The 60,948-nt window shown below is 42.5% G+C and overlaps 1 protein-coding gene across 1 annotated transcript; it reads left to right on the top strand.

Moving 5' to 3' along the window:
* Positions 1 to 1,708: 1,708 nt before the first annotated feature.
* LOC106561126 (D(4) dopamine receptor-like) lies at positions 1,709 to 26,820 on the top strand. The gene is made up of 4 exons (XM_014124769.3): positions 1,709 to 2,293; positions 9,480 to 9,592; positions 11,839 to 12,515; positions 26,192 to 26,820. The coding sequence occupies exons 1-4, from the start codon at positions 2,021 to 2,023 to the stop codon at positions 26,401 to 26,403; spliced, it is 1,275 nt and encodes a 424-aa protein (XP_013980244.2). The 5' UTR covers positions 1,709 to 2,020; the 3' UTR covers positions 26,404 to 26,820.
* The last annotated feature ends 34,128 nt before the right edge of the window (positions 26,821 to 60,948 follow it).

Genomic DNA, 60,948 nt, shown 5'->3' with positions numbered 1-60,948 from the left:
GCTTTATGAAGTCTTTATTACCTGAACGTCTTTAAAGTGGGACCCTATAGTATAGGTCGTGCTTTAATAAGCAATTTTGTGGTCATAGTGTATTAAGGGACAAAACGTGGTGTAGATATTGGGGGGGCTGAACAGTAGACGAGGCTCCGGTGGGGTCCTCCCCCGGAAATTCTTTTGACATTTTAAAACGCAATTTCCTACAATTCTACACAGTTTGACATTACTTATTATGCCTCTCTTGAGGAGTATATGGAAGACCTTTTCTGAAAACAGTATATGTGTAAAGATAAGTGGAAAAATGTGTAGTTTTATAATGCTATTCCACACATGTCGTCATGAGTCTGAGAGAACATTGTGCAGTTTTAAAGCAAATTTCCTGCTACACATTTTGCCATTGTAATTAATTCTAGGTCATATTTCATAGAAATCTGGAAACACTGGACAGTTACTTTAAAGGTTGACTCAGTTATAGGGCTTTAGAACTTCTTCGAGATCGGTGTCCCTTCCATGGGACGGTTGAGCTAACATAGGCTAATGCGATTAGCGTGAGGTTGTGAGTAACAAGAATATTTCTCAGGGCATAGACATATCTGATATTGGCAGAAAGCTTAAATTCTTGTTAAACTGTATAAGTGATCAATGCATCATTATACAATGCACCATCATACCAGGTCATTTAACGCTTAAAACAATGGATGAATAACATATTTGGCTACAGAAGTGCCATTTCTGACCGATCTCTACAGGAGATGTCCAAAAACAAATCCTGTGAAATGACGTCAGCACATACTAGAGGAGTTATGTGGCTAGCTTAGCTAACGAACTAGCTACATCAGTCGTGGTACATATGACCAGGATGACACATCGATGAACCACCAAAGGCACACCCCATTTCTGTTTGAAAATTGAGAAAGAGAAGCAGTTGGACCGTTTTTTTTGAGTCCAAGGTCGGCCATTAAAGCGAATTTCCTGCAATTCTAAACATTTTGCCATTGCTTATGACATGTTTATTTTGTTTATTTTAAAGAAATTATTGGGGAGGGGGATGAAAGACATGTTCTGAATATTTGACCTGTTCTAAATATACTGTACATGTCCCATCCCCGTGGCCATTTCGCCAGTGTACTTTATGCTGCATTCTGTATAATCCCATTGAAGTGTGTCAGAGAGAGTTTTAATTGCGCAATTGCATGACATTTCACACTCAGAATGTCTACTGAAACAAGCTTTCCACGGTCCAGGACTCCATGAGCCTAAAGAGCAAATGTATGCAAATGATTGGCTCACACTCATTTAAGACTCAAGGGTTCCTTAATTTTGTCTAATACTTGTTCATTTATAGTATCCAAGAAAAGCCAGTGTTTGTCATCGGTCACACAAAAACTCCCACTCCAATAGTCACTTTCCCTGTGACTGACAAGAAACAAATGCACGCTCAGAAATATTATATTGCTTCTTGGACTAGGATTCAAGGGCAGACCATGAAAACAACCAGTACAGGTAACCGGTTTTAAGCCCCTGGATTCGGAACGGCACACTTGATAAACTTGATAAATCAGTTCAACTGGAAATAACTGGGCTTGGGGAGAAACACACTAGTGTTGTGCCAAAGTGACTGGATTTTAAATAGATACATTAAAGGGAATGAATCCAATGGGTCAGGGTCGACTGGCAGTAATTTTGCTGCCTGTTATTGTCAGCAGGAACCCCGCGTAGAGAGCGCGCGTGAAGAGTAAGCTTGTTGCTGGAAAGCATGACGCTCTGTGGCTCTGTCCAGCGCGCAGTGCTGAAAATATAATAAAGGACAACAACAAGGCGTCTCAACAGAGTTTTCAGTGATGAAGACTTCGAGATGGCAAAAGAAACCCATCCTGTATACCTATTTGAAGCGATGCCTACGTGAAAATCCCTTTCAAGACTGCTGCTTTCTCTCGGACCGGCCGTGATTGAACTTCATCTTCTTCTATTAGGAGAAAGGGAGAGTGGATCTTTTTAGGTGCAAGAGCGGCTGTCTGCAGAAATGCCAGCCAACCTCACCGTCTCAAACAACACCGTGCTAGTTCTGGGTGCCGAAATTAACACCGCACAAACCCGGGACACCGACTATAACTTCCCTGCTCTGATATTCGGAATATTGCTAATTGTGGTCATCATTTGTGGAAATTTGCTTGTGTGCCTTAGCGTGTACAGGGAAAAAGCTTTGAAAACTACAACCAACTACTTCATAGTCAGTCTGGCTGTGGCTGATTTGATGTTGGCAGTTTTGGTTTTGCCACTGTTTATATATGTTGAGGTGAGTAATTATGTCTCAAAATGGTATGGTTCCTCAGTCAAAGCCATGCATTTTATTAAGATTAAAACAATGTGCCTTGATGATGTTGATGATGATTCATATTAATAATATTAGTAGTGATAGTATTAATCATTATAATAATTGATGATATTCATTAGAAAGGGCCAATTAATTGTGATTTGAAGCCATTTCAAATTAGAGCACATAATGTAACATTGTTTATAATGTAATATAACATCTATCAATCCAAATCACAGATTATGACAGAAAAGACCACATGTTATTAACCAATAATATCAATTGTCATTGATATTATGCATATATAATAGTATGCCATATTTACACAATTGGTTATTGTCTAACAACCTATCATCTATTGGGGCCAGGTTTATTTACATGTGTTGCAGCTGATGCAAGGGTGAACACTGCACAGAATGGATGATGTGAATGCTGGATAAACACAGTTAGCTCATTAATCCAATGGTTTGCAAAGGCATGTGTGCCTAGATTGCTGTTGTTGTCAAAGCTTTTCTGTCAAAACTTCTCATATGGCTTGCAAACACCATTGAGTATTAGAGACATGACTTCACCAGATCATACTGAATTTTCAACTTCACAAATATTTATACTATTTATAAGTATTTCAGAAATAATCAGATATGCTTAGATCTACTGTCTATAACTCATTACCATGGATTGGCAGAATTTCCCAAACCTGTAACTCAATCTAACTCCAACAACCACACAGCTGTAACTACACTGTCGGCAAGAACTGTATTTGACCCCTTGGGGGATGCGTGGGTTGCCTCTCCACTGATGGGACCAAAACCCCCTGCAGCGATTCATTGCACGGCTGCATCCCCATCCGTTCTGCCACAGCACATGCCTCAACAATCACAGCACAATACACACATTTGTCCCAGCAGGCAGTCAACACTGGGCCGGGGAAATGAGGCTGACTAGCGCCTCCTCTCAGACCCCCCCCCCCCCCCTCACTCCCTCAGCCAGACAGCCACTAGTAGCCAAGAGACCCAGCATAGGAACAATGGTTTTTCACTGACAGAACATTCCATTCCCAGGGTCACTGTTCCAAGCATCACACTGGACACCACTATGGCCCCTTCAAGAGAGCTTGATATAGCAACCAACTGGCCAGTCGGAAAGAGACCATGGATGAATCGATGGATGAAATTGGGGGGTCCTGTTCTAATTCTTTGAGAATGCATCCATCATGCCTCGCATCCTTCCTTACCTCCTCTCCTTGGGGGGAATGCTGATTTGACATGACTGGTGTAAAATACGATTTATGCTTGATCCAGAAATGTGGTCCGGATGATCCGTACATTGGGTGTGAAGCAATTGCGGAGCCTCCGGAGTCCAAATCAAGCTCCGTACCGCATCGCAGTGCACGACCCAAATTTTGTAACAATGTGTAGGGCTCCATATAGCTCAGCATTGACATGATTGGTTGATGGTAGGTGGGGGCGGTACGTCCTGTATAAACACAAACTCACTTCCTTGACAACTTCCTTCACAACAGCTCTGCTCTGCTCAACGATGAGCAAAACTTTGATTGCCCTGACTTCTGCAGAGGCCACATCGCAGTAAATGCTGTTTGACTAATACAGAAACCAGATTGACCATAAATCGGCTTGATGATGGAATCTTCGCTTTCAGTGATTACTTCAAGGACTTAAAGAAGGAGACTTACAGAAAAACCACATGAATTTTGTGATCACATGTGAAGTTAATGTGAAAACATCTTAAAAAGCAACATGCAATAACATAAAACTACACATGTGAAAACATGATCTCGTGAAATAAGTGTGACAACATGGGGATGCAATCTTTCAACATGTGATACCATGAAACTTTCACATGAGATCATGTCTTCACATGTGCTCAAATGTTGTCGCGTGTAAAGATCTGATAACATGGGGATGCAAAATTATAACATGATAAAATTAAACTACACATGACAACATTTTAACATGTGAAAGCCCAGGTATCAAATTTAATTTAAAATGTTTTACTTAAAAAGGCATAATTGACATTAATTCAATTTAAACAGTCATGGTCCCCTGGAGGTTTTGTCTAGTTCCCGGTTTGTTCCAGGGACGTCCCCAAGGATGTTTTTAGGAGGTCTCTGAACGTTGTGTCATGGTCCCGTGGAGGAGGGGAGGGGACCATGACACAACATCCCAAGAACGTCCTAAAAACATCCCTGGGGTGTTGTTTTTGTTTAGTTCCCGAAACTAAACAAAAACCTCCAGGGGACCATGACACAAGATCCCAATAACGTCCTTGGGGACATCCCTGGAACTAGACAAAACCTCCAGGGAACCATGACACAACGTTTCGAGAAGGTTGTAGAAACGTCTTTGGGAATGTTACTGGAACAAAACGGAAACTTGACAAAAAGCTCCAGGGGACCATGACACATCATCCCAAGAACATAATTGGACAAACATGTTAGGACATTTGTAAGATGTTTACAAGACATTTGTTTTACCAGTCGTCAGGACATCATGTGATGGTCCCAGATGGTCCTAAACCATGATAAGTAATGAAATGGTATGGGGAGGTTTAGAGTAAGTGCACGCTGTTCAGCAGAAATAATGTAAAAATCTTTAATCAATGACAATATGATTACATTTGACATGATCACTTAGTACTGACTTGTCAATATGACCCCGCCTGGGATTTTAACTCACAGCCTCTGCGTTTGGGGTACACTTCCCCACAAAGTCCCTTACACATTCATTAACAACCGTGCCTTCAGAAAGTATTCATACCCCGTGACTTCAAAATGCATGAAAAATATATTTTTTCATCACCCATTTACACACAACAGCCCATAATGACAGAGTGAAAACATGTTTTTAGATTTATTGAAAATTAAAAACAGAAATATCTAATTTACATAAGTATTCACACCCCTGAGTCAATACATGTTAGAATCACTATGGCAGCGAATACAGATTTGAGTCTTTCTGGGTTAGTCTCGAAGAGCTTTGCACAACTGCATTGTACAATATTTGCACATTATTCTTCAAACAATTATTTATGCTCTGTCAAGTTGGTTGTTGATCATTGTTAGAAAGTCATTTTCAAGTCTTAACATAGATTTTCAAGACAATTTAAGTCAAAACTGTAACTAGACCACTCAGAAACATTTAATGTGGTCTTAGTAAGCAACTTCGTAAGCAACACCAGTGTATATTAGGCCTTGTGTTTTACGTTATTGTCCTGCTGAAACGTGAATTTCAGTGTCTCCCAGTGTCTGTTGAAAAGCAGACAACCAGGTTTTCCTCTAGGATTTTGCCTGTGCTTAGCTCTATTCCGTTTCTTTTTATTCTAAAAAAACTCCATAGTGCTTGCCAATGACAAGCATACACATTACATGATGCAGACACTACCATGCTTGAAAATATGAAGAGTGTCACTCAGTGATTTATTTTGTTCGATTTTTCCCAAACATAACACCATGTATTCAGGACATAAAGTACATTTCTTTGCCACATTTGTTGCCGTTTTACTTTAGTGCCTATTTGTGACGTAACTACAATGTTGTTGATCCATCCTGTTTTCTCTTATTACAGCCATTAAATGGTGTAACTTTTTTAAAGTCACAATTGGCCTCATGGTGAAATCTCTGAGTGGTTTCCTTCCTCTCTGGCAACCGAGTTAGGAAGGACACCTTTATCTTTGTAGTAACTGGGTGTATTGATACACCATCCAAAGTGTAATTAAAAGCTTCAGCATGCTCAAAAGAATATTCACTGTCTACTTTTTGTATTTTTACCCATCTACCAATAGGTACCCTTCTTTGTGAGGCATTGAAAAACCTCCCTGGTCTTTGTGGTTGAATCTGTGTTTGAAATTCACTGCTCAACTGACCTTACATATAATTGTATGTGTGGGAGATGAGGCAGTCATTAAAAAAATGTTAAATACTATTATTGCACACAGAGTGAGTCTATGCAACTTATTATGTGACTTGTTAAGAAAAGTGTTACTCCTGGATTTACAGTATTTGTTTGGTTGCCATATCAGAGGGGTTGAACACTTAATGACTCAAGACCTTTTTAGCATTTCATTTTTAATTCATTTGTAGAACATTTGAAAAACATAATTCCACCTTGACATTAATGGGGTATTGTGTGTAGGCCAGTGGCAAAATCTCAATTTAATATATTTTTAATCCAGGCTGTAACACTACAAAATGTGGAAAAAGTCAAGGGGTGTGAATACTTTCTGAAGGCACTGTATAATACATCTCTGCACTTAGCAAAAGAGTTCCATCTGCATTGCTATTTTAGTCATCAGTTAATCTGACTATTCTTTCATCATTGATATCATTTTACTTATTTGTAGCAATTTGAGGGTTTTCTGTATTTTTAACAAAGCTAAGATTTAGTTTTAAGTCCAAAGTGTCAGAATACAGGTGAAATCAGTCATTGTCACAGACATGGTGGCGTAGCAGGAAGATCGGAATGCTGTAAACCAAGAGGTTCAAATCCCAGGTGAGGACATGTTCAATAATAATTGCTTTATAAATTATGGCTGGGCAGTAAACTGTATCTTACTACATAGCAGTAGGCCTATTGATGCAGATAGGACTGTACTGCGCAGCAGAGCACGAGCAAAGAGCTCAGCTTCCAAATGTTAGTGATCCAATTAGAGATAGGCTACCTGAGCCCTGCCCATAACCTAGTTATTGATGAAAAAAGGCCATCTACCTAGAAATCGGCACAATGTCCTGTGTGGCGAAACTAAGGACTGCCATTGAATCTATTGAAAATAAACTGAACATAAATATAAACTCAAAATGCAACAATTTCAAATATTTTACTGAGTTGAAGTTCATATAAGGAAATCAGTCAATTGAAATTGGGAATACAGATATGCATCTGTTGGTCACAGATACCTAAAAAAGGTAGCGGTGTGGATCAGAAAACCAGTCAGTATCTGATGTGACCAGAAGGCAGTGCAACACATCTCCTTCGCATAGAGTTGATCATGCTGCTGATTGTGGACTGTGGAATGTTGTCCCACTCCTCTTCAATTGCTGTGTGAAGTTGCTGGATATTGGCGGGAACTGGAACACACTGTCGTACATGTCGATCCAGAGCATCCCAAACATGCTCAATGGGTGACATGTCTGTTGAGTATGCAGGCCAAGGAAGAACTGGAAAATGTTCAGCTTCCAGGAATTGTGTACAGATCCTTGCAACATGGGGTTGTGCATTATGTTGAAACCTGAGGTGATGTCAGCGGATGAATGGCACAACAATGGGCCTCATGACTTGGTCATGGTATCTCTGTGCATTCAAATTGCCATTGATAAAATGCAATTGTGTTCATTGTCCGTAGCATATGCCTGCACATACCATAACCCCACTGCCACCATGGGGCACTCTGTTCACAATGTTGACATCAGCAAACTGCCCGCCCACAAGACGCTTTGCACGCTGTCTGCCATCTGCCCGGTACAGTTGAAACCGGGGATTCATCCTTGAAGAGCACATTTCTCCAGCGTGCCAGTGGCCCTTGAAGGTGAGTATTTGCCCACAAAGGCGATTATGACGTTGATGAGCACGCAGATGAGCTTCCATGAAACTGTATCTGACAGTTTGTGCAGAAATTCTTCTATTGTGCCAACCCACAGTTTGATCAGCTGTCCAGGTGGCTGGTCTCAGACGATTCCGCAGGTGAAGAAACTTGAGACATCTGTGACATTGTGTTGTGTGACAAAACGGAACGTTTTAGAGTGGCCTTTTATTTTCTCCAGTACAAGGTGTACCCTTGTAATAGTCATGCTGTTTAATCAGCTTTTTGATATGCCAACCCTGTTAGGTGGATTGATTATCTTGATAAAGGAGAAATGCTCACTATCAGGGATGTTAATACAGTTTTGCACAACATTTTTGAGAAATAAGCGTATGGAAGATTTCTGGGATCTTTTATTTCAGCTCATGAAACATGGGACCAACACTTTACGTGTTGTGTTTATATTTTTGTTCAGTATACGTCATGGTCATAGAGTAGAATAATTTTTCTGATAAAGGAAAAGTAACTTTTTCACAAAATGGAGGGATACAAAGACAGTGTAATGAGTGAAGATATAGAAATAGATGAAAATGCAGAGAAAGATTTTTGGTTGAAGTTTGATTGATAAAACAATCCGAAGAGGGAAAGACCCATTAAAACAACTTAGAATGTATTTGTTGCCACCCTATGGTCATGCACTACTCATATAAATAGCTCTTATTATTCAAAAACATAAAATACCATCATACTGTCAAAAATTACAACAATATTGTGATATATTTTGGCCATATCGTCCAGCCCTAGTATAAATAATACACAATGTAATCATGTATGTCAAAGTGAGTCAAATATGCAATTTCAAAACACTCAATATGAAACACTGTTTGTGTGTATTCTAACAACAAATTTTTGTTTGCAGGGCATTAAAATTTGAATCCACATGTGAAAGGTTAGGTTCATCAACATGTGAAAATCCACGTGAAGTTTCATGTGAATTATCACCTGAGAAATATTCAAAAAACGCATGCCTTTTATATGATATCGCATGAGAAATCATGTGATTTTCCACATGTGAAATTCTTGTGGTTTTTCCGGAATGGGAATGATGGAAGGAGAAATGTGTTTTACATGTTATTGGAACAGAGCCACATGTATCACATTACATGACAGTGAACACATGTCCCCAACCTGGCAGCCAAATCAGAGAGAGAGAAGTTATTAAAAACAAGCCAATTAAAATATGTGATTAGAATACCATTAAAATCATCTAAATTGTGTCAAGGCCAAAACTTGTCATAACTGACATGTGCTCCACGCCTGCAATTTCCAATCAGCCAGAGGGGCCTCACTCTGCTCAGCTCTATGATAGAGCTGCAGCAGCGCTAATGAGGAAATTGATTTCACACACAGCCAATCTGGTGGGTGCAGAACGCTAGCCAAGGGCAAGACCTTGTGGAAGTCATCAGAGGGCAGGGAGGGGCAAAGGGTAGTCAGCAGACCTTGGCTTTATCTCAATTAATCTTTCCGTGATTCCTTGCATCATATGTCCTTGCCTCGAGAAAGAGACAAAGTTATTTTTAAGTTCAGTGATGTTGCCTGTCTGACCGTGTGTGTGTTTGCTGCTCTGTTTCAGTTCCAGGGTGGTCTGTGGTCACTGAACATGCATGTCTGCGACGGCCTGATGACCATGGACGTGATGCTGTGTACGGCCTCCATATTCAACCTCTGCGCCATCAGCATCGACAGGTTATCGACCTTTAACTCTCTGTTAACATTCGGTCCGACCTCTCAGGTGGTGGTCAAAGCGTTGACATCAAGTGTGACTTATGACAGAAACAGCACTGCAAAACAAGCATGAGTCGATTCATTGATATCCCCCCCATGATGTTTGAGCTAGGTCGTTCACTAAAATCTATGGATTCCAATTAACTTTCGTACCCTGTGTCCGAATGTTTGAGCCATTGAATACCAATACTAACATGTTCTCTCCAAAAGCCCTTTGCTGGGAGTTGTGCTGGCAGCGTTAGCAGTACAAGGGAGGAGACCCCTGCTGCTTTCACTATCAGCCCAAGTCATAGGTCATGGTGTCTCCTCCACTAGATCGGATTAGGAAAATAACCATATCTCCAGCAATGACCTGTCATCTCTCTCTTCCCCCCTTCTCCCTGAAAGCAATCAGTGTTAATGGAAAGCACAAATGAAGCAGAGAGAAAAAAAACATACAAAACATAAAACCTCAGGATAAAATATGTTTCCATCTTGATAGACTGGTAGCATTTGCATGGGAACATTAGCTGATATGATTATCCTTTTCTTTGCTCACTGTTACACAACCTATCACTGACATTAAGATATATAGGGCCTGTTGAGGTATTTGTTGCCTCTGTGTTGCCTGTAGCCAAGAAAACCTCATTAATATAATTTTTTTAATAAATTAAAGCCTACCAAAGGATACAAACACAGGCACTTTCCATAAAAGACTGACCAGGTGAATTCAGATGAAAGCTATGATCCCTTATTGATGTCCACTTCAATCAATGTAGATGAAGAGGAGGAGACAGGTTAATGAAGGATTTTTAAGCCTTGAGACCAATTACACATTGGTTTTGTATGTGTGCTATTAGGAGGGTGAATGGGCAAGACAAATTATTTAAGTGCCTTTGAACGGGGAATGGTAGTAGGTGCCAGGCACCGGTTTGAGTGTGTCAAGAACTGCAACGCTGCTGGGTTTTTCACGCTCAACAGTTTCCCGTGTGCATCAAGAATGGTCCACCACCCAAAGGACATCCAACCAACTTGACACAAATGTGGGAAGCATTGGGAGTCAACATGGGCCAGTATCCCTGTGGAACACTTTCGACACCTTGTAGAGTCCATGTCCCGAGGAATTGAGGCTGTACTGAAGGTGTTCCTAATGTTTTTTGCACTCAGTGTACATAATATATTTGTGTCAAAGGTAATGTACTAGAACACATGTATCAAATTCATTCCACGGAAGGCCGAGTGTCTGTTTTCGGTCCTCCCTTGTACTTGATTGATGAGTTAAGGTCGCTGATTAGTTAAAAACTCCCCTCACCTGGTTGTATAGGTCTTAATTGGACACACATTGAAAGGAAAAAACAGCAGACACCCTGCCCTCCATGGAATGAGTTTGACACCCCTGTACTATACAAAACAAAAATATAAACGCACCATGTAAAGTGTTGGTCCCATGTTTCATGAACTGAAATAAAAGATCCCAGAAATGTTCCATATGCACAAAAAATATGATTTATCTCAAATTGTGTGCACAAATTTGTTTTCATCCCTGTTAGTGAGCATTTCTCCTTTGCCAAACAGCATGATCATTACACAGGTACACCTTGTGGCCACTCTAAAATGTGCAGTTTTGTCACACAACTCAATGCCACAGATGTTTTGAGGGAGCGTGTAATTGACATGCTGACTGTAGCAATGTCCACCAGAGCTGTTGCCAGAGAATGTAATGTTAATTTATCTATCCGTAAGCCATCTCCGTCATTTTAGAGAATTTTGCAGTATCTCCAACTGGCCTCACAACCACAGACCATGTGTAACCACGCCAGCCCAGGCCCTACACATCCTGCTTCTTCACATGCGGGATCGTCTGAGACCAGCCAACCGGACAGCTCATGAAACTGAGGAGTACTTCTGTCTGTAATAAAGCCCTTTTGTGGGGGAAAAACTAATTCTGATTGGCTGGTCCTCCCAGGCCCCCTCATGGCTGTGCCCCTGCTCAGTTATGTCAAACCATAGATTAGGGCCTAATTAATTCATTTCAGTTGACTGAGTTCCTTCTATGAACTGAAACTCAGTAAAATCTTTGAAATTTTTGCTTGTTGCGTTTATATTTTTGTTTAGAATATAATGATAGATCTAAGGAAATCATTAATGAATGTCTCTCTTCTACAAAGCGAAAACATAGCGAATACAGCTCCTCTCAATCTTTTCTCTGGTTGATATGATTCATTCAGGTTCATCGCTGTCTCCATTCCACTGAACTACAACCTTAAGCATGTTGATCAGAGACAGATCTTCCTGCTCTCCGCCACGTGGATCCTGGCCTTGGCAGTGGCATCACCCGTCATGTTTGGCATCCAAAACGTCCCCCAGCGGGACTCTACAGAGTGTAAACTGGAGGACGACAACTTCGTGGTCTACTCCTCTGTCTGCTCTTTCTTCATCCCCTGTCCCATCATGCTCCTCCTCTACTGCGGCATGTTCCGGGGATTGAGGAGGTGGGAGGAGGCGCGCAAGGCCAAGCTGAGGAGCAGCATCCTGGTCTGTAGGAAGTTCCAGGACGCAACTGCCTCCCTGCCCCCGCTGGACTCCCTGCCTCCTCCTCTACCCCCCATTATCAAGAGGGAGGAGCTCACAGACATGAAGCCAGAGCTAAAGGATATTAATCTGGAAGAGCTGGACCCCTACCCCCTAGAGTCTCCAGACGGCCCCTATAATAACTCCACACCAGACCACCCCTATAACAACTCGTTAACAACTCCAGAGTACAAGGACAGCCCTGTGCCCACCGTGGTGGCCTACTCTAACATTAGGTACAACCTTCATCCCCAAACCGACCCTCACCAGAAGAAGAGGGCCAAGATTAATTGCCGAGAGAGGAAGGCCATGAAGGTGCTTCCTGTTGTTGTGGGTGAGTTGGATCATTTCTGTTCTCTTATCTGTTTGGTTGGCACTATGCACTTTTTCTATTATGGTAACACTGTTGGTTGGGGGCACTGATGCAACTGTTAATGTAACTGTTGTAATAACTAAATGTAGTTTAAAGATACAAAGCCACACAACAACCGCAAAATATTAATTGTAAATATTTTCCTGGTCAATCTTCTGTGCATTGTGCGGACTGAGTCATCACCAAGAGAACTAGCCAGATAATTCCGACCCTACTGTTATGCTTGTTTACACTGAGCTGCACTGGGGTCGGAACGCCATTATGGTTATATTAAGATACCACGGAGCAGGCGCAAGATATGGGTCGGAAAACGTACACTACATGACCAAAAGTATGTGGACACCTTCTTGTCGAACACCAAAATCATGGTCATTAATATGGAGTTGGTCTGCCTTTGCTGATGTAACAGCATCCACTCTTCTGGGAAGGCTTTCCACTAGATGTTTGAACATTGCTGCGGTGACTTGCTTCCATTCAGCCACAAGAGTATTAGTGAAGTCGGGCACTGATGTTGGACGATTAGGTCTGGCTCACAGACAGCATTCCAATTAATCCCAAAGGTGCACAATGGAGTTAAGGTCAGGGCTCTGTGCAGGACGGTCAAGTTCTTCAACACCGATCTCGACAAACCATTTCTGTATGGACCTCGATTTGTGCATTGTCATACTGAAACAGGAAAGGGCCTTCCCCAAACTTTTGCCACAAAGTTGGAAGCACAGAATCATCTAGAATGTCATTGTATACTGTAGCATTAAGATTTCCCTTCATTGGAACTAAGGGGCCTAGCGCAAACCCTAAAAAAACCGGCCCAGACAATTATACCTCCTCCACCAAACTTTACAGTCAGCACTATGCATTTGGGCAGGTAGCGTTCTCCTGGCATCTTCCAAACCCAGATTCGTCCGTTGGACTGCCAGATGGTGAAGCGTGATTCATCACTCCAGAGAACGCATTTCCACTGAGAGTCCAATGGCTTTGAGCTTCACACAACTCCAGCCAATGCTTGGCATTGTGTATGGTGATCTTAGGCTTCTGTGCGGCTGTTCGGCCATGGAAACCCATTTCATGAAGCTACCGGCGAACAGTTCTTGTGCTGATGTTGCTTCCAGAGGCAGTTTGGAACTCGGTAGTGAGTGTTGCTACGGAGGAGTGATGATTTTTACGCGCTACACGCTTCAGCACATGGCGGTCCCAGTGAAAAGGGTATATTTCCAGAATTTTGTTTTGTATTTCTGCCTTGATGTAAGTTTGGAAAAGTTAAAATGTGGGTTACAGTGGCATATCCCATCCCGGCATTGAGGTACAGTTGAAGTCGGAAGTTTACATACACCTTAGCCAAATACATTTAAATTCAGTTTTTCACAATTCCTGACATTTAATCCGTGTAAAAATTCCCTGTCTTAGGTCAGTTAGGATCAGCACTTTATTTTAAGAATGTGAAATGTCAGAATAATAGTAGAGAGAATGATTTATTTCAGCTTTTATTTCTTTCATCACATTCCCAGTGGGTCAGAAGTTTACATACACTCAATTAGTATTTGGAGCAAAGCCTTTAAATTGTTTAACATAGGTCAAATATTTCAGGTAGCCTTCCACAAGCTTCCCACAATAAGTTGGGTGAATTTTGTCCCATTCCTCCTGACAGAGCTGGTGTAACTGAGTCAGGTTTGTAGGCCTCCTTGCTCGCACATGCTTTTTCAGTTCTGCCAACACATTTTCTATAGGATTGAGGTCAGGGCTTTGTGATGGCCACTCCAATACCTTGACTTTGTTGTCCTTAAGCCATTTGCCACAACTTTGGAAGTATGCTTGGGGTCATTGTCCATTTGGAAGACCCATTTGCGACCAAGCTTTAACTTCCTGACTGATGTCTTGAGATGTTGTTTCAATATATCCACATGATGCCATCTATTTTGTGAAGTGCACCAGTCGCTCCTGCAGCAAAGCACCCCCACAACATGATGCTGCCACCCCCGTGCTTCACGGTTGGGATGGTGTTCTTCGGCTTGCAAGCCTCCCCCTTTTTCCTCCAAACATAATGATGGTCATTATGGCCAAACAGTTCTATTTTTGTTTCATCAGACCAGAGGACATTTCTCCAAAAAGTACGATCTTTGTCCCCATGTATATTTGCAAACCGTAGTCTGGCTTTTTTATGGTGGTTTTGGAGCAGTGGCGTCTTCCTTGCTGAGCGGCCTTTCAGGTTATGTCGATATAGGACTCATATTACTGTGGATATAGATACTTTTGTACCCGTTTCCTCCAGCATCTTCACAAGGTCCTTTGCTGTTGTTCTGGGATTGATTTGCACTTTTCACACCATAGTACGTTCATCTCTAGGAGACAGAACACATCTTCTTCCTCAGCAGTATGACGGCTGCATGGTCCCATGGTGTTCATACTTGCGTACTATTGTTTGGACAGATGAACGTGGTACCTTCAGGCGTTTGGAAATTGCTCCCAAGGATGAACCAGACATGTGGAGGTCTTACATTTTTTTCTTCTGAGGTCTTGGCTGATTTCTTTTGATTTTCCCATGATGTCAAGTAAAGAGGCACTGAGTTTGAAGGTAGGCCTTGGAAAACATCCACATGTACACCTCCAATTGACTCAAATTATGTCAATTAGCCTATCAGAAGCTTCTAAAGCCATGACAGTTACATCTTTCTTACGTCTAAATAAACAGGGTCATTATTGGGCCTAATGAGTCATTATAACACCATTTAGCGAACACTGGCTAATTAACTTCAACGTAATCCTTTATCCAATCATCATGTAAGGTTTACCTGAGCCCTTAAGACCTAGAGATGATGTTATCCCTACAGCATCACCGTTTTGTTGGTAGTGTGTTCAGCCTTCTGACTGGAAGTATGGACCTATAAATACACCTGAGCAAAGATACTTGTACAGAATAATGTATTATCAAAATTGAATGACAATTATCCGAAGCAAGGCTGTTTCTAGCATTTCACATATTCTTCATGCAGTTTCCTTGCCTGTGAGAACTTGTGCAACTGCTTTAAGCCAGAGAGCCAATCCTGTAGTCTGTCCCAGTAGACACACACACACACACACACAACAACACACAGCCCCACATGGTACAGGCAGAGGGCATGACAGGAAATTATTCTGGATGATCCTTCCATTCCCCATGCCAAAATCATCCATACTGCAAAGTCGTACACTAAAGGAACAGCACACACACACACACACACACACACACACACACACACACACACACACACACACACACACACACACACACACACACACACACACACACACAAATAAATAAATACTGAGTAAAATGAGTCTACTAGGGCAGATGGAGAACAAGGGGAAAGATAAGGGAGGAGGAGAGGGGAGAAAGAGAGAGAAACACTCAAAGTGACCCTAGATCAGCCTTGTTTCCTTGTGCTATCTTTGAGTCCATCTGTCCAGGGATGGTGTGGATTAATGGAGTTGGTGTATTTATTGTAAAGGCAGAACTGAAGCATGGCCTATATACTATGACATTTGAGGATAAAACCCAATGTTCAATAAAGTCAATTAAATAGATTTGACGTACAGGTTGATCATATCTAAATCATGAGACAAACAGAAGAAGTAGTCTAGACCAAGGTGTTCTCAAAGTGGAATCAGCGGCGGTACTGCATTTAATTTCATATTTTTTATGAATATTACTAACAGATTAAATTACTTTCAACCAAGTGATCCATGAAATAAGTTTCAAGTGTGTCATACATACAGTGTAATATTATTCACCTACAATTTTGATGGGAGACTTACAGAGGTGTGTAAATTTTAGGCGGGATCATGTTGTTGAATTGTATTGTTGTACGTTTTAGTTCTGTAATGTATTGATTGTTGCTGCCTTCTTGAAAAAAAGACTCTGGGTCTCAATGGGCTTTTCCTGGTTAAATAAATGTTAAATAACATTTTTTTAAATTATGTTCTTAATCCTGGGCCTGGTTGTCTCACAGGGATATTAGTATCAACACTAATCAATTATCCGTTTTTCAACTCAAAACTATTTCCCAAAAAATGTGTGTGTATGTGTATATATATGTATATATATATATACACACACACATTTTTTGGGAAATATATATATATAATATATATATATATATATATATATATATATATATATATATATATATATATATATATACACACACAGTACCAGTCGAATGTTTTGGACACACCTACTACTCATTCAAGGATTTTCTTTATTTTTACTATTTTCCACATTGTAGAATAATAGTGAAGACATCAAAACTATGAAATAACACATATGGAATCATATAGTAACCAAACAAAAAAGTGTTAAAAACAAATCAAAATATATTTTATATTTGAGATTCTTCAAAGTAGCCACCCTTTGCCTTGATGACGGCTTTGCACACTTTTGGCATTCTCTCAACCAGCTTCAGCTTCACTCACCTGGAATGTATTTCAATTAACAGGTGTGCCTTGTTAATTTGTGGAATTTCTTTCCTTCTTAATGCATTTAAGCCAATCAGTTTTGATGTGACAAGGTAGAGGTGGTATACAGAAGATAGTCCTATTTGGTAAAAGACCAAGTCCATATTATATGAAACTGGCTCTCATGAGGACCGCCACAGGAAAGGAAGATCCAGAGTTACCTCTGCTGCAGAGGATTAGTTCCTTAGAGTTAACTGCACCTCAGATTGCAGCCCAAATAAATACTTCACAGAGTTCAAGTAACAGACACATCTCAAAATCAACTGTTCAGAGGAGACTGTGGGAATCATAATTTCATGGTCGAATTGCTGCATAGAAACCACTACTAAAGGACACCAATAAGAAGAAGAGACTTGCTTGGGCCAAGACACACGAGCAATAGACATTAGACGGGTAGAAATCTGTCCTTTGGTATGATGAGTCCAAATTTGAGATTTTTGGTTCCAACTGCCACGTCTTTGTGAGACGCAGAGTAGGTGAACGGATGATCTCCACATGTGTGGTTCCCACCGTGAAGCATGGAGGAGGAGGTATGATGGTGTGGAGGTGTTTTGCCTGTGACACTGTCAGTGATTTATTTAGCATTCAAGGCACAGTTAACCAGCATGGCTACCACAGAATTCTGCAGCGATACGCAATCCCATCTGGTTTGCGCTTAGGGTTCTATCATTTGTTTTTTTTTACTTCTATGGGCTAGGTGGGACGTTTGCGTCCCACCCTAGTCAACAGCCACTGGAATCGCGTGGCGCGAAATACAAATACCTCAAAAATAACTATAACTTAAATTTCTCAAACATATGACTATTTTACACCATTTTAAAGACAAGACTCTCGTTAATCTAACCACATTGTCCGATTTCAAAAAGGCTTTACAGCGAAAGCAAAACATTAGATTGTCAGGAGAGTACCCTGCCAAAAATAATCACACAGCCATTTTCAAAGCAAGCATATATGTCACAAAAACCAAAACCACAGCTAAATGCAGCACTAACCTTTGATGATCTTCATCAGTTGACACTCCTAGGACATTATGTTATCCTGTTAGCGCTAGGGGGCAGTATTGACATTATTTACATAAATAATGTACCCGATTTAATCTGGTTATTACTACTGCCCAGAAACTAGAATATGGATATAATTATTGGCTTTGGATAGAAAACACCCTAAAGTTTCTAAAACTGTTTGAATGGTGTCTGTGAGTATAACAGAACTCATATGGCAGGCAAAAACCTGAGAAGATTCTGTACAGGAAATGCCCTCTCTGACCATTCCTTGAGCTTCTTGACTCTTTTTATTGAAAACTTAGGATCTTTGCTGTAACGTGACACTTCCTACGGCTCCCATAGGCTCTCAGAACCCGGGAAAAAGCTGAATGATGTCGAGGCAGCCCCTGGCTGAAAAACATTAGCGCCTTTGGTAAGTGGTCTATCAGAGGACAATGACACTGAGGCGCATGCACGAGGCGACCCCATGTTTTTATTTTCTTTCTCTTTGTACGAAAACACAGACTCCCGGTCGGAATATTATCGCTTTTTTTACGAGAAAAATTGCATAAAAATTGATTTTAAACAGCGGTTGGCATGCTTCGAAGTACGGTAATGGAATATTTAGATTTTTTTCGTCACGAAACGCGTCGGGCGCGTCACCCTTACTTACCCTTTCGGATAGTGTCTTGAACGCACGAACAAAACGCCGCTATTTGGATATAACTATGGATTATTTTGAACCAAACTAACATTTGTTATTGAAGTAGAAGTCCTGGGAGTGCATTCTGACGAAGACAGCAAAGGTAATAACATTTTTCTTATAGTAAATCTGACTTTGGTGAGGGCTAAACTTGGTGGGTGTCTAAATAGCTAAATAGCAAAATGTGCTTTCACCGAAAAGCTATTTTAAAATCGGACATAGCGAGTGCATAGAGGAGTTCTGTATCTATAATTCTTAAATTAATTGTTATGTTTTTTGTGAACGTTTATCGTGAGTAATTTAGTAAATTCACCGGAAGTTTGCGTGGGGTATGCTAGTTCTGAACGTCACATGCTAATGTAAAAAGCTGGTTTTTGATATAAATATGAACTTGATTGAACAAAACATGTATGTATTGTATAACATAATGTCCTAAGATTGTTGTCTGATGAAGATCATCAAAGGTTAGTGCTGCATTTAGCTGTGGTTTGGGTTTATGTGACATTATATGCTAGCTTGAAAAATGGGTGTCTGATTATTTCTGGCTGGGTACTCTGCTGACATAATCTAATGTTTTGCTTTCGTTGTAAAGCCTTTTTGAAATCGGACAGTGTGGTTAGATTAACGAGAGTCTTGTCTCTAAAATGGTGTAAAATAGTCATATGTTTGAGAAATTGAAGTAATAGCATTTCTAAGGTATTTGAATAACGCGCCACGGGATTCCACTGGCTGTTACGTAGGTGGGACGAAATCGTCCCACTGGCCCTAGAGAAGTTGTACAATACATGCATGTTTTGTTCAATCAAGTTCATATTTATATCAAAAAACTGCTTTTTACATTAGCATGTGATGTTCAGAACCAGCATACCCACCGAAAACTTTCGGTGATTTTACTAAATTACTCATGATAAACGATAACAAAATACATAACAATTATTTTAAGAATTATAGATACAGAACTCCTTTATGCAATCGCGGTGTCAGATTTTAAAATAGCTTTTCGGCGAAAGCACATTTTGCAATATTCTGAGTACATAGCTCGGCCATCACAGCTAGCTATTTTGACACCCACCAAGTTTGGGGCTCACTTACCTCAGAATTACTAATAGAAAAATTGGATTACCTTTGCTGTCCTTCGTCAGAATGCACTCCCAGGACTTCTACTTCAACAACAAATGTTGTTTTGGTTCCAAATAATCTATAGTTATATTCAAATAGCTCCGTTTTGTTTGTGCGTTCAGGTCACTATCCGAAGGGTGACGCGCGAGCGCATTTCGTGACAAGAAAATTCAAAATTGTCACAAGTATCTTCGTCTTCTGACGATAATGCGAAATCGTCATCAGAAAAGGTAGACCAATACGCAGCAGGTGTGCAGTTGTTCATTTTGAACATTTAATTAAATCAACACGAATACAAAAACAACAAACAAGAAAACGAACGATAAACTGACAGTCTGCAAAGCATAGGCTCAACACAGAACAATCACCCACAAATCACACACACAAACACACCCTAATATATGGGACTCTCAATCAAAGGCAGATAGACAACACCTGCCTTCAACTGAGAGTCCCAACCCCAATTAACCAAACATAGAAACACACACACCAGACTAACCATAGAATACAAACACATAGCCCATCAACCAAAAACCCGGAAATACTAAATCAAACACCCTTTACACAAACACACCACCCCGAACCACATAAAACAAATACCCTCTGCCACGTCCTGACCAAACTACAAAACAATTAACCTTATACTGGCCAGGACGTGACAAAAATATTCCATTACCGTACTTAGAAGCATGTCAAACGCTGTTTAAAATAAATGTTTATGCAATTTTTCTCATAAAATAGCGATAATATTCCAACCGGGCAATGTTGTATTCATTCAAAGGCTGAAAGAAGGAAATGGAGTAGTCTCGTGACCGCGCATCTCAGTCTCACTGTCCCCAGGCTGACCACTTAAAAATTCTGCTGCTGTTCTTTGCCCAGAGACAGCAGACACCCCATTCCACTTTCTGGCGGCTTTAGAGAGCCAATGGAAGCCTTAGAAAATGTCACGTTACAGCACAGATGCTGTATTTTCGATAGACATTCAACAGAAGGACAACAAATTGTCAGACAGGGCACTTCCTGTATGGAATCTTCTCAGGTTTTGGCCTGCCATATGAGTTCTGTTATACTCACAGACACCATTCAAACAGTTTTAGAAACTTTAGAGTGTTTTCTATCCACATCTACTAATTATATGCATATTCTCATTTCTGGGCAAGAGTAGTAACCAGTTTAAATCAGGTTTGTTTTTTTATCCGGCCGTGCAAATACTGCCCCCTAGCCCCAACAGGTTTTAACAGGACAATGACCCAAAACACACCTCTAGGCTGTGTAAGGGCTATTTGACCAATAAGGAGAGTGATGGAGTTCTGCATCAGATGACCTGGCCTCCACAATCACCCGACCTCAACCTTATTGAGATGGTTTTGGATGCGTTGGACCGCAGAGTGAATGAAAAGCAGCCAACAAGTGCTCAGCATAAGTGGGAACTCCTTCAAGACTGTTGGAAAACATTCCAGGTTTTTTATTTTATTTATTTTTTATTTAACCTTTATTTAACTGGGCATTGACATTGACCCGGACAATTATTTAAAATAACCCGGACGACGCTGGGCCAATTGTGCACCACCCTATGGGACTCCCAATCACGGCCAGTTGTGATACAGCCTGGTTTCGAACCAGGGTGTCTGTAGTGACGCCTCCAGCACTGAGACTGCCATTAACCGCTGCGCCACAGGTGAAGCTGGTTGAGAGAATGCCAAGAGTGTGAAAAACTGTCAACAAGGCAAAGGGTGGCTACTTTCAAGAATCTCAAATTGAAAATATATTTTCAATTGTGTGTGTAGCACTTTATTGGTTACTACATGATTCCATATGTGTTATTTCATAGTTTTGATGTCTTCACTATCATTCTACAATGTAGAAAATATTAAAAGAAAGAAAGATCGAGTAGGTGTGTCCAAACTTTGGACTGCTACTGTATATATACATAAACACATTGTAATTTAAGCTTTAAAATTGCAAAGTTTTCTCTCTGCCTAACAGCAAAATGTGTATAATTGCAGGATATTAGCTTTAAAGCTACAACAACAAAACATCTCTTTGCTCAGTGACAAAATGTGTAGAATTGCAAGATATTAGCTTGAAAACGGCAATATTTTCTCTCCAATGCCAAGAGGCAGGCCTTTTACATGTTCTCTCCCAGGGCCTGAGATTTGGTTCGTCCAGTCTTGCACTGTAGATGTCATAGTAAAACTCCTTGTAGACTATTTGTATCACACTCAAGTTGTTTTCTTATTATGAGGGGGTCCCTGATGAATTTGCAATCACAACAGGTGTCCCTGGACCCAAAAAGTTTGAGAATCCCTGGTGTAGACTGCAAAGAGTTATGTGGGTAAAATACTTATACATGCCTCAAAGTCAGGGGGTGTCTGACAATAAGGGACTCTCCTTTGAGAGAAGACACCATTCCAACCAGCCTCACTCAATCCTCATATCCCTCGCTTTATATACTAGCCTCACTCAATCCTCATACCGGCACAGAGTCAATGTGCGGGGGCACAGGTTAGTCGAGGTATTTGAAGTAATATGTACAGTCGTGGCCAAAAGTTTTGAGAATGACACAAATATTAATTTCCACCAAGTTTGCTCCTTCAGTGTCTTTAGATATTTTTGTCAGATGTTACTATGGAATACTGAAGTATAATTACAAGCATTTCATAAGTGTAAAAAGGCTTTTATTGACAATTACATGAAGTTGATGCAAAGAGTCAATATTTGCAGTGTTGACCCTTCTTTTTCAAGACCTCTGCAATCCGCCCTGGCATGCTGTCAATTAACTTCTGGGCCACATCCTGACTGATGGCAGTCCATTCTTGCATAATCAATGCTTGGAGTTTGTCAGAATTTGTGGGTTTTTGTTTGTCCACCCGCCTCTTGAGGATTGACCACAAGGACCTGGACATGGACCAAAAATATCGATGTTTTGTTCCCCGAGCCACTTAGTTATCACTTTTGCCAAATGGCAAGGTGCTCCATCATGCTGGAAAAGGCATTGTTCATCACCAAACTGTTCCTGGATGGTTGGGAGAAGTTGCTCTTGGAGGATATGTTGGTACCATTCTTTATTCATGGCTGTGTTCTTAGGTAAAATTGTGAGTAAACCCACTCCCTTGGCTGAGAAGCAACCCCACACATGAATGGTCTCAGGATGCTTTACTGTTGGCATGACACAGGACTGATGGTAGCGCTCACCTTGTTTTCTCCGGACAAGTTTTTTTCAGGATGCCCCAAACAATCGTAAAGGGGATTCATCAGAGAAAATTACTTTACCCCAGTCCTCAGCAGTCCAATCCCTGTACCTTTTGCAGAATATCAGTCTGTCCCTGATGTTTTCCTGGAGAGAAGTGGCTTCTTTGCTGCCCTTCTTGACACCAGGCCATCCTCCAAAAGTCTTCATCTCACTGTGCGTGCAGATGCACTCACACCTGCCTGTTGCCATTCCTGAGCAAGATATGTACTGGTTGTGTCCTGATCCCACAGCTGAATCAACTTTAGCAGACGGTCCTGGGGCTTGCTGGACTTTCTTGGGCACCCTGAAGCCTTCTTCACAACAATTGAACCGCTCTCCTTGAAGTTCTTGATGATCCGATAAATGGTTCATTTAGGTGCAATCTTACTGGCAGCAATATCCTTGCCTGTGAAGCCCTTTTTGTGCAAAGCAATGATGACAGCACGTGTTTCCTTGCAGGTAACAATGATTGACAGAGGAAGAACAATGATTCCAAGCACCATCCTCCTTTTGAAGCTTCCAGTCTGTTAATCGAACTCAATCAGCATGACAGAGTGATCTCCAGCCTTGTCCTTGTCAACACTCACACCTGTGTTAATGAGAGAATCACCGACATGATGTCAGCTGGTCCTTTTGTGGCAGGGCTGAAATGCAGTGGAAATGTTTTTTGGGGATTCAGCTCATTTGCAAGGAAAAGAGGGACTTTGCAATTAATTGCAATTCATCTGATCACTTTTCATAACATTCTGGAGTATATGCAAATTGCCATCATACAAACTGAGGCAGCAGACTTTGTGAAAATTAATATTTGTGTCATTCTCAAAACTTTTGGCCACGACTGTATATGTAGGTAGAGTTAAAGTGACAACGCATAGATAATAAACAGAGAGTAGCAACAGCGTAAAAGAGGGGGGGGGGGGGGTCAATGCAAATAGTCTGGGTAGCCATTTGATTAGCTGTTCAAGAGTCTTATGGCTTGGGGGTAGAATTTGTTAAGAAGCCTTTTGGACCTAGACTAGGTGCTCTGGTACACTTTGACGTGCGGTAGTAGAGAGAACAGTCTATGACTAGAGTGGCTGGAGTCTTTTGCAATTTTTAGGGCCTTCCTCTGACAGCGCCTGGTGTAGAGGTCCTGGATGGCAGGAAACTTGGCCCCAGTGATGTACTGGACCATACGCACAACCCTCTGTAGTGCCTTGCGGTCGGAGGCCGAGCAGTTGCCATACCAGGCAGTGATGCAACCAGTCAGGATGCTCTCGATGGCGCAGTAGGAGGTGATGATGGATCTTCAACAACTCCATATAGCAGGAGTGACAGAGCTGTCTGGTAGGAAGGAACTCAGAAACACATTATTACATTAGATAAAACATTCTTAATACTGGTCCTGGGGGACCCACAAGGGGACCAGGTTTTAATAAGACACCCTACATAAGATGACTTGGACACTTTATGCATAGCTTGAGTTCCTTTGAGATAGCTAAACAAAACATTTATAAAATCTAATCCTATTTCTGCCTCACATTATGTTGTTCAGCCAAAGGCCTCCCTCCACAGTAAGTGAATGAGCTGGAGAAAGGAAAGCCCAGCTTCCAAAGGGAGTTGATGCTCAGAGCAGGGATGTGTCAAAAATGGCACCTTATTCCCTATATAGTGCAATACTTTTGACCGCACCCCTATGGGCCATGGTCAAAAGTAGTGCACTATAAGGAATAGGGTGACATCTGGGACCCAACCCAGACCTACCCAGCATGCAACAGCTAGTGTCTGATCTATCACTCATCCTAATGGCCATTCTAGGTATTAATAGAAATCCCATCAGCATTTCTGAATTATTCAGCCAAGCAAGGGGCTAGGCAGGGAAGCTGCCTGGCAGGTGTACTTCTTTACATACAAACATAATTAGAACTGGCGCAGTTCTATCAACCTTAAAAGTATTCCTCGTGCGTTTTCCTCATGTATGAGCAATTGGTTCATGTATGGGCAAGTGTATGATTTTAAATGGCGTTTGTCAATTTACAATACAGATTTGGGCTGGCTTCCCCCTTCTGTATATCCCTAATTAGCATAGTTCTAACAACCCTTGCTACCACTCTGATATGGAAATGACCTGTTGTAAGTATTTCTGTAAATAGCACTGCTTTACCTACAGTATATCATTGGGATATGATCACACTTCATGATGCAGATGTAATTTATGCTCAGTGGTAAAAAAAAACATATATATAATCCTATCAGCAGGGTCTCTTCAGACTACTTCAATCTGAAATACAGCCATCTGAATGGAGCCCTAAGTGGGTATACTGTATTTATAGGGCCCAATCTTTGATTTTGATTGCGTTTGACTTAGCTATTCCTAGCTAGATCTATTCCTACTCGCCACTCAATGATGTTTTCAAGTAAGACTCATGATATATTTAGCAATTCCTGTGTTATTTAATTTGTTTTGCGTCCCAAATGGCACCCCATTTCCTATAAATTGCACTTCTTTTTACCATGGGTCCTGGTCAAAAGTGGTGCACTATAAAGGGAATAGGGTGCCATTTGGGACAGTGTGATCTTATTTTGAGCCAATTTGCTACAGCAGGAAAATAATCTGGCAGCAACAGGAAATGTTAATTGTTATGTGGATTATAATATTAATTGACATTTTTGTAGGGGATAATCAAGTCTGAAATTTCTAAATGGAAATTACACATTTCAGAAGCATTTTTAAACCTCAAATACACTACACGTTTAAAATGTTCTGCATTGCAGGAAAGTTCTCCTGCAACAGGGTGATCAAATTAAGATCCTACATATGTAGTAATAAAGAGTTTCAAGCCTGTGTCAGCCTGACCCATAATCATTTCATAAATGAGAGAAGTCTCAGAGATGTAATTTTACTGCTATTCCTGTGGCTTACGATTTCTTAAGCAGAAATCTAAAGAGCCTCAGTATAAACCTCCCTCTTTGTGGTGTGTTTGTGTGTGCCTGCCTGTGTGTGCATACCATGTACCTATGTTCCTATGTTTGTGAGCACCGCGTACCTGTTTTCCTACTGTGTGTGTGTACCTCGTGTGTCTGCTTGTGTATGTGCCTGACTGCCTGTATGTGTGTGTCTATTCCATCCCAGGTGCCTTCCTGTTCTGCTGGACCCCGTTCTTCGTGGTCCACACCATGCGGGCCCTGTGTGCCACCTGTTACATCCCCCCATGGCTGATGAGCATCGTCACCTGGCTGGGCTACGTCAACAGCGCCCTCAACCCCATCATCTACACAGTTTTCAACACAGAGTTCAGGAACTACTTCAATAAATTCCTCCACAGCTGCTGTATATACCGATAGGCAAGATGAGCACAACTAGCATGGTCCCAGATTTGTCATCATGACAAGCAACTCCTATGGTCATTGTCATTTCTATTATCATTGTAACTCCTATGGTCATTGACAACACAGCAAAAACAGATCTGGGACCAGGCTGAGGCACCACCGCTGATGAACGGACAAAAAAGCACAACGAACAATACCATTGTAAGATGTTACGATATCAAATTTGTGCTTTGCTGTACAGTAAATCTTGCGATTGCATATTTTTCTCCCACTTGGGATTTCATTTTTTTCTGTTGATAAATGCTTGTGATTTATCCTATTGTGACAGCAATGTTGTTTGTCAGCTTGCCATATTTTGTTTCCATGTTTTATGTGGAAAGCTTTGTGGTAAGGAATTGCATTGAATCCCTCCAATTTAAAAAGGTGCTAAGAAATACCAGCAATGCATCAATTTCTTAGATTATTAGAGTTAATTCAATTGTATCTTTAAGATTACTTATTTTTCTCACTTAAATTAAGACTTCTGTCCCTAAACTGTGTGGACATTAAGGACCAGGGTTAGAACACTGCGTCATTGACAAAAATAAAAATTAAACACTTCTCCACACAACCATGATTATACTGCAAATCCTAATCCAACTCCTGACTGAGTCTGATAAAGATCGCCACAACAAAATTAAACCTCTTTCAAAAATATCCCTCTCGCCCATACGGAAATTGAGGCTTTTGACAAACGGACAAAGTGCTAAAAAAAGAAAAGGGCTAAATAACAAATACAGTTTCCTCTCTGTTGCCTAGCAGCACAAATCATGTATCCAAGACAAGAAAAAAAAACAATAACAAGAGTTTCATGGCTCAAATCCAAGGAGAAAGCTTTAAGAGGGAGGATGAAATATGATGGAGCAATTTCAGACACCATCTGCTTGCAATGTGACAAGTATTGACAGAGTAATTTACATCCGCAAACCTCTCCCCCAGGATGATTGGTCCATTAGCCAGAGGTGGGGGACAGAGGTTAGCCTAGCAACAACAACAGGTGGAGAAAGAATGAAAAACATTAGACCTATTTCAAATCAGGGCAGGGAAAACTAGCTCTGCAGCATTTATGAGCTAACATAAATGTCAAATGCAATTCAGGGCATTTAGAGGAGTGACTGGAAATGGTAATCAACCTGTGTATCTATGACTCAGATTACATAATGGGTGTGTGAGTTGGAAGATTTATTGTCAGTCCTTCCATAAACTTTGTTTTTCACAAACCCCCTTATGACAAGTCTCCCTTACACTATGACCCAAATGAGCCAAGATATTCTCCTTCAGTCTCCTCCAAGACAGCAGACGCAAATTATATTCAAAGATATTCAAGTCTATCTCAACTAGGAGAATGGAGATGGTCCTTCTAGAGTTGTTTCAAGGACAGGAGAGACAGCCGAGTGGAAACGTACTTTGGGTCCACTTTAGATAGCACTGCTGTAAAATGTGATTATGGAGGTGAAATTGTGAAGGTGGATGGACAGACAAGAAAGAGGTATGCATGTCTCTCCCAAGCCAATGCCTTTATGTAGATCTGAGTGTGTCATCTCTCATTACAGTCACAAACACACAAAGTATTGGACTGTCTGCCAATAGATGGCCCTTGACAACTCCTCTAACTCTCTCCCCATGATCCAAAGTAACTACTGGAGTGGGGGTGATTGTTTATGTCAGCAATGTAGAGGGAAGCTACTCTCAAAATAAACAAGGCAACAGTAAACATGTAGTCCCCCATGAATGATGAAGCGCAAGGGCTTGACATTAAGGTAAATTTGCCAGTGGCACACTTAGCCAGTAACAAGTGAAAATTACTGGCCCAAATGAGACATTTCTGTCACAGGCCGAGATCACAGGAAAGCAAGTTATGCTAGCAGAATTTCAATTGTAGGTGATTTCATGTTTCATTTGCAGTCTGGGCAAGTACCTTATAGCCAACCATAAACTCTGATATTTACACTGATTGTTTGGAAAACAAATATAAAACCATCCCCCTCTCAATGATGACATATAGCCTATATTAAACCTTTAAAATGAAATATTCCCCTTCAGAAATTAGTCCAATAACATATTGATGAAAAGCAATATTATCAGACAAGTGTGTTATTTCAGCAATAAGCATTATCACCTGTCTGATGCAGCATCATGGCTACATGGCTGAAGCATGGGGTTGCTCCTCTGTATTGTTTACCACAATGGGTTAATCATTAGCTAGATCACAGACTCTAAATATTATCTTGTCGCTTGTTAAATGTCCTAAAAAAAACTTGCGCAGGCACAAATGAAATCATGTGATTTTTACAGTGTTCATAGATACAGTGTAATTGTGTGAATTTTACAGTGAATATAGGCCTACCGTTTATGCATTCAAATGACTGGCGCGCTTCCCGCGGTTACCTTTATGTTGTCATGCCAGACAATCAAGATTGTAAAACGCTGCCAACTGCTCAAAAAATGTAAGTTGAGAAATAAATCATACAGCACTTAAAAACTGGGATTCCGCTGTTGTATTTTCCCGAGATTGCATTTGGGAATATTGCGCAGTGACTGGGTTAATCAGAATACATTTCTTTCTGCAATAAGCTGTGTGAGAAGTTGTGTGCTCTTGGCACCCTACAGTTGATATTCAGATGATAGCGTAAATAAACAACATACAGTGAGGGAAAAAAGTATTTGATCCCCTGCTGATTTTGTACGTTTGCCCACTGACAAAGAAATGATCAGTCTATAATTTTAATGGTAGGTTTATTTGAACAGTGAAAGACAGAATAACAACAAAAAAATCCAGAAAAACGCATGTCAAAAATGTTAGAAATTAATTTGCATTGTAATGAGGGAAATAAGTATTTGACCCCCTCTCAATCAGAAAGATTTCTGGCTCCCAGGTGTCTTTTTTTACTCAGGTAATGCGCTGAGATTAGGAACACTCTCTTAAAGGGAGTGCTCCTAATCTCAGCTTGTTACCTGTATAAAAGACACCTGTCCACAGAAGCAATCAATCAATCAGATTCCAAACTCTCCACCATGGCCAAGACCAAAGAGCTCTCCAAGGATGTCAGGGATAAGATTGTAGACCTACACAAGGCTGGAATGGGCTACAAGACCATCGCCAAGCAGCTTGGTGAGAAGGTGACAACAGTTGGTGCGATTATTCGCAAATGGAAGAAACACAAAAGAACTGTCAATCTCCCTCGGCCTGGTGCTCCATGCAAGATCTCACCTCGTGGAGTTGCAATGATCATGAGAACAGTGAGGAATCAGCCCAGAACTACACGGGAGGATCTTGTCAATGATCTAAAGGCAGCTGGGACCATAGTCACCAAGAAAACAATTGGTAACACACTATGCCGTGTACTAAGTACTAAGTCATGTTTTGCAGAGGGGTCAAATACTTATTTCCCTCATTAAAATGCAAATCAATTTATAACATTTTTGACATGCGTTTTTCTGGATATTTGTTGTTATTCTGTCTGTTCAAATAAACATACCATTAAAATTATAGACTGTCAGTGGGCAAACGTACAAAATCAGCAGGGGATCAAATACTTTTTTCCCTCACTGTATCTTTGGGAAATATGTTTTCTAAACAATTATAAAGGCCTACACTACTGAATAGCATTACTAAAATATTCATTTTGTATTTAACCAATAAGTGATTTGTGTAAATAATGTTCATGTCTTGACAAGCAACTAGCTCCATAGTGTAGGCCTAAGTAAAACCTTATTTTCTAATAATGACATCGCTGTATCTGATATGAAAAAGACTGGAAAGCAGGTGGAGGACTTTTGAATGCGCTTGCCGATGTTCAACTCTGAATTGATGGGGTTCCCACCTCCACTGAGACGGGTCTGGGGCAAGTAGACCTATCCAGGACATAGCCAACTGAGGCTGGGCTCAATCGAGATGGAGAGGGAAGCGTTTGACATGCTTGGTACCCGAATGCTGGCTGATAACAAGTGTGAAGCGTTAGACGTTGGGAAGAATGTGAAGGATTGAATACACTCACACATACTGTATATACAATGCATTCGGAAAGTTTTCAGACTCCTTCCCTTTTCCACATTTTGTTACGTTACAGCCTTATTCTAAAATGGATTAAATAAATAAAAATAACCATCAATCATCACACAATACCCCATAATGACGAACCGAAAATGTTTTTTTTTTAATATGTTTGCAAATGTAATAAAAAAAAAAAAACAGAAATGCCTTAAGTATAAGTAAGTATTCAGACCTTTTGCTATGAGACTCGAAATTGAGGTCAGGTGCATCATGTTTTCATTGATCATCCTTGAGATGTTTCTACAACTTGAATGGAGTACACCTGTGGTAAATTCCATTGATTGGACATGATTTGGAAAGGCACACACCTGTCTATATACGGTGTCGTGTCAGGACTATCATTAAATGTGAAGACTGTTATTTTATCAAATCAACATGTAGCACCAGCTCCATATTTTCTGGTCTATTGGTCTATGGAATTGTAGCCATTCCAATGTGGGGACTCCATCCCGGCGTTCTCTGACTTAATGTAAATTTTGTAGGAAGTGAAAAAGGGGCGATTCCATGACGCCTGATGTAATGTCTGGCCTCACGGGGGCGTGGCCACTGACTAGTTAAAACTTTACCTCTTAACAAGTATCTCGTTTAGAAGGCCAACATCACATTACATCTTTTCACAAATAGTTTCATATTTACTCATTCATTTTATCCAACATCTAAATGTAAATCTGATAATTGAAAAGTGTACACAAACAAAGACACAGTAATGAGTGTTTCCTGTCCTTCATGAGATCACCAAATGAAACACACTCGTCATGATTGTTCTTTAAATACCCACAGACCATTACCACATTTTCAAAAATAGAAATATTGTTTAATTATTCAAACTTTTGATTGTTCAAGTGTCACTGTGTTCCACAGTTTACATTCCAATCTCGAACACAACAGAGCATAGAGGCAGCGTATTTTAAGATCGCAATAAAACAGCCGACTTCCCACTCTCCCCCTCTACGAGAGAGAGCACGCTGTAGAGCGGACCCAGTGTAACCTGATCCTTCAGATCGTCACAGGAGAGTTATGTCAGTCCCCCTCTGGTGAATTAAACTTGGAAGGATTCTGCAAGTTGCAAACCAACAATAACTACCACGTCATGTCCTGGTTGTGGATCATAATTGCTGTCCCCTTCTGGTGGTGGACCTTGGTAGGATTTCTGAAAGCGGAGCAGTCCATCACAAGAATGGGCAAGGGATGTCCGGTTGGTGATCGCCGTTGCGGTCCCCCTCTGGTGGTTTACCTTGGTAGGTTTTCTGGAGCTGCAAAGTACCACAGGAATGGCCAGGGGATGTCCTGGTTGGGAATCCCTGTTCCGGACCCGTCATCTGGTCATCCAGACTGGAAGATCTGGGAAGTACCGTAGTCAGATGTTACCAATGCACACACTCACGAAATATATAATTACATTTCTTCCCAAATGAGCGGCGTTGTGGCACTAAGTGATGGTTGTATGTGGACTTTGTTTATGGGTCTATCACTTCCTAAGTGTGAAAAGAACTGAAAAAAAGGAATGAAAGCATAAACTAAAGATATACAAAAAATATTTTATCACACCAAAATCATCTAATTGGACTGTATTCTATACACGTCAAAGGTCCTGGCAAAATGACCCTATCATGGCATTGTCTAATGCCATATCTAGGGCGTTCCTAATTTGCGGTGTGTTGCTTAGGGCACTATCCGAAGTTGATAACTACATGATAAGTCTACAGCTGTAAGGCCCCAGCTTCAGGCAGACTACAGGGATGACCTATGGACCTCTATGGAGAAACCAGTGAGTACTGTAGCGGTAGAGTCAAAGGCTTCAGAGTACATTTTCAACTTTACTAAGGCTGGTATTTTGTTCGGACCCTTAAGTGAACCGAGCATAAATCCTCATTAAATGTTCTGTTGTACGTCTGCGTTTATGCTTACAGAAGCGCACATGCCAAGGGAAATAAACCAAGTATCCTAGTAGGTTCGGAATGAGTCTGACGTCATCAGATAATTTCCAGGTCAATGCCTGGAGGTCAGTAAGAATTGATGTTGACCTCAAGACATGTGTTAAGGGGACATGTATTAGTTTTACTACACGTCAATGTGTCTTACACCATTGTAGCGGTGATAGGTATGAAGGAGTCTATTTCATATCTATGTTATCCACGGAGGAGCTAACCTCACGTCGGAAGTACTCTCTAAGCACTGAACCAGTCATACGCTGTGTGATCATGGTTCATGACTTCTAATAATGTTCCTCCTGAATGGAGGGTTCTATTTATTAGTGGCATGTGTGTTGACCATCAGAAGAGTGTTCTGGACATTCCCTTACATGTGTTGCAATCTGAGTGACTACTAACTCCTCTGTCGCTGTTATCAATGTGCTGGCAATGTGCTGACTGTGCTGGCATTGGTACTGGTACTCAAGGGGACCAGTTGTCCTACCGATTTATTCTGAAATGTTATCCTACCAGAACACATGATTAGAACACTTTACTAGTTGTATTGTAGTTGAAGCTACACCTGATATGACTATTTTTGCCATTTGTTTTGGAGATGGAAGTCCACTGGACTTCTTTCACGACGAGTGTGGGACCCTCAGTAATATCCTAGATGTGTTCTAAGATTAACCCCATCTAGGGGCCTGTCTGCTCCTCACTGTTCTCATAGGGGAGTTTACAACTAGATTTGTTTTCTGCTCTGGCGGCCTCGTATGGTGTTGCACGTAGTCTCGACCCCCCACCGGACTCGATGAGGCTCATCGTGGGTCTGGGCTACTATTCCCCCCCTTATTGTTGGTATTCGAGGCACAAACAAAAAGGTTGGACCCTATGTACGAGTTGTCAATGGCCGCATTGCTATGAGAATAGCTGTAACCTTTCAACCAAATCTCCAGGTTTTTGTGCTTCAAAACGCTCAGTGGCTGTCGAGGCCGTTCAGTCACCACAGCGTCCGCGTGTAGCAACAACTTCAGTACCTGCGAACTGAGATGAGGATATATGTCTATGATATCGCAAAGTGTTTCACCAGTGGGAGTCATCGGATTAGTTGCGGGACTGACACCCAATAGTGTCAATGTCAGGGGTGACAGTCCCCCACAAAGCGGAAGATGTATCATCGGAAACAGAGTACACTCTGCTCGTCAATGTTTTTCTTGCTGAGACGGCCACAGTGCTTGCGGAAGTGTCCGAAGGGCAAGAGAAGTTCATCTCAACTACAGTATTGCACGACTTCAAGGAGGAGGGAAGTTGCTCATTCACAGAGACAGCTGGCTTGAAATCATGAAAAGAATGGTCAATCAGGTTTGCCGATGGAATGTGTCGAGATATCGTAATATCTCCTTGGATCGGATCCTGCATCAAGAGGTTTTGAAATGTCTTTTTCCCAAGGGTTGCTTTCGACAGATACCCCTTGTGGATGACTGCGTTGCTGCTAGCGTTAGGGGCAGACAGTATGGTCAGTGGAGAAGGCACAGTGACCTGTGCCATACATGGTTGGTTTTCCAATCCATCAGTGGGAGTAACCGATCCATCAAGTCTGCTCCGAGTAGCAGGGGTTCAGATTCGAGGCTGGTAACATACACAGCGATACGTCCTGGAAGTGTAGTTTCAGCATGACCCTCAATGTGAGAGGCGAGGTAGTCTGAGTGACCCCACAAAGTGTAGTTTCGCATCGTTCCACTTTTAACCAACGTTTAGTTGGCTACAAAGCCCTTTTGAGATCATTGAACAATGTTTGAGAGATGAGCGATAATGTCATGCCCGAATCAATTAGTGCATGACAAGTTAAGCAGTCTTCCTGGACTGTTTCCATGTATGGTCGTTTAGAGTGCGTATAGTGGACATATTCCCCACAAAGTGGAGTGGTCGTTCGCAACGACATGATACGCCATTTATGTTCAAGGTGAAGGCAGATCAACTTTTGGGGTTTTGAGTGGGCTGGGCTTTAGCGACGCTTTTGACTTTGTTCTTTGCATCCTTTGTATCAGAGTCTATAGACAAAGCCTGTGGGCTTGTTTCTTGATTGAGCGGGCCGTGAATAGGGTCTCGAGTGAGAGCGGGAGAAATTAGATTAACTTCCTTGCTAAGGGTGTTAATTCCTGCGGACCTGGTGTCCGGCAATTCCTTGTCTAGTCCTCGTGAATGATCTTTTATACTTCTCTCAAGGCGCTATATTACTCAGTGCCGAATGATCAAGAGGAGAAGACTGAGGGACACATGAGGGAAGCAAAGTCTGAAACCTTCTATCGTCTTCACTCCTTTGAGTACTGGGCTCCGGTTGCTTCGGTTGCTTGGTTAGGTAGTCATGCTGTAGCGCGTGACCATTCTGGAATTCCACCAGATTGTACCTAAGGGTGGTATTCTGATGCATTGCAGAGTTCACTTGAGCGCTTAGAGTACTGATTTTGGACACGTGAGTGTCGCACTTGCTCCTTTCGGTCTCATACTTATCTGCCATGGTTTGCAGATAGAGGTCTTGTGTACAGAGCAAGAGATTCGGTGATGAGATTTCCTCCAGTTGCTTAGGCATCAATATTTCCATCTTCATCACCTGAGTACTCTCATCATTCATTAGGTTAGTGACTTCAATGAGTTCTACTGATTTGTCATTCAACTTAGTCATTGTGTTCATTAACTGATCGTCTTTGGTCTGCAGTATTTGGAGTAGAACATTGTTACTTTGAGTGATGTTCAACCAAACTGCATGCATGTTATCAAGTTGCGCGCTCCTGTTTGTAGATAAATTGTCAGATTTATCTAGTTTGGCGTAGACATAGTTGTATTTAGTTTTGGCTAAATCGAGTTGTTCCTGTAGAAGACGATTTTGTTCCCGTAGAAGACGATTTTGTTGTAGAGTTTGTGCTCGTTCTTCGTCAATAGTTTTTGCAATTACATTAAATTGTTCAGTTTTCAAACACAGTTCTATAGCTAGCAGAATTTTTCCCTTTTCTGCTTTTGTCATTGGTTTCCCGGTTCTCTCCACCTGTCCCTTTATGTCTACCGTTTCCTGCTCGTGCTTCAGCTTTGCACTGCAGTATTGGACCGATGCCAATCTTGGATGGCAAGACATCAGGGATAAACTGGAAAGAACCTTTACAAGGCCTGCGCCCGTAGGTTGATTTTTGAGACCGTTTGTCGTGATTTCTACTGTTTTCCGCTAATGGCATAGTTACGGTTGGTACCGCTGCTGAGGTCAGAGATCAATCCTTTTATGGGTGAGGGTTCACTAATTAGCGGGGGAGTGGGGACCACTCCCTCTGATAGCTTGCACATTATTGGAACATTTCAGAGGAGAAATGTTTAAGTTTGGGTTTGTATTCGTTGGAAGCTGCAAAAACTATTTTCATATATTTAGAGACGTTAATGAACCATCAATACTGTATCAACAATGTGGGAGTTGGACGTGAATGAATTTGCAAAAGCAAATTTACTTGATTAATCAATGAAAATGATTAATTATAGGCTATTTGGAAATTAAACTGTAATTAACCTGAGAGTGTTTCTTCATCTAGGTTAATATGGAAAAGTTGAATGTCTCATTTAATTGGAAGAACCTGAAAAGGTATGTTCGGCAATTTAACTTATTCTATTGAATGAGACATGATATCCAATCAACTAACATTGGCTGAATTATCATAAGTGTAACTAGTAGGTCAAATGTAAGGGTACATTCACCACCAGGGTGACATCCCTAAGGCCGAAGCCACATGGGATTTCCACAAAGGCGGGACTTCTGTCAGTACTGGGGGTTTCTACGGAATGAGCTTTGCAAAAGCAAATTTTACTGATAAATCAATGTCAATGATAAATTAAACCTGTATAGGCTATTTGGGAATTCAACTTTAATTAACCTGACAGCCTTGTTGATCTTGGTTAATGTGGAAAAGTTTAAATTGTCTCATTTGTAGAAAACCAATCAATTTGGATATTATTTAAAAGATCCACCTGAAAAGGTAAGTCTGGTAATTTTAACATTAGTGAAAATTGAATGAGACTGATATCCAATCAGTTTAAATTGGTTGGATAAGATACAGTGTACCCCGTTTCAATAGATGTGAGCATATGGTCGATGTCACATAGAATAAATATACACTACCATGTAAGGAAGTCTGTGTGTAGCTGGTGTATAGGAGTCAGGTGCAGGACAGCAGATATGAGTAAATAAAACTTATTTTACTCAACATAAAATAAATGCAATACAAAAACAGAGCCCACAATAACGGACCTTCCTACATAGAAACAATCACTCACAAACAAACATGGGGGAACAGAGGGTTAAATAATGAACAGGTAATTGGGGGATTGAAACCAGGTGTGTAAGACAAAGACAAAAGAAATGGAAAATTAAAAGTGGATTGGCGATGGCTAGAAGGCCGGTGACATCGACCGCTGAACGCTGCCCGAACAAGGAGAGGGACCGACTTCGGCGGAAGTCGTGACAGTACCCACCCCCACCCCCCTTGAACTGCGCGCCGACAACAACCTCGGGGATGACCCGGAGGACGAGGCATAGGGCGATCCGGATGGAGGCGGTGGAACTCCCACAGCAATGAAGGGTCCAAGACGTCCTCCACCGGCACCCAGCAGCTCTCCTCCGGACTGTACCCCTCCCACTCCACGAGGTACTGAAGGCCCCTCGCCCGACGCCTCGAGTCCAGGACGGCGCGAACAACATACGCCGGGGCCCCCTCGATGTCCAGAGGGGGCGGAGGAACCTCCCGCACCTCACACTCCTGGAGTGGACCAGCCACCACCGGCCTAAGGAGAGACACATGGAACGAGGGATTAATACGGTAATCTGGGGGAAGCTGTAACCTGTAGCATACCTCGTTCAGTCTCCTCAGGACTTTGAATGGCCCCACAAACTGCAGTCCCAGCTTCCGGCAGGGCAGGCGAAGGGGCAGGTTTCGGGTCGAGAGCCAGACCCGATCCCCTGGTGCGAACACTGGGGCCTCACTGCGGTGGCGGTCCGCGCCTTCTGCCGCCTCACGGCCCGTTGCAGGTGCACAAGGGCGGCGTCCCAGCTCTCCAAGCGCTTAAACCATTCGTCCACCTCAGGAGCTTTGATCTGGCTCTGATGCCACGGTGCAAGAACCGGCTGATACCCCAGTACGCACTAGAAAGGAAAGAGGTTAGTGGCGGAGTGAGTTTTGGGCCCAGGGGATGAATGCTGCCCACTCCCCTGGCCGGTCCTGGCAATATGACCGCAGCAACCTACCCACATCCTGATTTACTCTCTCCATCTGCCCGTTACTCTCGGGGTGAAAACCTGAGGTGAGGCTGACCGAGACCCCCAAACGTTCCATGAACGCTCTCCAGACCCTGGACATGAACTGGGGACCCCGATCAGAGACTATATCCTCAGGCACACCGTAGTGCCGGAAGACGTGAGCGAACATGGCCTCCGCAGTCTGTAGGGCCGTAGGGAGACTGGGCAAAGGGAGGAGACGGCAGGACTTGGAAAACCGATCCACAACGACCAGGATCGTGGTGTTGCCCTGGAAGATCTGTCAGGAAGTCCACCGACAGGTGCGACCACGGCCGTTGTGGAACGGGTAGGGGTTGTAACTTCCCTCTGGGCAGGTGCCTGGGAGCCTTGCACTGGGCGCACACCGAGCAGGAGGAAACATAAACCCTCCCATCCTTGGCCAAGGTGGACCACCAGTACTTCCCACTAAGGCAAGGCACCGTCCGACCGATGCCAGGGGACCAGAGGAGGGTGACGTGTGGGCCCAATAGATCAAACGGTCGCGGACAGCAGACGGAACGTACAGGCGCCCAGCTGGACACTGGGGGGGAGTGGGCTCTGTGCATAACGCCCGCTCTATGTCCGCGTCCAACTCCCACACCACCGATGCCACCAGGCAAGAGGCCGGAAGTATGGGAGTGTGATCCATGGACAGCTCCTCTGTGTCATACATCCGGGACAGTGCATCTGCATTAGCATTCTGGGAACCTGGTCTGTAGGACAGAGTGAAAACAAAACGGGTAAAGAACATGGCCCACCTTGCCTGGCGAGGATTCAGTCTCCTCGCCGCCCAGATGTACTTCAGATTGCGGTGGTCAGTCCAGATGAGAAAAGGATGTTTAGCCCCCTCAAGCCAATGTCTCCATGCCTTCATGGCCTTGACAACAGCCAACAGCTCCAGGTCCCCTACATCATAGTTTCGCTCCACCGGGCTGAGCTTCTTTGAAAATAAATTACAGGGGCGGAGCTTTGGTGGCGTACCCGAGCGCTGAGAGAGCATGGCTCCTATCCCAGCCTCGGACGCGTCCACCTCCACTATGAACGCCAAAGAGGGATCCAGATGAGCCAGCACTGGAGCCAAGGTAAACAGAGCCTTCAGGTGACCATAAACCATGTCCGCCTCAGCCGATCACTGCAGCCGCACCGGTCCCCCCTTCAGAAGTGAGGTAATGGGAGCTGCTACCTGACCAAAACCCCGGATAAACCTCCGGTAGCAGTTGGCAAACCCTAGAAACTGCTGCACTTCTTTTACCGTGGTGGGAGTCGGCCAATTACGCACAGCTGAAATGTGGTCACTCTCCATCTCCACCCCTGATGTGGAAATGCGGTATCCTAGGAAGGAGACGGACTGTTGGAAGAACAGACATTTCTCAGCCTTGACGTACAGGTCATGCTCCAACAGTCGACCAAGCACCCTGCGCACCAGGGACACATGCTCGGCGCGTGTACCAGAGTATATCAGAATGTCGTCGATATACACCACTACACCCTGCCCGTGCAGGTCACGGAAAATCTCGTCAACAAAGGCCTGGAAAACTGATGGAGCATTCATCAACCCGTACGGCATGACGAGGTACTCATAGTGCCCAGAGGTGGTACTAAATGCTGTCTCACTCGTCCCCCTCCCGGATATGCACCAGGTTGTAAGCGCTCCTGAGATGTGAAGAAGCGCGCCCCGTGCATTGACTCGATTGCACTGGCGATGAGAGGCAGCAGGTAGCTGCACCTCACAGTGATCTGATTTATACCTCGATAGTCAATACACGGGCACAGACCCCCATCCTTCTTCTTCACAAAAAAGAAACTTGAGGAGGCAGGTGAAGTGGAGGGCCAAATGTATCACTGCCCCAGGGATTCGGAGACATATGTTTCCATAGCCACCATCTCCTCCTGTGACAGAGGATACACGTGACTCCTGGGAAGTGCTAGGTCTACCAGGAGATTTATCGCACAATTCCCCCGTCGATGAGGTGGTAATTTAGTCGCCCTCTTCTTACAGAAGGCGAGAGCCAAATCGCCATATTCTGAGGGGATGCGCACGGTGGAGACCTGGTCTGGTCTTTCCACCGTAGTCGCATCGATGGAAACCCCCACACACCTCCCTGAGCACTCTTGTGACCAGCCCTTGAGAGCCCTCTGTTACCACGAAATACAGTCGTATGAAAAAGTTTGGGCACCCCAGACAATTTCCATGATTTCCATTTATAAATAATTGGGTGTTTGGATCAGCAATTTCATTTTGATCTATCAAATAACTGATGGACACAGTAATATTTCAGTAGTGAAATGAGGTTTATTGGATTAACATAAAATGTGCAATATGCATCAAAACAAAATTAGACAGGTGCATAAATTTGGGCAACCCAATAGAAAAATCACATCAATATTTAGTAGAGCCTCCTTTTGCAAAAAATATCAGCCTCTAGACGCTTCCTATAGCCTCTAATGAGCGTCTGGATTCTGGATGAAGGTATTTTGGACCATTCCTCCTTACAAAACATCTCCAGTTCAGTTAGGTTTGATGGTTGCCGAGCATGGACAGCCCACTTCAAATCATTCCCACATATTCTCAATAATATTCAGGTCTGGGGACTGGGATGGCCATTCCAGAACATTATACTTGTTCCTCTGCATAAATGCCCAGGTAGATTTTGAGCAGTGTTTTGGGTCGTTGTCTTGTTGAAATATCCAGCCCCGGCGTAACTTCAACTTTGTGACTGATTCTTCAACATCATTCCCAAGAATCTGCTGATATTGAGTGGAATCCATGCGACCCTCAACTTTAAACCTCTCTGGGCCAGTGGGACGCTTGCATCCCACCTACTCAACAGCCAGTGTAATCCCGTGGAGCGATATTCAAATACCTTAGAAATGCTATTACCCTGTTAGGCAGTATTGACACTGCTGGATAAAAAACGTACCCGATTTAATCTGGTTACTACTCCTGCCCAGTAACTAGAATATGCATTTAATTATTGGCTTTGGATAGAAAACACCCTAAAGTTTCTAAAACTGTTTGAATGGTGTCTGTGAGTATAACAGAACTCATATGGCAGGCCAAAACCTGAGAAGATTCCATGCAGGAAGTGGCCTGTCTGACAAGTTGTGTTTTATCTTGGCTCTTTTTATTGAAGACTGAGGATCTTTGTAATAACGTGACACTTCCTACGGCTCCCATAGGTTCTCAGAGCCCGGGAAAAAGCTGAAGGATATCGAGGCAGGCTCTGGCTGAAACACTTTATCGCGTTTGGATAGTGGCCGATCAGAGTACTATGGGCTTAGGCGCGTGCCCGAGTCGACCGAATGCTTTATTTTCTTTCCTCTGTTTACCTAAATGCAGATTCCCGGTCGAAATATTATCGCTTTATTACGAGAAAAATGGCATAAAAATGGATTTTAAACAGCGGTTGACATGCTTCGAAGTACGGTAATGGAATATTTAGAACATATTTGTCACGAATTGCGCCATGCTCGTGACCCTTATTTACACTTCGGATAGTGTCTTGAACGCACGAACAAAACGCCGCTATTTGGATATAACAATGGATTATTTTGGACCAAACCAACATTTGTTATTGAAGTAGAAGTCCTGGGAGTGCATTCTGACGAAGAACATCAAAGGTAATCAAACTTTTGTAATAGTAAATCGGAGTTTGGTCAGGGCTAAACTTGGTGGGTGTCTAAATAGCTAGCTGTGATGGCTGGGCTATGTACTCAGAATATTGCAAAATGTTTAAAATCCATTTTTATGCTATTTTTCTCGTAAAAAAGCGATAATATTCCGACCGAGAGTCGTTGTTTTCGTTCAAAGAGAGAGAAAGTAAACATGGTGTCGGCTCATGCACGCGCCTCCAGTCTCATTGTCCTCAGATCGACCACTTACAAAATGCGCTACTGTTTTTCAGCCATGGCCTGCAAAGCCACCATTCATCGTTCTGGTGCATTCTTAGAGCCTATGGGAGCGTTAGAAAATGTCACGTCATGCCAGAGATCCCCTGTTTTGGTTAGAGATGATCAAGAAGGCCAAGAAAAAGTCAGAGAGAGCGCTTCCTGTTTGGAATCTTCTCAGGTTTTGGCCTGCCAAATGAGTTCTGTTATACTCACAGACACCATTCAAACAGTTTTAGAAACTTTAGGGTGTTTTCTATCCAAATCAAACAATTATATGCATATTCTAGTTACTGGGCAGGAGTAGTAACCAGATTAAATCGGGTACGTTTTTTATCCGGCCGTGCAAATACTGCCCCCTATCCCCAACAGGTTAACAAGATTCCCAGTACCGGCACTGGCCACACAGCATGATGGAACCCCCACCAAATTTTACTGTGGGTAGCAAGTGTTTTTCTTGGAATGCTATGTTCTTTTGCCGCCATGCATAATGTCCCTTGTTATGACCAAATAACTCAATCTTTGTTTCATCAGTCCACAGCACCTTATTCCAAAATGAAGCTGGCTTGTCCAAATGTGCGTTTGCATACCTCAAGCGACTCTGTTTGTGGCATGTGTGCAGAAAAGGCTTCTTCCGCATCACTCTCCCATACAGCTTCTCCTTGTGCAAAGTGCGCTGAATTGTTGAACGATGCACAGTGACACCATCTGCAGCAAGATGATGTTGTAGGTCTTTGGAGGTGGTCTGTGGGCTATTTTTGACTGTTCTCACCATCCTTCGCCTTTGCCTCTCCGATATTTTACTTGGCCTGCCACTTCTGGCCTTAACAAGAACTGTGCCTGTGGTCTTCCATTTCCTCACTATGTTCCTCACAGTGGACACTGACAGCTTACATCTCTGCGATAGCTTTTTGTAGCCTTCCTCTAAACCATAATGTTGAACAATCTTTGTTTTCAGGTCATTTGAGAGTTGTTTTGAGGCCCCCATGTTGCCACTCTTCAGAGGAGAGTCAAAGAGAACAACAACTTGCAATTGGTCACCTTAAAAACCTTTTCTCATGATTGGATGCACTTGTCTATGAAGTTCAAGGCTTAATGAGCTCACCAAACCAATTGTGTCTTCCAATTAATCAGTGCTAAGTAGTTACAGGTATTCAAATCAACAGAATGACAAGGGTGCCCAAATTTTTGTATAGCCTATTTTTCACATCTGATTTAATTTCATAAAACTTAATATTGCTACACTAAAAATCTTTGTCTGGACAATACCCCAGTACTCAGCTTTTATTAGAATATGAATGGCATGCCACTGTGATAATTTTCTGTGACGACAGAGTAAATTATTATGCAGCCTCAGAGGGGTGCCCAAACGTTTTCATACGACTGTAGTGGGGTCATGACAGGCCAACCAGGGTAGGCGAGAAACGCAGAATCACGAGAAACGCAGAATCAATAAGGAAGAGACTGATTCTCTCCTTATGACCCTCCTGCTTAACCATGTCTAGTGGAGCGGTGGCCTCCCTAATCAGCCCTGACCCTAATGGTCGACTATCTAGGGCGTGCACAGGGAAGGGCATATCCACAGGAACAAGGGGGATCCCTAAACTATGGGCAAATGAATAGTCAATAAAATTCCCAGCTGCGCCTGAATCTACGAGTGCCTTATGCTGGGAATGTGGGGAAAACTCAGGAAATGAAATAAACACATACATGTGAGCAACAGGGGGCTCTGGGTGAGCCTGGTGCCAACTCACCTGGGGTGACACGATGCTGCCTCGACTCCCTGAGAAACCCCCCCAGCACCGACCAGCAGTGTGCCCTCTGCGGCCACAGATGGTGCAGGGAATGGCCCCTCCTCCGGTCGCCCTGAGTGCAGCACCTCCCAGCTCCATGGGTGTCGGAGCGGAGGTGCTGGAACTGACAGGCCCCGATCCGGACGTCCGCGGGAAGTCATCAGGTTGTCCAGCCGGATGGACATGTCCACCAGCTGGTCCAATGTGAGGGTGGTGTCTTGGCAGGCCAACTCCCGACGGACGTCCTCGCGCAGACTGCACCTGTAGCGATCGATTAGGGCCCTGTCGTTCCATCCCACGCTGGCAGCCAGGGTCCAGAAGTCCAATGCAAAATCCTGCGCGCTCCTTGACCCCTGCCTTAGGTGGAACAGTCGTTCACCCGCCACTCGACCCTGAGGCGGGTGGTCGAAAACTGCCCGAAAGCAGCGGGTGAACTCTGCGTAATGGTCCAACGCCGCGTCTCCCTCACTCCATATGGCGTTGGCCCACTCCAGAGCTTTGCCTGAGAGGCAGGAGACGAGGGAGGACACGTGGAGGCGCTGGCGGTGCCCAGATGTTGCAATATGGTCGCGTGCTGCTGAACGTGCTCTTCTATCTCTGAAGGGAGGGCATCTGCTCCTGCTGACTCCATTCTTTCAGGTGAGTGATTCTGTAAGGACGTCTGTGTGTAGCTGGTGTAAAGGAGTCAGGCGCAGGACAGCAGATATGAGTAAATAAAACGTATTTTACTCAACATATAATAAATGCAATACAAACACAGAGTCCACAATAACGGACCTTCCTCCATAGAAACAATCACTCACAAACAAACATGGGGGAACAGAGGGTTGAATAATGAACAGATAATTGAGGGATTGAAACCAGGTGTGTAAGACAAAGACAAAACAAATAGAAAATGAAAAGTGGATTGGTGATGGCTAGAAGGCCGGTGACGTCGACCGCCGAACGCCGCCCGAACAAGGTGAGGGACCGACGTCGGCGGAAGTCATAACATGCCTTTCAAAAGTTTGGAGTCACTTAGAAATGTCCTTGTTTTTTAAAGAAAATCACATTTTTTGTCAATTAAAATAACATCAAATTGATCAGAAATACAGTGTAGACATTTTTAATGTTGTAAATGACTATTGTAGCTGGAAACGGCAGATTTTTTATGGAATATATACATAGGCCTACAGAGGCCCATTATGAGAAACCATCACTCCTGTGTTCCAATGGCACGTTGTGTTAGCTAATCCAAGTTTATCATTTTAAAAGGCTAATTTAGCTTTAGAAAACCCTTTTGCAATTATGTTTGCACAGCTGAAAGCTGTGGCCCTGATAAAATAAGCAATAAAACTGGACTTCTTTAGACTAGTTGAGTATCTGGAGCATCAGGATTTGTGGGTTCGATTACAGGCTCAAAATGGCCAGAAACGAAGGACTTTCTTCTGAAACTCGTCAGTCTATTCTTGTTCTGAGAAATGAAGGCTATTCCACAATGCTGTGTACTACTCCCTTCAAAGACTATTGCAAACTGGCTCTAACCAGAACAGTAAGAGGAGTGGGAGGCTCTGGTGCCCAACTGAGCAAGACGACAAGTACATTAGAGTGTCTAGTTTGAGAAACAGACGCCTCACAAGTCCTCAACTGGCAGCTTCATTAAATAGTACAAGCAAAACACCAGTCTCAACGTCAACAGTGAAGAGGCGACTCTGGGATGCTGGCCTTCTAGGCAGAGTTGCAAAGAAAAAGCCATATCTCAGACTGGCCAATAAAAAGAAAAAATTAAGATGGGCAAAAGAACACAGACACTGGACAGAGGAACTCTGCCTCGAATGCCAGCATCCTGGAGTCGCCTCTTCACTGTTGACACTTTTTTGGTTGCTACATGATTCCATATGTATTATTTCATAGTTTGATGTCTTCACTATTATTCTAAAATGTCTGGTATTGTATGTATATGTATGTTTTCTGTTTTGGAGATACCGGCCATGTGATTAACTGGCCCGGTGAGCCCGGCAGATGTTGGCAGGCCAATGGGCAGCCCTGAATGTCAAGCTTTGCAGTCTCTTTAGCTAATCCAGTCCCAGTACTCCATGTCATGTGTCAAAGAAAAAACACCACCTGCTGAGGAAGACAGATTTTGGGCCCAGTTATCCCTCTCGCTTTGCCTCTCCTCTGGTGTGACTCAAATTTCACTTAATTAATAACTCTCGCCTTGGGCACATCAGTGTAATTTTTTTAATGCTCTATGGCAAGACACATCATTCACCCAAGTTTCTTCAAAATTGGGCTTGTGCTGTCTGAGATATCATGTGTGACTAACGGACAGACAGACAGACTGACGGAGAACCTCAGTCTCCTCCCGGATTTCATCGTGGGGGACAATGATGAACATCAAATGACAGCTGGGATACTCCACCCTGCATAGCCAACACAGACAAGGTGAGGTCCAAGTCCAAAGCTCTCCTTCAAAACCCTGGCTCCCGAAGACCAACGTTTAGAGGAAAGTTCCTGTCTCTATTTAAAAAGTGAACAGTGTCATTAATTTTGTAAAGAGAGAAGCATGAGAAACATGGACGCTAGTATGAGAGACTGGTGGCTCAGTTATTTTCATTTCATATTGGCCTTTAAACCAGATAGGTTTCCATCTAGGTTTATCCAGACTATAGTCACTGAGAACTGGGATAAACGCTCAGTCACTTGACACAGTGAGTCCGCCAGATCAGAGGCAGTAGGGATAACCAGGGTTGTTCTCCTGATAAGTGTGTGAATTAGAAAATGTCCTGTCCTGCTAAGCATTCAAAATGTAACAAGTACTTTTGGGTGTCATTGAAAATGTATGGAGTAAAAAGTATACTATTTTCTTTAGAAATATAGTGAAGTAAAAGTAAAAGTTTTACTTAAGCACTTTACACCACTGATCAGAGGCATACGAAGAGCATCATGACATGACACAGGGAATTCATAGGCGCTCCCAGATCCAGACAATGGGCAGATAATCCCAACCAGAGCCTTATATTGAAAGACTGACATCCTAACCATTATATTTGGAATGGCTGCCCAATCTCACATCCATCTATTGAAGGAGCAAAATGGCCAAACAACCCTGTAATAGTGATTTGTATTTCAGGGCAATTTTCTCTGGTCAGGTTTCTTATTAGCCATTTCGATTTATACTCCTCGCTTGGACGTTTTTTGAGATGTGCAACATTCCATGGACAGAAAATCAACCTTGAGAAAAGGATTAGAGGGTTAGAGGGGAAGGACTGGAGAAAGTAAAACATTGCAGAGGGCTTACACATCATCCAGAGGTGAGACTGACTAGACAGACTAGGAGAGCTCTGGAGACACACAAGGACGGATGGACGGACAGACCGAGCCTTTGGGTGTAGATCTTCGAAAGGAAATGCATACAAATATAGGGGTATTGCTTAGTTCATCTTTCCCCATTTCTAGGATGTTAACAATTAAATTATGGTACACCCTCAATAACAGTATCATCCATTCTGAGCGTAGACCAGGTATTTTTTACTTTGTACTTAACTAGATAGGTCAGAGATGAACTAGGGGATCTATTCAATCAGGTCTGCTTTAGCTGACATCCACATAGCGTCTGATTTGGCGGTGTCAGAGGTGGAACTGCGTTAGAGCTGTCAAATCCACGAGTGGCATCTGGCATTATACCTAAAGCGGACATTGCCATTGGCTGCACAAAGTCGCATTAAGAGAAATCCCATGCAGCCTTGTTTACAAGTTCGAACACTGGAATATGAGATGTAATCTACACCTCGATTAGGCTGATAGAAATCCTCATTATTTTGTTGAATGATTTTCAATTTGAGCGTCATTATTTCTATATAGCCTACACTTTGTCTTTCTGAACTTCTCAGGTAGGAGGGGTGGGGCTTCGTGACAATGATTAAGAGCAGCTGCTGACCGATTTGACAGCTCCAACACAGTTACACCTCTGACTGTCACACCTTGATCTGTTTCACTTGTCTTTGTGCTTGTCTCCACCCCCTCCAGGTGTCGCCCATCTTCCCCATTATCCCCAGTGCATTTATACCTGTGTTCTCTGTTTGCACTTTTTTTGTCTCATCAAGCATACAAGTGATTTTCCCATATGCCTATATATTTTTTTCTTTCTTTCTTCTCTAGTTTTCCAGGTTTTGACCATTCTGCCTGCCTGCCTACTGACGTTCTATACCTTGTGACACTGCCCTGGATTACTGACCTCTGCCTGCCCTGACCCTGAGCCTGCCTGCTGTTCTGTACCTTTTGGACTCTGCTCTGGATTACTGACCTCTGCCTGCCCTTCATCTGTTGTTTGCCTGCCACCTGTTTTTGTAATAAACTTTTGTTTCTTCGAAATGCCTGCATCTGGGTCTTTTCCTGAGCCGTGATACTGACACCGGCAAAACATCAGCTATGCAAGTGTCGGCTATCGCCCATTAATGCTTGATCTGATTGGATTTAGCCCTAAATCGCATGAAGTAGCAGGGATTGAGCAAGCTCCTCTGATAGACCTACACCTGCATTTCTGAGAGAAGTGCCAATCAGCCAGCCACTTCTCTAGGACTTGACAGTCTACACTAAAGAATCAATTAGAATGAAATGTTTAGGAAGAGAGAGGGCTCAGAGACAGAGCGGAGAATGAGCAGTGATTGGTGTAGCGAGTGGCAGGGAACTGTAGCGGCAGATGGGAAACTCTTCATCTGCTAAATGGGCTCTGAGAGTTCTCACAGCTAGAAGGGTTGAGGGGGTGGAAAGGGTGGTGGGGTGGAATTTTTTCGCCACATGGACACACCTGCAATTTCCTCTGAATTTCTCCTCCTCGTCCACTTTTCACTTCACCCTCTACTCATCTTCTGTGCAGCTGAAGTCCTTGTCAAATATGTAAAATGGGACAAACGCGATGGAAGGGTTCTCCACTCCAGGGCATCAGATAAGAGCCGCTGTTCATTTCCTCCCTCTCTTCATTCCTGGGCCCTCGATTCAGGCTCAGCCCAGCGGTGGTGGTGGTAGCATTGTGCGCTACGGCAGCGACATTACATGCCTGACACAGAAAGTGACGCATGAGTTTTGACAGATGCAGGGGATTATGACGCTTGAGAGGACAAGGCTGTCTGCTCAGTGTTGGAAAGCTGAGGCTGAGGTCATCGTGCAGTGCTCGCTTATATACAGAACGATGTCATTATATTGAGTACCAAAGTATTAGTCAAAAGCCCATAAAACCAAGCAGTAAAAACCGGAAATGGTTCTAATAGTTTTTTCACCATTACATTTTTCGTAGGGGATTTTAGAACTACATCATATAAGGTCTGTGTTTGGTGTAGGCTTACCCTGGCGTGATGTTTTGATAACCGCGCAAATCTCTCTCGGACAGGGTAATTTTATCAATATATTTGCCTTTAATTACTCCCCAAAACGGTGCTAATTAGCAGGATTACACATCCTGTCGCAAGCTTTGACGTCATCCCTCAAGGCACATTTCTCCATGCAAACTCTCATTGACAATTAGCAAGTAACATAGCAAGTAGATATTATAGCCTTTTTAGTTTCTCGTGTAAATTATTTATATTGTGTATTTCTTGTGTGTATTCTTGTTTTAGCATTTTTCAAATTACCGAGCTAGCTACCTTAGTATTTTGAAATTACTCCAATTTTTGGAATTACATTTACATTACATTACATTTAAGTCATTTAGCAGACGCTCTTATCCAGAGCGACTTACAAAATGGTGCATTCACCTTATGATATCCAGTGGAACAACCACTTTACAATAGTGCATCTAAATCTTTTAAGGGGGGGGGGGGGGGGTTAGAAGGATTACTTTATCCTATCCTAGGTATTCCTTAAAGAGGTGGGGTTTCAGGTGTCTCCGGAAGGTGGAGATTGACTCCGCTGTCCTGGCGTCGTGAGGGAGCTTGTTCCACCATTGGGGTGCCAGAGCAGCGAACAGTTTTGACTGGGCTGAGCGGGAACTGTGCTTCCTCAGAGGTAGGGGGGCCAGCAGGCCAGTGGTGGATGAACGCAGTGCCCTTGTTTGGGTGTAGGGCTTGATCAGAGCCTGAAGGTATGGAGGTGCCGTTCCCTTCACAGCTCCGTAGGCAATCACCATGGTCTTGTAGCGGATGCGAGCTTCAACTGGAAGCCAGTGGAGAGAGCGGAGGAGCGGGGTGACGTGAGAGAACTTGGGAAGGTTGAACACCAGACGGGCTGCGGCGTTCTGGATGAGTTGTAGGGGTTTAATGGCACAGGCAGGGAGCCCAGCCAACAGCGAGTTGCAGTAATCCAGACGGGAGATGACAAGTGCCTGGATTAGGACCTGCGCCGCTTCCTGTGTGAGGCAGGGTCGTACTCTGCGAATGTTGTAGAGCATGAACCTACAGGATCGGGTCACCGCCTTGATGTTAGTGGAGAACGACAGGGTGTTGTCCAGGATCACGCCAAGGTTCTTAGCACTCTGGGAGGAGGACACAAGGGAGTTGTCAACCGTGATGGCGAGATCATGGAACGGGCAGTCCTTCCCCGGGAGGAAGAGCAGCTCCGTCTTGCCGAGGTTCAGCTTGAGCTGGTGATCCGTCATCCACACTGATATGTCTGACAGACATGCAGAGATGCGATTCGCCGCCTGGTTATCAGAAGGGGGAAAGGAGAAGATTAATTGTGTGTCGTCTGCATAGCAATGATAGGAGAGACCATGTGAGGATATGACAGAGCCAAGTGACTTGGTGTATAGCGAGAATAGCAGAGGGCCTAGAACAGAGCCCTGGGGGACACCAGTGGTGAGAGCGCATGGTGCGGAGACAGATTCTCGCCACGCCACCTGGTAGGAGCGACCTGTCAGGTAGGACGCAATCCAAGCGTGGGCCGCGCCGGAGATGCCCAACTCGGAGTGTTACCCTCTGGCCTTCATAGCGAACTAGATAACCTTAGGTCTCTCTGTCGATCAGAAGCAAGGACGGTTCTGTGCTATGTACCGGATTGTAACCACTACTCCAATAAGCATTTTATTGTTTTCTGATCTCTGTAATTGAGAGGCATAGCTGGAGCCGTGTGATAAGGTAAGCCCTGTTTGCTAGCTGCTAACAGGCTATTTTGGTTAGGTCAAAGATCTGTGGTTAGCCAGGTGCTTATGAAAATGAACTGGATAACAACCGACTGTAGTTACGTGTACAACGCACGTTACCTTCTTTACAAGTAAAATGAAAACCAGCATAGGCTAGCATGACTATTGTGACATTTGTATTTACAAGTCTTTAGTGATTTAGCCAGCTAGTCAACATTACCTCGCGGTTTGTGTAGCCATACTTTTTCACGTGGTGACATGCTAGCTAATGTTAGTCCACCAGGGAAGGGATATTTAGCTAGCTAGTTAATGTTAACTCACAGTTCATGTAGGCAGACTTGCTAGCTAACACTAGGCCAGCACCATGGCAAGGTTAGTTGGTTAGCTAGCATGTCACCACTTAGAAAAGTCTGACTAAACAAACAGTGAGCTAATGTTAACTAGATAGCTAGCTAAATATTGCCTGGTGAGCTAGCTAGTTAGGCACCTAGTTAGCTACATTAGCGAAACTTGGCTAGCTAGCTCGCAAAGGACTTTTGGGCTCAATGTTTTCCCCATACAAAAACACAGAAACAATTGTGTTCCACGAGTGCATCTGTTGTACATGACTAATCAAATGACCTGTGAAATCAGCCCGAGTGGCGCAGCGGTCTAAGGCACTGCATCTCAGTGCAAGAGGCATCACTACAGTCTCTGGTTTGATTCCAGGCTGTATCACATCCAGCCGTGTTTGGGAGTCCCATAGGGTGGTGCACAATTGGCCCAGTGTCGCCGGGGTAGGCCATCATTGTAAATAAGAATTAGTTCTTAACGACTTGCCTAGTTAAATAAAGGTTAAATTTAAAAGAATTAAGCTAGCCCGAGGCTAGTACTTTTCACACTGGGCTAGTAGACTTGGCACAGCAGTGAAATGGCTAGTAGAAAATGTGCCAAACTAGTCTGACACAGCAGTGAAATTTTGCCTTTACAAACATCGCATGCCACAGATTTAAGACCTGAATGTTACCTGGGCTAGTAGAAATCGTGGTCTGCTGGCCAGTGCCCAGAATCCTTATGTTCCATCCCTGCATGTCAGTCTTTTTCAGACAACCCCCCTACCGCTGTTGGTCCTCCTCAATGATCTCACGGGGGGGGGTTTAAATTTTCACTTGAGAATTAAAATCACAAGTACAGTCTTATAGGTCATCGCAATACTTCCCCTCTTCGGGCAAATAGTACCCTAGACTGTCCTGATCATCTAGTTGAGCATTCCAGATAATTCCTCCATCCCAGCAGAGATCTCCCATCCACATAGAAGGATTTTAGATGTGCAGATAGACCAAAGCACAGTCTATTTTACCGTTACTATAGTCAAGTCTGTGGGTTATGGTATTGAAATAAAGATGTTACCATTTTAGTAATCTAGCTAGCTAGTAAAAGTTACTTTTTTGTCTTTCAGATGGGCAGAACGGAAACCCAGTGACAACATTCGGGTCTGCAGCTGCCATTTTCCATTGGGAAAGATAAATGGCCCTGTATTTACCAGAAAAGGTAGCTCATCCAACATGGCAGAAGAGGAAGATTCAGACTGTTGATTGGGAAACAACAACAAACAATGAGGCATGAAGATTGGGTGTCGAGGGACCACTTGTCACATTGTCCAAGGTGGGTTTGTGTTATGATATACAATGCATTTTCTGTCCAGATAAAGATGGTGATACAGCATTAAAAAGGACCTAAGACTGACCAAGTGTCTGTTGTTTTCCAGTCCAACAGCAGTGCATCCCTCAGACCGTCCTGTGCATGGACATCTCGTGCCAGTGTGATCCAAGTGCAAGCGTCCAGTTGTAGAGACTACAGCAGATCAAGCCTGTGGATGAACAGGTCAGTAACTCATCAAATGTTATAAAACAATTAATTTGTAGATACTGTATATCTGCACAGTATGTTCGTGTATGTTTCTCATGACTTAAGATTGGGTGTTGAGGGACCACCTGTCACAATGTCCAAGGTGGGTTTGTGTTATGATAAACAATGTGTTTTCTGTCCAGATAAAATAGGTGATACACCACTGAGCAAATGTCTCTTTGTTTTCCAGTCCAACAGGAGTGCATCCTTCCATACATCTGTTGGAAGTTATGTACTCTCTCACTCTCTCATTCTGGGGGTAAGACATCATTTAAACATCACAGATATAAATTCCCACTGTGCCCATGATAAAATGCAATGTGAATTGTGTTGTATTACTGAATGAAAATGAGGAGATGGACTCAGACCAGCCTTTGTAATTGACCTTAAATTAACTACATGACTTTAGTTGGTTGCTTTGAGCAAAATTTGAATGTAATATAACCTATTATAGGAGCCTATTGTTTGTGTATTATCTTTATTCCTTGTTCACTTGTTTTTCAACAATATAAGGTACAGGCAGGGTTGACTGGGTCCTTCAGCAAGTAAGACACAGGGGGTAAGAAATAATTTGAACATCACAGATATACATTCCCACTCTGCTCAAAGTAAAGTTAACTACATTACTTTAGTTGGCTGCTTTGAGAAAAACTTGTATGTACTATAATATAACCTATTCTGGGAGCCTAGTGTGTGTGTATGAATTATGTGGAATATTTTTGGACCATTGTCTTCCCTGAAAACATGTAATGATAGGAGGAGCAATATGAGTCTGTCAGAGGTCGTCACACTGGATGGGGATGCTGATGGAGGCTTTGGTGGTCCACACAACAAAGAAGCAGGTGTCCCTTCCAGTGATATGGAGCTGACCTTGGACCTGGTGCCATGAAGGATGGTCTTCACGGAAGCTGTAAGACCCTCCCTCCTTGACATAGAAATCCTTCGACTTCACTGCCTATTCGTTATCTGTTCCCCACTTTACATACAACACACCATCCAATGACTGTGATCTGAGGACCCTTTTTAGCAGTGATAGAGTAATGCACTTGGCCCTAACCACTGCTCCATAATTGCTGGCCATCAACTTCCTCATGGTTTGCCAGTTGCGGTTGGTGTGCTGCCCAACTGTTGTCTGGCGTATAGCCTCCTGCTGCTCCACCGACAGCGCCATGCCAGTCATGAGGCCTGCATGCCCCAGGTGGCCTTGTTTTTTAACATTGTCCGGTACAGACAGGGATGACAGGGAGGGTAGCAGTTGTTCTGGCTCAGGTTCAAGGAGACATGTCATGTCGGTTCCTTAACCACTGAAGATCCTCCTCTGTGGGCTCCCGGGAAAGAGGGTTGTAGTCTTCGGCCGGGTACAGGTCCTCCATTGACTGCACCTGGTTGGGCACGGCTGGCTTCCTCCACTCGCATTCCACATCACGATAGCAACCAAAGCCCATGTAAGTCAGTTTATAACATCATTGTTTACTCTGAGAGTTCTGCATATTGACATTAGCTATGGTGCTAACCTTGGAAAAGTAATTCCAATTTATCCTTCCTCTATTACTAATAGGGATAGATCAAATGGTGCAGTTCTATTCAATCCTATAGCCATACCAACTATATCAATATCAACTATCAGACAGGGCCTGCAACCGCATATTGAACGTAGTTCGTTTGAGTTGGAGACTCCATATGAAATCGTAAAGATTACATCTTAAACTGAATTACATCAAGATCTGGGCTATGGAGACGAATCTGGGAACATTCTAGACTCTGATATTAATATTGAGAGTAGAGGTGGTAGAGTGGCCATTCTTATAAAAAAAAAAGTCTTTACTGAACTCCATTTCACTTTCCCAAAAATGTTAGCTAAAAAAATGGAAGCCTTTGTCTGGGGAAAAATGTATCCATAACTCTTATAGGGGTCTACCGTCCTCCCTTGGCTAACTTTTGTGTACTCAAGGAATTCCCTAGTATGTTGTCATCTTTTACTAAATCAGAAGTTATTATCCTGGGTGACCTAAATTATGATTGGGAAATCCAGGCTTCAGACAATCTAAAAGACGTGTAATGATCTAAACCTAACCCAGCTGGTAACTAAGCCTACACGCCCCAACCCTAAAGATCTTTCAAAGTCCGCTCTTATTGATGTTATTTTAACGAATTCAGCAGAGAAATATGTGACCCATTTCAAGGAACTAGGCGTACGTCACTACTTCACAGATGAGGCATTTTAATTCCTTTTTATTTCAATTATTTTTTGGCAGAAATGTCTTCTGGGACATGTGAACTTTCCTGTGCCTTAAAAACAAACTTGTATTCCATCTGTAAATACAAATAAAATGGTTAAATTACGAGCCTAGTTGGTTTAGCCACGGACAAAGGCAGGAACCTTGCCCCTAGCCATGATTGGCTGAGATAATGGGTTGGTTGGACATGCCTGGAGATGGGTTTGGATTGGTCTGCCATGTAGCATGCTTCTGTCTATAACGTGAGCTGTTCAGTGGGTGTTGATATTCCTTTCTTCAGCAGCATTTTTTAAAGATATAACATTAGTCATCAAGAAATACAAAAGTTTTGCAGGTGCTACCAATAGATCAGTTGGAAAAAGCTGTGATGGGCTACTTTTGGCACACGCCAAGGTCAGTGTGAACCGGAGTGACTTGACACAATGCTGGCCAAACAAGTTAAATGGTTCCAGTCTGCCATGAAGCGTTCATCCGTGTACACGTGTAAGAGTCCAGCTGCATTTTCCGATATTCTTAGTCTCTAATTTTGTCAGAAAGTATTTTTAATTGCAAGTTTAAGCGTATTGTTAGGTAGCTAGCGAACATTAGCTTGCTGGCTTGCTAGCTAACGTTACATGTAGGATCTATATAGTAGTAATATTATCAGAAACCATTTGCATCGCTAGTTATAGCATAATGTTATCTAGCTAACATTGAACATAGTTGGTTATCTTTAGCTACCTGCAGATTCATACTACAGCTATGACAATGCTTGTATTTGTAGAAGTATGAGTTGGGATTATGCTGGTTCATTGTTTAGCTAACTAGCTACAGTAGCTACATGTCAAAATAAAAGACTCCACTTTGCCAGATTACATGACCCATCAAGTTAGCCAGGTGTGCCTACAGCCATCTATTGTATTTCATGAAAATGTGCACATGTCTAGACAATAGTGACCCATCCACTTAGCTATATGTTGCTGGTGGGTGGTTATAGCATTTCTTTCACATGACCCATCAATTTAGACAAGTGTGTCTGGTAAGCGTCATCTAATAATTAAATAATATTTATAAAACATTTTTATCTGGACACTTTCTGTTTTTGATATTGCTACTATACAAGTAAACATTTCACTGTACTGTTCACACCTTCTGTATCCTGTGCATGTGACAAATAAACGTTTATTTGATATAGTGTGTGTTTACCAGAGACGGTAATGTGAAGAACATGACTTGCACCAAAGTCAGATTAGGATATAGGCCAAGGACTTGATAAAGTGTATTTTTACCTGTAGTTTTTCCTTATTGTAGGCTACTACTTTTAGCACTTTCAGTCTTGAAATCTTAGGTTGTTTACTACACTATTCACTCCGTTTAGCAAATGGCCTCACGTGAATCCTTAAAGAGATTGGTGGGGCTAAGGCTTAAATGGTGTAGACAAAGAAGAGCCCACCAGTAGGTGTACCACAAGTTTATCAACTTTCAAAGCAGAATTACTTTCCCATTATTGCTCAACTGCAGTGTATGCTATATCATTTTCTAGCTCTGAGTCTACTTTTATTCAATGTGAACATCACCATTTCAAATGTTGCTACATAAGACCGAATCCATACAGAAGCATTTGGAAGTATTCATTTCCCTTCACTTTTTCAAATTTTGTTACGTAACAGCCTTACTCTAAAATGGATTAAATCGTTTTTTTCCCTCATCAATCTACACACAGTACCCCATAATGACAAAGTACAAACAAAAAAATGAAATATCACATTTATATAAGTATTCAGTACTTTGTTGAAGCACCTTTGGCAGCAATTACAGCATTGAGTCTTCTTGGGTATGACACAAGCTTGACACACCTGTATTTGGAGAGTTACTCCCATTATTCTCTACAGATCCTCTCAAACTCTGTCAGGTTGGATGGGGAGCATCGCTGCACAGTAATTTTCAGGTCTCTCAAAAGATATTTGATCGGGTTCAAGTCCGAGCTCTGGCTGGGCCACTCACGGACATTCAGAGACTTGTCCTGAAGCCACTCCTGCATTGTCTTGGCTGTGTGCTTAGGGTCATTGTCCTGTTGGAAGGCGCTCTGGAGCAGGTTTTCATCAAGGATCTCTCTATATTTTTGCTCCATTCATCTTTGAGGATCATCTCGAACCTGACTAGTCTACCTGTCCCTGCCTCTGAAAAACATCCCCACAGCATGATGCTGCCACCACCATGTTTCACAGTAGGGATGATGCCAGGTTTCTTCCAGACGTGACGCTTGGAATTCAGGCCAATCTTGGTTTCATCAGACCAGAAAATCTTGTTTCTCATTGTCTGAAAGTCCTTTAGGTGCTTTTTGGCAAACTCCAAGTGGGCTGTCATATGCCTTTTACTGAGGAGTGGCTTCCGTCTGGCCACTCTACGATAAAGGCCTGATTGGTGGAGTGCTACAGAGATGGTTGTCCTTCTGGAAGTTTCTCGCATCTCCACAGAGGAACTCTGGAGCTCTTTCAGAGTGTCAATTGGGTTCTTGGTCACCTCCCTCTCCAAGGCCATTCTTCCACAATTGCTCAGTTTGGCAGGGCGGTCAGCTCTAGGAAGAGTCTTGGTGGTTCCAAACTTCTTCCATTTAAAAATTATGGAGGCCACTGTGTTCTTGGGACCTTCAATGCTGCAGACATTTTTGGGCACCTTCCCCAGATCTGTGCCTCAACACTATCCTGTCTCGGAGCTACGGACAATTCCATAGACCTCATGGCTTGGTTTTTGCTCTGACATGCACTGTCAACTGTGGGACCTTTATATAGACAGGTGTGTGCCTTTCCAAATCATGTCCAATCTATTGAATTTACCACAGGTGGACAATAATCAAGTTGTAGAAACATCTCAAGGATGATCAATGAAAACAGGATGCACCTGAGCTCAATTTCGAGTCTCATAGTAAAGATTCTGAATACATATATAAACAAGGTATTTCTGTTTTTATTTTTAATACATTTGCCAAAATTTCAAAAAAACTGTTTTTGCTTTGTCATTATGGGGTATAGTGTGTAGATTAATATATATATATTCTATTTTCTATTTTAGAATAAGGCTATGAAGTAATACTTTCCTGAATGCACTGTATGTTTCTACTGGTGTCTTCGCCCAAGACATTGGTGACCATTGCCCAATTGGTTGTGTTAGAGATGTGAGAATACAAATATCTAAGCCTTGTCATCACAAAGAGGAACTTTAACTTCAGTGAACAGGCTTTTTGACACTATCTTTATTTTAGTAACCGTGATAGTATTTCAGCTATCCCTGAATGTGATTAGCTTTGAGCCTTTTTGCATTTGTATTCAATACTATTGTGGATAATCATGCTTCATTAAAAACATTAAGGGTTAAAGGAAGATCGAATGCCTTGTACACTCCAGAATTATCAGAAGTCATTCATAAAAGAGATGACGCTTTGGTCAAGGATAGGATCACATGTTTAGGCCCAGACTGGCAAGCTTTTAAGCAACTGAGGAATCATTTTTTAAGACAAATCAGAATGGCTGAATCTGATTTTTATCTAACCACTCTTTCGGATTGTAATGGGAATCCGAAAAAATTCTGGAAAACTGTCAAATCCCTGAAGGGTTCTATTTACTCCTCTCTGCCATAACACATTAATTCAGACACGGGCCTCATTACGGAAAAAAGTTCCATCATTGATGCATTTATTTCAGCAACCTATCTCTTTGAAAGAACTTCTCAGCCTATTCACAATGATATTGGGCTGGATGCTGATAGGGGAAACTTGCTGAGTGATCAGAGAGATGATAGTCAAAGCTTTTCTTAGAGGCTATTTACAGAAAAAGAAGTCCTTGATGCTTTGCTAGCAATAGACAATGAGAAATCCACAGGGGCTGACAAATTGGATCCTGGTCTGCTTAAGTGTGCATTGCCCATCAATGTTGGCTCAATAACCCACATGTTTTATTCAACATTGTTATTGGGAAATATTCCAAAAGTATGGAAATCAACTCTTGTGCTTCCACTCCGTGAGGGCGGGGATGGTAGTGATCTTAATAATTATCACCCCATTTCAAGGCTTCCTTGTCTAGCTAACATTATTGAATCCTTGGTAAATGTACAACTTTGCTTTTTTTTATCTGAGAAAATAAATTAGAAGGTAAACCAATCAGGTGTTAGGCGTGGGAATAGTACTATTACAGCGACCACTTTAGTTGTTAATGATCTTGTCAATGCTTTAGACACTAAAATGAAATGTGCTGCTTTGTTTGTGGACCTGCAAAAAGCTTTTGATACTTTTGATCATGCTATTTTACTGAATATCCTCGATAGGCCTGAGCTCTGACACCTGTTCATGGTTTCCTGATCATCTTAGTGACAGAACTCAGGCCATCGTGATTGATCGGTTTAAGTCTGGATTTCTTAAAGTACATAAGTGTACCACAGAGGTCGATTTTAGAATTTTAAACATCTACAGTACCAGTTGTAAGAATATTTGAAGATGATACACAACGCAGAGGACTAGAGGTCAATAGGGAATTAACGATCAATGGAAATAGTTGTTTTTATGTTCAACGTCTGGTTAGAATCTGTGTAGGGGTTTCAGTCCTGGACTCATAGCTACAGGTGGCAAGATCTCATTGGACTGAATCGTCTATACATTCAGCCTGAAACAGGATGCTTGCTATTTGGCCATTGGCCCAATTTTACTGCAAGGAATGCTAATTGTTCAACCACAGGCTAGAGTTGGGGGTTATAAATTACATCCTGTCACTTTGTTCCGTGGAGAAAACTGAGGACAGGGAAGAATGAATATCTACTTCTCAGCATAACATCTATGATTTGTTCTTTTTGAATGAACCTATTTTTCTCCCCCTTATTTGCTTTGGGGTCTGTGTTATTGAAGAATAACATCAACTGCTAACACAGTCAAAAGTTTGGACACACCTACTCATTCAAGGGTTTTCTTTATTTGTATTATTTTCTACAACAAAACTATGAAATAACACAAATTGAATCATGTAGTAACCAAACAAAGTGTTAAACAAATCAAAATATATTTGAGATACTTCAAAGTAGCCACCCTTTGCCTTCATGACAGCTTTGCACACACTTGAAATTCTCTCAACCAGCTTCATGAGGTAGTCAACTGGAATGCATTTCAGTTAACAGGTGTGTGTTGTTAAAGGTTAAAAATAATTTATTTCCTTCTTTAATGTGTTTGAGCCAATCAGTTGTGTTGTGACGAGGTATACAATAGATATCCCTATTTGGTAAAAGACCAAGTCCATAATTTGACAAGAACAGCTCAAAAAAGCAAAGAGATACCCCAGTCCATCATACTTTAAGACATGATGGTCAGTCAATCTGGAACATTTCAAGAACTTTGAGCAGTCGCAAAAACCATCACATGCTATGATGAAACTGGCTCTCATGAGGACCGCCACAGGAAAGGAAGACCCAGAGTTACCTCTGCTGCAGAGGATAAGTTAATTAGTTACCAGCCTCAGAAATTGGATCCCAAATAAATGCTTCACAGAGTTCAAGTAACAAGCACAACTCAACATAAACTGTTCAGAGACTGCGTGAATCAAGCCGTCATGGTCGAATTGCTGCAAAGAAACCACTACTAAAGGACACCAATAATAAGAAGAGACTTGCTTGGGCCAAGAAACACACGCAATGGACATTTAGACCGGTGGAAATCTGTCTTTTGGTCTGATGAGTCCAAATTTTAGATTTTTGGTTCCAACCGCCATGTCTTTGTGAGACGCGGTGGGCTGCCGCATGTGCGGTTCGAAACATGAAGCATGGAGGAGGAGGGGGTGCTCTGCTGGTGACACTGTCAGTGATTTATTTAGAATTCAAGGCACACTCAACCAACATGGCTACCACAGTATTCTGCAGCGACACGCCATCCCATCTGGTTTCCGCTATCATTTGTTTTTCAACAGGACAATGACCCAATTGAGATGGTTTGGGATGAGTTGGAACGCAGAATGAAGGAAAAGCAGCCAACAAGTGCTCAGCATATGTGGGAAATCCTTCAAGACTTCAAGACTGTTGGAAAAGCATACCAGGTGAAGCTGGTTGAGTGAATGCCAAGAGTGTGCAAAGCTGTCATCAAGGCAAAGGGTGGCTACTTTGAAGAATATAAAGCATAAAATATATTTTGAATTGTTTAAAGCTTTTTTGGTTACTACATGATTCCATATGTATTATTTCATAGTTTTGATGTATTCACTATTATTCTACATTGTAGAAAATAGTAAAAAAAAAATTAAAAAAAAGAATAACCCTTGAATGAGCAGGTGTGTCTAAACGTTTTACAAATACTATATATGAGGATGACGCTAAACTCAGCAAAAAAAAGGAACGTCCTCTCACTGTCAGCTGCGTTTATTTTCAGCAAACTTAACATGT

The sequence above is a fragment of the Salmo salar genome, chromosome 10, assembly GCF_965601325.2.
Source record: "Salmo salar chromosome 10, fSalSal1, whole genome shotgun sequence".
NCBI lineage: Eukaryota > Metazoa > Chordata > Actinopteri > Salmoniformes > Salmonidae > Salmo > Salmo salar.
This window is presented reverse-complemented; position numbering and strand designations above follow the sequence as displayed.

Bases quoted from the DNA above. Each gene is read 5' to 3' on its own strand.
- LOC106561126 (XM_014124769.3), top strand. From the start codon at position 2,021: ATGCCAGCCAACCTCACCGTCTCAAACAACACCGTGCTAGTTCTGGGT. The intron at 2,294-9,479 runs GTGAGTAATTAT...GCTCTGTTTCAG, and splicing joins CACTGTTTATATATGTTGAG to TTCCAGGGTGGTCTGTGGTC. The intron at 9,593-11,838 runs GTTATCGACCTT...TGATTCATTCAG, and splicing joins TGCGCCATCAGCATCGACAG to GTTCATCGCTGTCTCCATTC.